This window comes from Miscanthus floridulus, chromosome 5, assembly GCF_019320115.1.
Source record: "Miscanthus floridulus cultivar M001 chromosome 5, ASM1932011v1, whole genome shotgun sequence".
Lineage (NCBI taxonomy): Eukaryota > Viridiplantae > Streptophyta > Magnoliopsida > Poales > Poaceae > Miscanthus > Miscanthus floridulus.
The window spans coordinates 62,115,912-62,188,000 of record NC_089584.1 but is presented as its reverse complement, the minus strand read 5'-3'; the positions used below and the strand labels follow the sequence as shown (position 1 = coordinate 62,188,000).

General features: G+C 44.9%; 1 protein-coding gene across 1 annotated transcript; it reads left to right on the top strand.

Annotated features, from left to right (window-relative positions):
- Positions 1–39,996: 39,996 nt before the first annotated feature.
- LOC136452242 (3-ketoacyl-CoA synthase 6-like) lies at positions 39,997–41,764 on the top strand. The gene has a single exon (XM_066452861.1). It carries the CDS (start codon positions 40,041–40,043, stop codon positions 41,520–41,522), a length of 1,482 nt encoding a protein of 493 aa, XP_066308958.1. The 5' UTR covers positions 39,997–40,040; the 3' UTR covers positions 41,523–41,764.
- Positions 41,765–72,089: the final 30,325 nt, after the last annotated feature.

Genomic DNA, 72,089 nt, shown 5'->3' with positions numbered 1-72,089 from the left:
GCTGCAAGTATTGCCTTCTCCCAGCTGGGGATGAAGACTAGACCATTGGGCGCGGTCTCTCCTAGTTCTCGTACCTAAAGATGCTTTTGTGGGACATGACTAAGATCTAGCAATGTATTTGAAACTATGAAGTTATGTACTAAACTATGTTGATTCCGCAAAAATTTGAACTTGGTTTGTAATATTTTATTTGAACTCTGATGGATGTAATCCGAATGCCACTTGTGAAATGTTGTATGAATGATGTGTTGTGTTGAATCACTACGGTCTTGGTTTGTATGTCGAGAGTTGGTTGAAATCCTTCATGATTTCCAGACTACCGGGATTATGGGAGCTTAAGTATAGGAATTTGATCACTTCAGTGATTGTTTTTGTACTTACATTCTTATAATTTGGTCGGTTCTGTTACATTTCTCATCTGTGCTTCTCCTATCAATCCACATGTATGCAATGTCTCTGATCTCTGCTTTAGCCTTATCATGGATATAAGTGAATCCATGCTCCTCCTCACCAAAACCAAGGATCCGGCTGAAGGTCACAAAGTCAACACGGTAGTGCTATCCCTCAGTCATCTAGTGTATCTCATCGGTATAGATGTCATAGAAGAAGGTAGCATGGAACTGAGCTAGCACTTCCTCATTCTAATTATATCTAAAACTCATGAGATCAAAGAGACCAAAGTTCTCACAAGCCCTGATTACTCTATTAAATTTAGCCTCATTCTTCTACATTTCCTCCCAGTCAACATACTGCATCTTGATAATTTTGACTTCTTTGAGTTGAAGATCATAGAGGCATAGAAGTTAGAATGGAACTCATTCCAAAACCTGTAGTAGATCCCCAAATCCTTTGGCTGCACTATGGGTTATTCTCATGTGCTTCTTCCACCAACTTTTGCTTTCCTTCCCGCATAATTGATCACAGGATGAGCACGTGCATCAGCTGGACATCTCGTGATCACCACCTCTAGATACTCTCTAATATAGCCTCTATCAAACTCCTCAAGGTGAGGTGGAGTATCTGAGCAAGCACCGGGAGGGATGGTGTGGCTAGCCCCCTCCAAGTTCTCCTCCTAGATAAACTGATCACTCCTCCCCCTGTCTCTAGCAGCCCCTCTGCCTACTATAGTACTGCTGCCATGCTGCTAATCCTCGCACGACCATGTCGAGGAGGATCCTTATCATGAGGCTCAGCCATCTTTCGCTTCCCCCTCCGATCATCATCTCCTTGAGAAGCCATCTATGCAAATGAATATAGGTTCAAATAAGAAACTGTATATAAGGGGTATAGAAAACACTTGTAAAACACTCCGAATAGATGAGATGATTCAAATCTCGAGTTAGGAAAGAACCATGAACCAAACTGGTCAGAAGGTGCGGCACTATTCATACTATTTCTCAACTATTCAGACTATTTCTCAACTATTCTTCTAAACCACTAGACAATCTCAGAAAGAAATAGACCTAATAAACACATGGAGTTGTCTACAGTATAGGTAAAGTAGCTACATGTTTAAGATAGAAGTAAATCTAGTGCACAAATCCAACTAAAATAGAGAATAATCAATGGAACATCATCTAAATTTGCATAATCATGCTGTTGTGCGTGGCACAACCGCACCCAACATGTGGCACTGCCATGGGTATAGATGATGCTCTACCAATGAATTTGTGTTTTGATTCAACTCATCCATCAAACTTTCTTCTACTCTAATCATGCAGCCACTAGAAACCATTTTCCAATTAAAGTAGAACTCCATGACATAGATAGGGATGGATTAGGGTTTTACCTCGACTTTCGCATGGATTGGGGAGGAAAAAGAGAAAATGGCTCCACCCAAGAGCCTCAGTAGCTACTGGCGATGACGACGAAGGCCAGCAGCCGGTGTGGCACCACCTGGGCACGGCATAGAGACACGGTGACGGCGAGGCAGTGTGGATGCATGAGAGGAAGAGGGAGAGCAACACGTTGAGTAGAAGGGTAGATACAGAGAGAAGTTACTGTGGCCTGGATGGGTAAAGAGATAAGGAATGGAGCCCACTGTAACTGCCGTTGTGGCCCAAATGCCAAGCGCATTTCAAAGTGTTGCACTACTATGGCTTATACGTGGCACTGCCACAGAGCGGCATAGCCACGGTACCTGCCCGGTACTGCCGCACCCACAACATCAAGGGGTGTTAGCTACACTCTAAATACATCTATACATGTAGGACATGGACACATATCTCAAGCAAACTATGATCATCAGCAGATAACCAGTACAAACAATGATCATAATGCACTTGTAGCTTTTGATAAATCATTTTAAAGCACAATATTTAAACCTTTGCAATTCTTTTTCTCCTACCCATGCTAGTTCAGCAATCAAGGGTGTGCTAATGTTCAAACCATGTTACGAGAATCAAGTATATTTAGCTCACTATGCAAAGCACAAAACCTTGACTCATCGAGAGGCTTAGTGAAGATATCGGCTAGTTGCTTTTCAGTGCTCACATGGTGAATTTCGATATCTCCTTTGGCTTCATGGTCTCTCAAGAAATGATGTTGGATCTCTATGTGCTTAGTTCTTGAGTGGCTTATGGGATTGTTTGCTAGCTTTATGGCACTTTCATTTCACACAAGAGTGGGATTTTGGTAAATCGACATCCGAAATCTTGAAGGGTTTGCCTCATCCAAAGTAGTTGAGCACAACATGCACTGGCTACAATATACTTGGCCTCGGTGGTCGAAAGGGCTACACAATTTTGCTTCTTAGAATTCCAAGACACTAGGGACTGTCCAAGGAATTGACATGTCCCCAAAGTGCTTTTTCGATCTCCCGGCATAATCGGAATCTAAATACCCAAGTAGATCAAACTTAGAGCCCTTAGGATACCACAAGCCAAGGTTAGGAGTGTGTACTAAATATCTCAAGATTCTCTTAACAGCCACTAAGTATCACTCTTTTGGGTTAGCTTGAAATCTAGCACACATGCACATACTAAGCATAATATCAGGCCTAGATGCGCACAAATAAAGTAGAGAGCCGATCATGGAATGATATACCTTGGTATCCATGGCTTTACATTCAACATTGAGATCAATATGTCCATTGGTTGGCATGGGAGTTTTGATAGGCTTGGCATTCACCATGTCAAACTTCTTGAGCATATCATGGGTGTACTTCATTTGGCTAATAAAAGTTCCATCCTTCACTTGCTTGATTTGAAATCTAAGGAAGAACTTCAATTCACCCATCATGGACATCTCAAATCTCTTCATCATGATCCAACTAAAATCCTCACAAAAAGTATGATTAGTACTACTAAATATTATGTCATCGACATATATTTGGCACACAAGGATATCTTTGCCAACTTTGTGAGTGAAAAGGGTAGGATCAGCTTTACCTATTTTATAGCCTTGTTTAAGCAAGAATTCCTTAAGGCATTCATACCATGCTCTTGGTGCTTCCTTAAGCCCATAGAGCGCCTTTTGGAATTTATAAACATGGTTAGGGAACTTGGGATCTTCGAAGCCTGGTGGTTGATCAACATAGACAAGTTCTTGAATAGGACCATTGAGGAATGCACTCTTCACGTCCATTTGATATAGCTTGAAATTGTGATGAGCGGCATAAGCTAGAAGCATTTGGATTGCTTCAAGACTTGCCACCGGTGCATATATTTCTTCAAAGTCCAAGCTCTCTACTTGAGTGAAACCTTGAGCAACCAATCTTGCCTTTTTCCTTGTCACCATGCCATTCTCATCTTCCTTGTTGTGGAAGACCCACTTGGTGCCAATGATGTTGGTATTGGGTCTCTCCACCAAGGTCCACACTTGATTTCTTTTAAAATTGTTGAGATCATATTGCATGGCCATCATCCAATTGAGATAACCAAGTGCTTGCTCTACCTTAAGAGGCTCCAAAGAGGAAACAAACGAGTAATATTGCCAAAAATTTGCTAAGTGAGAGCAAGTTGTTACCACCTTTCGAAGACTCCCAAGAATATTATCAATGGGATGATCCCATTGTATTGTTTGCCTTAGCCTTGGATGATCAATGGCCTCTTGATCATCTTCTGGTTCTTTATCTTCTTCTTGTTCAAAGATGGGTTGTAGGTTTTGTCCATGGACTGGAGTCGAATCAGCTACTGCCACTCTCAGGCACAGCACTACCACGTGCTAGAGTTATAGTAGGTGCCTACTGCTGTTTAGCATGAGGTACATCAGTGAAAATTGGTGCAGCAACAACTTGAGATGCCTCCACTTCAGTAGCTTCATCTTCTTGTGGTCTAATATCACCAATGGCCAATTGTTTGATTGCTTCACAAGGTGGATCCTCCTTTCCTATAACACTTGAATCAACTTGCTCTACTTGAGAGCCATTAGATTCATCAAATGTCATGTCTACCACTATTTCAACTCTCCAGGAGGTTTTGTTGAAAACACGGTAGGCATGCTCATTTGATCCATATCAAGAAGAAAACCTTCATCAATTTTAGGTGCAAATTTAGAGGTTTTGGGTTTCTTGTTTAATATGAAACACTTGCACCCATACACTCTAAAGTAAGACACCTTAGGCTTGTTACTGGTTAGAAGCTTGTATGAAGTCTTTTTTAACTTCTTATGTAGATAGAGGTGGTTGATGGCATGGCAAGCAGTGTTGACGGCCTTAGACCAAAAGATGTCCGATGTCTCGTACTCATCTAGCATTGTCCTTTCCATCTCGATGAGTGTTCGGTTCTTCCTCTCTACTATACCATTTTGTTTAGGGGTGTATGGCATTGAAAACTCATGCTTGATGCCCTCTTCATCAAGAAACTCCTCAACTAGAGTGTTCTTGAATTTGGTCCCATTGTTGCTTCTCACTTTCTTGATTGGGAGACCAAACTCATTTTGTGCTCTTCTAACAAATATCTTCACCTTTTCTTGAACTTGGCACTTGTCATACAAGAAAAATGCCCAATTGAAATAGGAATAGTCATCAACAATAACAAGACCATATTTGTTACCCCCCGAGACTTAGGTAGGCGACCGGTCCAAAGAAGTCCATGTGTATTAGCTCCAAGGCTGCTTGGTGGTCATGATGCTCTTTGGTGGGTGAGGTACGCCAACTTGCTTTCCCGCTTGACAAGCGCTACAAATCCTATATTTCTCAAAGTGAACATTTGTTAGTCCAAGGATGTGTTTATTTTTTAGAAGTTTGGCCAAGTTCCTCATCCCAACATGGGCTATTTGGTGATGCCAAAGCCAACCCATGCTAGATTTTGTCACTAAATAAGTCTCAATCTTAGCTTTACCTTTGTTGAAATCAACTAGGTAAATCTTGTTCTTTAATCGACCCTTAAAGACAATAGAGGAATCCTCCCTTCTAAAGACTTCCACACCTTTATCCATAAAGAGACAATTGTATCCCATCTCACACAATTGAGAAACGGACAACAAATTGTAACTTAACGAATCAATATGTAATACATTTGTAATTGAATGCTCAAGAGTTATAGCGACTTTACCAAGACCAATCACATCCCCCTTTGAATTATCTCCAAAGACAATATTTTCATTTGAATGTGTCATTGGGGAATATGATGAAAACATACTCCTTTCTCCAGTCATATGATTTGTACATCCACTATCAAGCACCCAACTTGATCCATCGGAGGAGTATGCCTGGAAAACAAATTTAGTTCCTTGATTTAGGTCCCCAACTTGACATGGGGCCTTGCATGTTAGTTACAAGAAACTTAGGAACCCAAATGGAAGTATTCCTATATATGTTGGTTTCTTTTCCAACATATTTGGTAACCACTTTTCCACCACTATTGTTCTCCAAAACAAAGCATGATGTCAAGCTTTATCGAGGTGCTTGGATCTTTGGTTGATAGGCATACTTGTTCTTGGTGCCCACATAGATTCCCTAGGCTTCTGGAAAACCTGTTTATGATGGAACACCTTCTTCATGGGCTTAGTATGGTTAGGAACAAAATTGGTAGCCTTCCCATTCTTGCGGGGCACGGCACTGCTGCCCTTCATCACAGCACTGCCACGGGCTATGCAGGCTGATCTGTACCAATTCTGTCCATCCTCTCAAACTGCACACACTGATAGCTATTCACTATCTTTCTTCCATTTATCTTGGCTCCTTTTGTGTGGCCTAGTCCATGCTTGATTGAGGGATGCCCTCCTTGCTTGAATTGTGGCCCTTTTGATTCATCCTTCTTCTTGTCATTGAATTGGGCCTTACCCATGCACCCTTTTCCAATGATTTCATTGAGCCTAGCAATCTCCTTTTTTATAGGCTCTATGTTTGCAAGGTTAGTGGAATAGGCATTCAAATCAAGATTATAACATTTTCAACAACCTTGACTAGTGGAGGGAGTAGAGGTTTCCTTTGCCTTAGAGGGATGTGAGTTGCTATCCCAAAGAATGCCATATTGCAGCTCAAGTTCTTTGTGCTTTTCATCCAAGTCATAATACTTTTTCTTGAGTGCATTATATTGCTTTCTTTGTGATAGCATGGTCCTCTTGCTCTTTGGCCAAGTCCTTGCACAAGGATTCCACCTCACTTCTCTCTAATGCAAGAGCTTCTTTGCTAGCAATGTAGAGATTCTCTTGTTAGATAAGAGTCTCCTCTCTAGATTCTAGCTCGGCTTGGACACTCTCTAAATCCTCCATTAGTTTAGTGATGAACAATTTGGTCTTTCCATCCAAATTTTTAGTTATCATGTTTATTTCTTCATCACTAGATTCATCATCACTAGAGCTATCACTAATATCACTACTAGAGATATCACTAGATCACTAGGAGGTGGAGGTGGAGACATGGATTTTGGTTTTACCTTCTCACCTTTTGCTATGAGACAAATGTGAGGGGAGTAGTAGTCATCATCGAACATGTTGTTGAAGTGCTTTGGTGTAGGGGATGACTTGTGAATAGCAATGGTTGCAACCTTCTCATCCTCTTCACTTGTGCTCTCTCTAGTTGAATCACATCCATGCCCAATGTGAGCCTCTCCCATCTATTTCTTGCTCTTTCTTCGGTCGGTCTTGTCCCCTTTCTTGTCCTTTTTGTACTTATTATCTTTGATCTCATGTGGACACTTGGCAATGAAGTGATCAGTGCTACCACAATTGTAGCATGTCCTCTTCTTCTTGTTTGGAAACTTCTTTACTACCTTGTAGCCTTGCTTCTTTAGCCCCTTGTGAAACCTCTTCATAAAGGAGCAACATCATCAACCTTCTCATATTGATCATTATCATTTTCACTTTCACTTGAGGATGATGTGGTCTCTACTTGTTCTTGAACTTGCTTGCTTGCCTTGGGCTTGCTTGTTGAGGCTTGCTTGTTAATCTTGGACTTGCTTGTAGAGCCATGCTTCCTTGATTTGTTGGCCTTGAAAGCTACAACCTTGATCTTTATGCCATCTAGCTTTGCTTGCAACTCACCAAGCTTTTCCTTTCATTTGCTTCTTCTCTTTGCATATCAAATGTCAAGATCCTCCCAAGTACATCATTTGGTGTGAGTACTCAAACTTGTTCTTGTCTTTAATTAGAGTTACTATGGTCTCATTTCTAGGTGAGTAAGCTTCCAACATGATCTTCACGACTTTGTGATCATCTAGCTCATCACAACCATAGCCTCTAATCTTGCCCACCATAGTCATCAATCTATCAAACATCTCTTGTGTCCCTTCTCCATCCATGATCACAAACCGGTTAAGCTTTGCCATCAACAAATCAATTCTTGCCTTCACTTTGTCAACCCCTTCATGTGCAAGGTGCAAAGTATCCCATATTTGCTTGGCAACATCAACACCAATAACTCTATTGTATTCATCACCATCCAAAGCACTAAGCAACACACTTGTGGCTTGACCATTGAGATGAATAATTCTCATTTCATCTAGTGTTGGATTCTTGGGATCAACCGGTGGCTTGAATCCATTGCAAACAACTTCCTAAATGCCAGGGTGAAGACCTATAAGATAGGCTCTCATCAAATATTTTCACTTGGCGAAGTTAGTCCCATCGAAATGAGGTAACTTGCCCACTGGCACATTGATGAAAGACCTCCGATCAAGGTTAGTCATAGGCATAGAGGGATAATTAAAGGATACAATGGCATATTTGTTGTTGGAGTCGACTTTGCCCTTTCCTTTCATCTCCATCTTCGGAATTACTTGAGATGTCACTTGATGATGCATTAGTTGCCTTCTCTTATTCATCTTCCTTCTTCTCCTTTGCTTCTCTTCTTTTTCTTGCTTCTCTCTTGAGCTTCCTCCTTTCTTTGCTTCTTGTCTTCAAGTCATTGCTGCTCCTTCTTCTTCTTCTCTCTTTCTTCTCTTTTTGCTTTTCTTGTTTCCTTCCTTCTTCTTTCTTCATCAATGAGAGCATCAAGATGTGGCCTCAAGATGTGGGAGCATGGTGTTGCTCGCTATGGACATGCTGAGCTCACTACTGTTGGTGTCATGCAGCTCAACTCGCTCTGAATCAATGTCCATTGGCTTCATGCCACTAGTACCTCCTCTAGGCTCCATACCTCACGCGGTGAAGCGCACATGAGGTAACCTGCTTTGATACCACTTGTAGGATCTCTGGTTAGCCTAGAGGGGGTGAATAGGCCTATTAAAACAAACACTAAAACTTTCATCAAATTCATCCTATGACACTGTCGCGCTATGCCCATGGCACTACTGTTCTGTGGCACTACCAAGCCAAGACAGCAGCACTGCCGCACCTATGGACAACTTCGTGGAACAATTCAAAAACTATGAATGGAAACTTGAATCAGATAAATTTCTAAGCTTCCTGTAGGTATATGTAACACAGATCAATAGCTAGAAGTGATAGGAACACCACACACAAGTAGATCGACCACAAACCCTAGAAATCACCTCAACACAATATGAAATACAAGTGAAATAACTTAAGCACAAGATGACACAAGGATTTATCCCATGGTTCAGCTCGCCACCAAGGCTTGCTCAAGTCCACGTTGTTGAAGTAGCCACTATGGTTTAGGGCTCTACAACCCTTCCTTGTTCTCTAGTCAAGAGACATAACTCTTGAGATGAGGGGTGAGTTTACTAGCTTCAAGAGATGGTTACAAACCTCCCAAGGCTATCACACAAGTTGACAAGCTCCACAGGCGATGCTCTAGCCGGCTAGGAGCAAACCTCCAAGAGTAATAAACACAACCATCGGCCAAAACGTGAACCAAGTGCTCTTTTGAGTTGGGGAATCAAAGGATCTGCTCTCTAATCGAGTTTGGGACCTTTTTCTCTCAACGATTGATGGGGAAATCAAAGGAGAAGCTTAGGAGCCGAAAGTCACCAATGGATGAGAGAGAGAAGAGCACTTTTCTATTTTTGGTCGAACTAAACCATTTGGGAAGAAGGGGAGAGACATTTGAGAGGAAGGGGAAAAGTATAAATACCCCCTGCCTTCTAGTGGTCACTAAAGTCATGGCAGTGCCTCTCTCTAGGTGCGGTACTACCGCACCAGGCAAGACAACAATATTAAGTGTGGAGTGCTGGCTATCTTGGCTGTGAAACTAAGGATGTATGTGAAGATATTGAGCACTTGGTAGCACATGTTTGCTTAAGCATTGTGTCCCTCTTTATAGTATGACTTTTCCTATACTCAAATTCAAAATATAAAAAGAATTAAAACCTCCTCTGAGTTTGTAGCCATCAACATTTGTAATTGGGGGCTCCTCCATTTCGTATAACATCCACAAATATAGATTCCCTACTTGTCATCTCGATAAATCTCATTAGTTCTCTAATTGCGTGGTCATTATCACCAAAACCCACAATTAGAGCTTGATTGAACTTTCGAATATCTCGGACATCTTTGTGTCCATTTTTTCTTCTCTTTTTCTTTCTATTTTTTCATAAACTTTTGTATAGCCCCCTGCCGCTTTTCTGCAACAAAACTTTTGAGAGATAGCAACAAGAACCCATAGCATTTATTTTGAGTGGAGACCTAACAAACATGTTTTTGTGTTCACCCCTAGAGTAGGAGTAGAACATTTTGGGTGGATCTAAATGGAAGGCATGTTTTTATGCCTACTCCCAGTGTAGGAGTAGTGCATATTTGGGTGGAGTGTACATGATCTTGATTTTAAAAGCAAGACAGACTTTTCATAAGGGTCAACAAAGCTTGACAACACTCAACACATATACAAGCAACATAGAAGTGGAGGGTTTTTCCTAATCCAAATATATATGGCATTGGTTGGAATTTTAGCTTTGTCATACAGGAACTCATCATGATTGTTTTTTTTTCATTTTTCAAAAGAAAATACCCTAAAACTTAGTTCCACTTTGGAACTAGATAAATAGTAGCTCAGACCATCTCATGTCATATCTGTCAACCACCTGGACTTAGATTAAGCATATGCTACCCACGAGTATCAAGTTCTAAGTAAGTTCTTATATCAAATCAAGTCTATCCAATACTTGAAAGAATTTTAGACTAAAAACTAGGTACTTGAAAAGAATTACAATAGAGCAACCATTCATCATGTCCATCAAAAGTTTATTGAAGAGAAAGTCTTAAACTGCATTTTTATTTATAAGTACAACTATATTTATTTTATTCTATTGGCACTAAGCATATTAAAGAAAACTATCACACACAAATTTTATTTTATCTTATTGCTAGAAATGCTTAAAAGTAAAATGAAGCAGGAAGATACTTACCTAGATAATTGGAGATGCATCTCCCCAAGCTAGCTTATTCATGAGGATGTGTCTCCCCCAAGCTGGCTTTTGATTTATTTTGTTTTATAAGTTTTATGATTTTTTAATTATTATTATTACCACCACAATGAACACTCATATGGGTTGTTACACACCCCAAGATTGGTCATATGGGGCTTAAACATTTACTTGATGCAAAACTTAGAATGAGACTAAGCTGAGTCAAATTTTATTATGTAGACTTTTTATTTTCTTTTTATATATGCCATGCATACAAGTTTTCTAAATGCAATGCATAATTTAAAATTCTAAAAGTTTAAAAGTTATGTATCTAAATTATATGATTATGCTATTATTATTTATCGGGGACCAAAACTAGGGTACCCGAAAAGGAGGAGCTAATAACTACCAACATTGATTCATCTGAGCAGTCAAGAGCTCGACTACAACTCCAACTGACCCCCAAGTGTGCAAGCTCTGCCTCGCCTGACCTCTGAGGGTGGGCTCCACCTCGCCCGACACTGAGGCTACGGGCTCCACCTCGCCTGACCCTTGTGTTTGCGCTTCGCCTTGCCCGACCTCTGAGGACGGGCTCCACCTCGCCTGACCTCTGAGGGCTGGCTCTTCTTAGCTCAACCTCTAAGGGTGGGCTTCGCCTTGCCTAACCTTTGGGTTTGTGCTCTGCCTCACCTGACCTCCGTGGGTGGGCTCTACCTTGCCTGGCTTCTGAGGGCGGGTTCCGCCTCGCTCGACCTCTTAGGGCTGGCTCTGCCTTGCCTAGCCTCTAAGGGTGGGCTCTGCCTCACCCAACCTTTGGGGCAGGCTTCGCCTTATCCAACCCCTGTGTTTGTGCTTTGCCTTGCCCGGCCTCTAGGGGAGACTTTGCCCCAACCGACCCCATGGTCGGGGGATCCGTCTCGCCCGATAGAGACCCATACTACCACCAACCACTCTAGGTCAGGGTGAATGGGCATAAGTTAAGGCTCTAACACCAGGGAGGTGACCGGTATGTCTCAATATAACCCATGGTCGTGATGGGCCATACCTAGGGATTCACATCAGGAACATCATCGGGCATACATGTGCTGTTTTGCCTAACCCTTGTATGAGCACTGACAGGCGCGTCAGTTCACCACAATGTCCACTAGGACAGAGTGGAGCACCATGACAGGGAGACAACGCCTGCGCATGGTGCTAGTGATGGACAGGGCCATGATGTGGAGCTATCCCTATTGACTTCTATAGGGTTGGCGGGACCCATGTGAAGGAAAAGAAGGACCCGATGATCCTGTAGGACTTCTTCTCCTTCTCATTCTCCTCTTTTCCCTCCACTGTAACCCATGCTTTCCCTTGGCCTATAAAAGGGAAAGTAGGGCATCCCATGAAGGGGACTCGAAACCCATTGAACCCCGAACCAATTAGAACACACAAGCACACAGCTAGGAAGTGACTGAGCTCTTAGCACTTGTCTGCTCCTCTCACCAAAGACTTGGGACTTGTCCCTCTCTTGACCATTTGTAACCCCTACTATGAACTTTTAGTGCTAGTAACATGAGTAGCAGCAACAAACTAGATGGAGGGACATTCTGCCCGAACTAGTATAAACCTCATGTTCTCTTTGCACACCATCTGAGCTAGAAGCACAATATTAGAAATTTACTAGTCGGAGAGGCCCACCTCAAGCTTCAGCCTCCACCTTCTCAGGAAGGGTTTAGAGGGGCCCACCTATAGAATCTCCATCGAGGAGAGGCCAGTAGGTCACCCAAAGTCGGTCGGACGTCTTCGGCCGCTGTCGAGAGACGGGTAGGCAGCAGCAGGATTTCCATGCAGGTCACACCAACTCTGTCATGAATGATGGACCTGGACACCATATGGATATATCTGGTAGGAGCTCCTCGAACCCATCACTCGAGCCATCGAGGTAACTTTACCAACCTGCACTTTACTTCTCTAGTACATGAGCATTCATTCATCGATTCTCATGCATGTGTTCATACATTCATTCATACATTCATCTCATACATCCAAGCACTACATATGCAATTATTGCATCACAATGCTTCACATCACGTCACAAAGCGGTAGTCATCTCATTCAACATGAGCGGCAATCGACCAAGGTTCGAAGGCCAGCCTATGAAGGGCTCTAGGATGCCTCATGTCAACCAGAGCCAAAGGAGAAAAATGTAGATGAGCCCTAGTGGCCTTGCCTAACCCCACTTAGAAGCGAACAGGGACATCTAGACCTTTCTCATTCGATCCTAACCTTGAGCTAAGCCCACAGAATCTCCATCAAGGAGAGGCTAGCGAGACACCTGAGTTGCTCTTCAGAGTGACATGGGCATCTATTGCGAGGTGGGTTAAGGAGTAGTGGAATGCCACATGACGGCTATGCTGACCCCGTCAGCAAATGATGGACTCGGATTCCATTCGGACATGGCCATTAGCGAGCTCGCTGAGCATGACACTTGAGCCATCAAGGCAAGTATCATTAGCTTAGCCCCTCTAGTTGTGAAAACCATGGATGAGGTGATGCATGAAACATGGCCGACCCCCACCGAGCCCCACGAGGCTCAGGGGATCAAGCCGCCCAACCTAAACTTAGGAATCCACCTGATTGGGGTTCAAACGTTGGCCTGCAAAGGGCTCGAGGCCGCCTTGCATTGAATAGAGCTAGGGGAGAAAATGCAGATGAGCCCTAGTAGCCTTTGCACGACCCGCTTAGAAGTGGATAGGGTCATCTTGACCTTCTCATTCGATCCTAACCTTGAGCCGAGCCCATAGAATCACCATCAAGGAGAGGTCAGCGGGCCACATAAGTCGCTCTCTAGAGCAACACGGGCATCTACCGGGAGGCGAGTGAAGGAGTAGTGGAATGACACATGAGGGCTATGCCAATCGTGTCATGAACGACAGACCTAGATTCCACTCGAACATGCCCAATAGTGAGCTCACCGAGCGTGTCACTCGAGCCATCGAGGCAAGTAATGTTAGCTCAATCCCTCCAGTTGCGGAAACCGTGGAGGGGGCGACAATCACAAAGATGAGCCAACCCTCGACCAAACCCCTGCTACGTGTGGGGGCTCAAGGAAAGTTGGACTCACAAGGAGACCGAACACGCGGTCGTAGAACGATGGCTCAAATCCTAGGGAGGGGGTACGCACAAAAACAAGAGACACTTTCTCCTACTAGTTTCGATATCCTCTCCTCGATCTTTAGTGACACCCAACCCTAGCAATGGCAAGGGGTTGGGTCTCACTCAGGGCTAATAAGGGTATACATACACCCTTTCTAAAATAGTCACCATGTCCGACACCCTTCCTCACGTTAAACCTAGTAGCAAGGTCTGCGGAAATGAATGATTGAGCAAGGCTAGTTGGACTGCGAGAAACCTATGCCCCAGCGACTATGGCACTCTTGCTTACCAGCATGATTAGAGTTTCCCTCCTGCACCTTGAGCTCTATGGTCATAACAAATGGAAGGGTTGAAATGCATGAACCCCTTTTCACACATAAAAAGGGAGGAAAAATAAATTCGTTTGCACCAAAACAAAAGAATAGACTTGGTCAAACAAAACAAAATAACAAGTTTGTTTAAATGATACACAAGGGTCGGCACTTGTCCACTAATTACAAGAATAATCGACCAACCTATTGAACTAACTAAACCCTCCAGGGGAGAACTACACCTTCAATCCTATCCGCCACATCCTACGAAAGGGGAGCCACCACCGCTTCCATCTCCTCTAGCTCATAGACCTCATAGCCAGGCATGAAGCCATGGCTCATCATTTCTAGATCGATGCTATCCCTATAGTGAGAACGAGCAATCATGAAGGATTGATTGACCTTGGCGCAAAGGGCATTCCTCTCGAGTTGGTGCACCCATGCCATGATCTCAATGGCATTGGCTGTGAGTGAACTGGTCCCCTCTGATTGCACCACCTCAAGGTCATCGCGGACCACTCCGAGGGTGGCACTACGGCTACCGAGCTTGTTGCTCTCTGCCTAAAGATTGTTCCTCACCTCGGCGAGGTCCATGGCCAGCCTAGCTAAAATGCTTTTGGCCTCCAGCTTCTAGGTCATCATGTTTCCAAGCTTGACCTGGAGGGAGCCAACCTTCTGCTACGTGTCATTGCACTCTAGGTAGGCCTAGTCATGCTCTCAGAAGGCCAGGTCGTGCTCCTCGCGAGCCATGCCACATTTCGAGTAGAGCCTCTCCATGGTTTGGAGCAGCTCATCCCGCTCCTTGTGCAGCCAAGTGACTACTGTGGCATCTAGCCTTGCCTTCTTCTCTAGGGAAACGAGCTTCTCCTCGACCCCAAGCTTTAGTTCCCTTTCCTTCTCAACCTTGGCTAGAAGGTCAATGATCCACTAGTAGGTCTCGACATCCTTCTAGAGTAGCTCATCCTGCTCCTTCTTGATCTTGGCGACTTCCTTGTTGTCCCTCCGTGACCTCACCAACAAGGCCTCAAATGCCTTCTTGGCCTCGACTGCATGCCGATAGGCCTTGGCCACCCACAACCAAAGATGTCTACCTCCTTAGTGAGGTGAGGTAGCTTGGGCACCCTCTATTGGGCGGCAACAAGCTGAGCAGTCACCTCCCCATGTAGCCGTGCCTCCTCGATGAGGTGGTCCTAGGTTTCCTTCTATTCATGAAGGAACCGAGACTTCCCTCAGCTATGAGTGATGAGGGACTGAAGGGAGATGATGGTCTAGATACAAAAAAAATATAGAGAAAGAAAAGGGCGAGAGGAAGGATCAAGCAAATACCCGGCAGAGGGAATGACAACATCATGCAAGGCACCCATGGCATGGTCCATGTCTTCCAGCATGGAGTGATCCCCACTTTGAGGCTCTCTACTCCATGCTCTCGGTGGTGACGTCGAGCGTGAAGAGCATCGATGCTGGATCCTACAGATTTGTCCACCGGAGTAAGGGCTCGCCCCGTGTTGGTGAGTCACTGCCTACCAACATCAGTGCTAGGGATGACTCCCCACTGGTCCCAAGTGCTGCCGACCTCTATGCCACCACCACTACTCCCGGGGACCCCTCGACCTTATCCCACTCCGTTCATCCCACACCAGGCACCGTCGCTTGAGCTACCGATGGTGCGGGTCATGTCGGTGCCTAAGGCTCCACCACGGTTGCGCTCGACTATGGCCCACCTATCACACCCACCGCCACCACCACCTACATCAATGGGGCCCTGATCGGTTGCATCACGCCCACGACGGTTGTCACCACGAGCGTAGTCGGTAGCCCCATTTGCCCTGTCGTTGGTAGTAGTATCACCACCATCATCGGCTGCTCTACGACCTTCAAAGGTTCCCCATGAGCCCCCACGTCCCCCCGTCCAGCTGAGGGCATGGGCGCCACCATGTGTAGCGCTTGTCTGGCTAGAGATACAATCGCACTGGCACCACTCCTGCCCAAAACAGGCGCGGTGCCAGTCAATGGATGTTGCCTCGCTTGAAGGGCGATGCTTTTCTTTGGCACCAGTGCCAAAGGATTCCACTACCTATCGATGCTGCTAGGGACAAAAAACATAAGTCATGATGAAATCTGACCAAAATAGGAAAAACAGAGGAGCTAATAACTCACCTCAGTGCCATCGGGCGGCAGGTACGTTTGGGGGGCGAACCCCTTGACCTCTACTCCACCTCATTGGGTCGAGGTCGTTTTGAGCCTGCCTCCCACTCCTGGGCATAGGGGCTTGCTCCCCTTAACTCTTGGGGCATGACAGCGGAGCTGCCCGCCTCTCCCGACATCTCGGGCACGGCAGCAGAGCCATCTGCCCCCATTGACTCCTGAGGGAGGCTGATGGTACATCCCGCCTCAGCTGACTCCTCGGACGTACCCTCCCCTCCATGGAACGGGAAGGGTCCTGACTCCTACAAGGACAAACCAATACCTATCAGCACATCCTCATTCTCTAGGATGTCCCACTCGACATCGTTGGCTACCTCGTCATCATCGCCATCATCATTGTCATCGTTGTTGTCTGTGTCCTCCCCCCATTCCTGCACCTATAGCTTCCGCTACCTTGACCTCTTCTTATCCTCCTTCACCTTCCTTAGCGGCTTGCCCTTAGCGTGATTTGCCACCCTCATGGATGAATCCCTCAGCAATGTTATCGGGGATATGTGAAGATGAGGTCCCTCGGCTAGTCTCGCCCTACTCAAAGTTAGTATCAAGAGGTTGGAAAATCCATTGAAGAGAAGGCATGAGAAAGGTAAACTTATGAAGACAACATGGCCTGGTTACGGCCACATCGGAGGATGTCCTAGCACTGGGTAGACAAAATCGAGGGGGGCACCCACATCATCCCATGAGAGCTCCATTGCCTGCTTGATGTGTTGCATGATCTCAGAGTTAGGGAGTGCCCCCTCGGTGAGCACCGTTCCATCGAACAACACCTCGGGCGCCATCATGTATAGTGGGAGCATGCGCGACATCAACGGCGCCACCCTCCTTACATGGTAGGCCCTGATGATACCTGACCCCTTCAAGCCGTTCTCCTTGAGGATGTGGATGGTGGTAATGTGGTCCTGGATCTTCTTCTTGTCCTTCTTTGGGATGCCCCACTTCCTCCATGACTTCGGGGCCTCTTCGATCAGGCGCCCGGTGAACTCCGACAGAGGTGTGGTGGCATCATTCTTGAGGTAGAACCACTATGAGTGCCACCCCTTGTTGGACGTTGATAGCCACATCAACGGGTAATCGCCGACCTAATTGTTCTAGAGCTAGATGTCGGTGCACCCCATCGGCATGGGCAGCTCATGCCTGCCACTCTTCTCCCTCTTCTTCTAGAGGGTGACGATGAAGAAGTACCTCCACAAATCGAAGTGGGGGCCGATCCCTAGGAACCCCTCACATAGGGCGATGAACGCCGCCATGTGCTGGATCCCATTGGGATTGAGATGATGCATTTTGATATTGTAGTAGTGCAGCAGCAACCGAAGAAATCTGTGGGTGGGGGTCGCAAACCCATGCTCGTGGAAGTGGGTGAATGACACAACATAGCTATTGGGTGGCGACAACATGTCCTCCTCACCGGGTAGCAGCCGCTCCTCAGCCATGGTCCATGCGCAGAGAAGACCACGATAGACGAGGCCCTCCATGTGCTAGAAGGTGATGTTAGAGTGGCACCACGGATCCATTTGGAGATAGGGGCAGGTGGAAGTGAGCTTGACGGTGGTGGGGATGCGGAGATAGGAAACCTGAGTGATTGGTGACGATGGTTGTGGCTGCGGAGGCAAGGATGCAAGGTATGGAATCTGGGGGTCAAACCCTTTGGTTTTATAGGGGTGACGGATGCGAGGAAACCAACCGCCACCTTGATCCCTGTGCCTACCATGATCTGCCGCAATGTCCCACCATGGGACATGCAACCGCAATCTCTATCCATTCCCTCGGAAAACTTGCCCAATGTTTTGCCTCTCCGGACAGGCCATGACTCATCATGAGTAAGAGGAATATAGATCTAAAAGCACCTCTATGGCCTGACTAGGCCTAGGAGTTCATAGGTCAGCCCATCAAAGGGTTCGATGACCGCTCTAGGCACCTTTAGGGTGAGAGGTGGAAAGGGATGGACCTGCTAGCAGCTAGTACCTGGGCACACATGCACCATAGGCATCCTAGCCTAGGTTCGAGTCTCGGCCAGTTATGATCCATGGCTTTTTTTAAAGAAAGATACTTATCCCTCGGGACCGATTGAACGGACCCGAGAACTATATGGATTGACCACTAAGAATCTGGCGTCAGTCACCAAGCTGACCAAAGCTAGATTCCCACAAATGGGAGGCTAGGGGCCCCACTTAGACTAGCCCATTAATAGCTCACTGAGTGCTAGGATTCATCCTTAGACAAAAGTCATGGCATGGCTCGGCGCCTCTATTTTTATCAGAAAAAATGCTTGAGGGAAGACAATCGCAAAGATGAACCGATCATCGACCGAGCCCCTTCTATAGGAGGGGGCTCGAGGAAAGGGAATCACTACCCCTAGGTCACGCTGTGGGCAACAAAAGAAGGCTGAGGACTTTGGAGTCCCCCTATTTAGAAAAGCCTCCGAAGGACTATTCTACTCCTTCGTAGGCTTGGGGGCTACTATTGGGGACCAATACTTGGGAACCCAAAGAGTAGGAGCTAATAACCATCAACATTGATTCATCTAAGTAGTCAAGAGTGTGACTATAGCTCCAACCAACCCCTAGGTGCACAAGCTCTGCCTCGCCCGACCTCTAAGGGTGGGCTCCACCTTGCCCAACATCTGGGGGCGGGCTCTACCTCGCCGACCTCTAAGGGTAGGCTCTGCCTCACCTAACACCTAGGCTATGGGCTCCACCATGCCCGACCTCTGAGGGCTAGTTCTGCCTCGCCCGACCTCTGAGGGCTGGTAACGCCTCACCTAGCCTCTAAGGTCAGGCTCCGGCTTGCTCGACCCTTGGGTTTGTGCTCTGCCTCACCTGGCCTCTAGGGGGACTCTGCCTCGACCGACCCCGAGGCTAGGGGGTCCATCTTGCCCGATGGAGACCCATACCACCGCCAACCACTCTAGATCCAAGAGATCGGGCCTAGGTCAAAGCTCTAACACCAGGGAGGTGACCGGCATGCCCCAATATAACCCATGGCCATGACGGGTCATACTAGGGGATTCACATTAGGAACAGCATCGGGCGTATCGATGTTGTTCTACCTAACCCTCATTTGAGCACTGATAGACGCATCAGTTCACCATGATGTCTACCAAGACAGAGTGGAGCACCATGACTAGGAGACGATGCCTACGTATGGCGCTAGTGATGGATAGGGCCACGACATGGAGCTATCCTTGTTGATGTCTACAGGGTTGGTGGGACCCGCATGAAGGAAAAGAAGGACCCGGCGATCCTAGAGGACTTCTTCTCATTCTCATTCTCCTCTTTTCCCTCCACTATAACCCATGCTTTCCCTTGGCCTATAAAAGCGAAAGCAGGGCATCCCATTAAGAGGACTTGGAACCCATCGAACCCTGAACTGATCAGAACACACAAGCACACAGCCAGGAAGCGACCAAGCTCTCGGCACCCATTCGCTCCTCTCACCAGACTTGGGACTTATCCCTCTCTCGGCCATTTGTAACCCCTACTATTCACTTTTAGTGCTAGTAACACTAGCAGCAGCAACGAACTGGACGTAGGGACATTCTATCCGAACTAGTATGAACCTCGTGTCCTCTTAGCACACCATCTGAGCTAGACGCGCAATATTAGAAATTTACTAGTCGGTGGCATTTATTTTGAGTGGAGACCTAACAAACATGTTTTTGTGTTCACCCCCAGAGTAGGAGTAGAACATTTTTTGGTGGATCTAAATGGAAGGCATGTTTTTGTGCCAACTCCAAGTGTAGGAGTAGTGCATATTTGGGTGGAGTGTGCGTGATCTTGATTTTAAAAACATGACAGACTTTTCATAAGGGTCAACAAAGCTTGACAACACTCAACACATATACAAGCAGCATAGAAGTGGAGGGTTTTTCCTAATCTAAATATATATGGCATTGGTAGGAATTTTAGCTTTGTCATACATGAACTCATCATGATTGTTTTTTTCATTTTTCAAAAGAAAATACTCTAAAACTTAGTTCCACTTTGGAACTAGATAAATAGCAGCTCAGACCATCTCATATCATATTCATCAACCACCTAGACTTAGATTAAGCATATGTTACCGATGACTATCAAGTTCAAAGTAAGTTCTTATATCAAATCAAGTCTATCCAATACTTGAAAGAATTTTGGACTAAAAACTAGGTACTTGAAAGGAATTACAACAGAGCAACCTTTCATCATGTCCATCAAAAGTTTATTGAAGAAAAAGTCTTAAACTCCCTTTTTATTTATAAGTACAACTATATTTATTTTATTCTATTGGCACCAAACATATTAAAGAAAACTATCACACACAAATTTTATTTTATCATATTGCCAGAAATGCTTAAAAGTAAAATGAAGCGAAAAGATACTTACCTAGATAATTGGAGATGCGTCTCCCCCAAGCTAGCTTATTCATGAGTATGTGTCTCCCCCAAGCTGGCTTTTGATTTATTTTGTTTTATAAGTTTTAAGTTTTTTTTAATTATTATTGTTACCACCATAATGAACACACATATGGGTTGTTACATGCCCCAAGATTGGTCATATGGAGCTTAAACATTTACTTGATGCAAAACTTAGAATGAGACTAAGCTGAGCCAAATTTTATTATGTAGATTTTTTATTTTCTTTTTATATATGTCATGCATACAAGTTTTCTAAATGCAATGCATAATTTAACATGCTAAAGTTTAAAAGTTATGTATCTAAATTATATGATTTTCCAATTATTATCTTTATCATTTTTAGATGCAAGACATGAATGAACATGCTAAATGCAATAAACATGGATAACTACCAAATTACCTTTCAGCGAGGGTTTAGTGTTTTAAGTCCTTTGAATAGGACTCCTCTTTACGATCGAGCACCTTGGTTAAGGATGGCAACGGGGACCCGATACCCGATACCCGACGGGTATTTGATCCATTAGGGGATGGGGATGGGATCATATCTTTACCCGCGGGGATCTAAATGGGCAAGAATCAATACCCGACGGGTATAGCGGGTACAGAAACGTTCCATGTTTACCCGTCCCCGTTACCCGTTGGGGAACCCGACTATTTGAGCTGTCATGCGAGTATTAGGCCCAAAGAAGCTCAACATAGATATTTTGGTCCAAATCTGAACAGTCATATATATAATTTGTGTGTTCTAGGAACCCTCGTTCAATTTTTCCTCACCATCTCCGCCAGCAGCACAAGCATGCCTGTCTCACGAGCGCTCGTGCCCCTCGCTTCCTCAGTTCGGTCTCTCTGCCACCTTTGTTCGTTCTCCTCGTAACCTCGCTCCTTCTCCTTGGCATCTCCGAGACTCCGACACTTATACCCGGGTGAAGAAGAAACGTCTCCGATTGCAAAGCGGCGACCACAAGTGTCCTTGTTTATTGGGTATGCAGTACCCGTCGGGTATCTGTTACCCGACCGATACCCGACGGGTACGGGGATGGGCAAGAATCTATACCCGAAACAGTTAATGGGGATGGGGACGGGATGAATTCTCCGTAGCGGGGAAGAGAACGTTCCGACGATACCCGACGGGTATATACCCATTGCCATCCTTAACCTTGGTTCATTCTTGAAGATGAGGATTCTCGTGGTGGCAACTCCAATAGTGGCGCTTCCAATGGTAGTGCCACCTTCTTCTGTCAAGCCCGTCTTGGTTTTGAATTTGATTTTGATTTGATAGGTTCATCCTTCTTGACATGGTTTTCCTTTGAGTAGTGGAAGCTAGCGACATCTTGGTGCATCATTATTGTAAGTTCAGAACTTTTGCTTGTAGAATTTGGGGGATCAACTCCCCCACACCTTGCTTAAAAGTGTGTTATGCTCATAAAGACAAGGTAGAGATCAAGTGCAAGGTCTCTGTTGGTGGGAAAACACCAACAAAAAAGGAAACTTTTATTTATTCCTCTCTAGCCTTACGCACATTGAAGATGATAGGTTGATGTTATGAGTATTGTTCATTCTTGCAACATGGGTGATAAGATCAAAAGGATGGGGATGAATGTGGCATTTGAATACATTTGTCAAAAAAGTGGAGTTGCTTAACCTATGGATGGATTGTCCATCTTTACATGATGTATCAAAATTTACATGATTATGACAATCATCTTCCAAGGATAAGATATGAAATATTTTTAGCTCATTTAGTTAAGACTATGAAATTGAAAAAGTGGTGCTATGAACAAACTTAAAAAACAAGATATGTCGAGTTAATCAGGTTGGATGAAGCAAAGTTGTAGCCCAAACATGTTTTGTTTCTTCATTTATTTGAATGGCAGGATCAACGGAAAGCTTTTTAGAAAAGGACCACTTACCTTAAGAAGTTACCTTCATCATTATAGCATGATGACACCCTATTATGAGGGGTAGATTACTTGTCGTGGTCTTTTCTTCTGCTTGAAGCTTTCCTTGCTTGAGCTGTTCATGAGCATCTTGTCTCCTATGTCTCACTCCTTTTTTCTCATCCTTTTGTCATGTCATCTTTTTGTTTTTTCTTTTGTGGATCTTAGCATTGTGTTTGGACCTTTTGCTCCACTCATAGATTCTTTCCCATAAAAGATTAGTGGACAACACATACCCGAAGGAATATACAAATGATTCAAAACAAGTATAGTGTTGTCATAGAACTAAATGTCATCTTCTATGCTACAGAAAAAGTTGGTTTTTAACATTTTAGTTAACATAGAATCTTTATCCCATGTTTTAAATAATGTGCCTTTATTTTTCACTACTAATTTAAATTTTCAACAAGGATAAGGCAAAGATGTGTCAAATTGTTTTGAAGAATACCTCAAACCATGATTAATTTCCATGAATGATCTCCAAACATTTCCAACAAAATTTGAATATTTTTTTGCATGGGTTAGTCCCTATATACAAATGAATTCTATACAAGTATGTTTTGATTCAATGATTATGTTCGAATAGTATTCCAAAGCATACTTATATCAGAACAAGGGAGCTTGAAAGACTAAAGAGATTCATTTAAGTAGAAACAAGAATATGTATGGTGAACCAAAGAGCATTTAAATTTTTATTTGTTAGAGATTTAGCAAGTTGAGCACGTCATAATGGTAGAGATGACCAAGATAAATTAGCAACATGGCCTAAGATGTTTTTAAAGAACTCCACCCCCCCACACTTGAATTTTGTAGAATGCAAAATTAAGTTTGGATGATCAAATTGTCCTGTGAATGTGATTCTATGTTGCATAATGTTTGGTTAGATATACCTTATCTTTTTCTTCTTTTTATTGAAATGATTAGTGACAAACATATCTGAAGGCGGCTTATCCAATTTACCTATTGGTGTGAGCTCATGTTTTTAGGTCCATTGAGCTAGACCTTTCCCTTGCATGTACTATCCCATCTAGGAGATGAAAATGTGGATAGTTGCATAGTCTCCTTCATCAACTTTTTTGAGTTTTGGTTGATTTCCTGATTGATGAGTTGGTGTTCGTTGGAGATGCAAACTCAAGTTCCTCCTTGATTGTGTTTGTCCTCTAACGGCATGGCTAAGAGTTATCCTTCTTTGTTTGTTAGCAATACGCAAGCCATCTTGATTGTCAAGGAAGGAACCTCATTGGTACTTCCATGAAAGCTTCATCTTCATTGACTAAGGGATGTTGTCTCTATGGCAGAACCAGCCGAAATAGCATGCTTTCAGAGGCGCTCGTCTTCCACTAGACACTAAGCACCCCGAAAGCTAGCTACATCGGATGGTTCTATTGAGCACACCCTAAGGGAGGACTCGAACCATCCACATTTTTCCTCTAGGATCCAATAATGAGAACAAGTTTACAATACTTAGTCCATTTCATACAACAAGAGTTCTCAGAAATACATTATTACAATACCAAGTTCAGAGTGTGGAATTTAATAGCGGAATTAAATTAAACATCTAATGATAAGGTACAAGGATCCATCTATGCCCACCAGAAGAATCCTCCACACAACAGTCATTCCTCAAGCTGCACCTACAATAGGGGTAAATAAACCCTGAGTACATAATGTACTCACAAGACTTACCTGACTAGTGGGAATAATTTCCCAACTCCAAAGGATATGATAAGCTTTATGGTTTGTTGGGTTTCTTTTTTGCAAAAAAAAATACTAGTAATGAATCCTTATGTATGTGTTTTATTAGCAGTCATGATTAGTTCATTAACTAACCATTCTATGTAAGCACCTATTCTACTTTCAAGCAAGAGTTGAGCAATCAGATCCATTTCACCATCTTTCATCTTCCAGTTCTTACTACACTGCAAGATCATAGACAAGTTGTACCGTATTACATGGCGATTCATGAACCAATGTAGCCTAGCTAGGTACCCCGAAACACACGCCCCGCTTGTACCCCAGGCACAAGTAGGACCAACCCACCACTCTCCTATCAAGGGGTCTAGGTCCCCATCCAAACTTGGACTCCAAGTCGCTCACCCCTGAGTCCCAGACTCAGTGTGGTTCTTAGAGCTCCACCATCCCCGCCTCCAATCAGTAGGTCCAAAAAGAGCTGAAACCCATGACAAGAGAGCAACGAGCCTTCCCTGCTCCAATAAACAAGTATGTACTCAGGATAATAAGTCTATGACCTGACTAGAGTCCAATGCAATGGCTAGTCCTTAACCAACATGGATAGGGAAAAAAGTGTAACCAAGCTATGCCTTGCTGGCCACGGGACACAACCTCTTACACCCACCAATACCTATAACATATCCCTACCCGGTCTCCATTTCCTATCACCATTTTATCATGAGAGTGATAATAATAATCACCTATTGTCAGTAATGGCAGGTTACTCATGCTACCAAAAAACCTAAGCATAGCAGCTACGCGACCTAAGCTAGTAGTACTCATAGGTAGGTATATCTATGCATGTAGTTTCAACAATAAGCCTGTAACATAAATGCACATCACATATATATATATCCAGTGATTATTCAAAATAAGGGTTATGCACTGGGGCTTGCCTTGCGCAGGTGGGGTGTCAACTCAGTCAGTCAGTGGTGGCTTTGGGACCTCCTCCTACATGAGGATCTCCTCCTTATACTCCTTAATCACCTCCTTGAACTTGTGATCTCCGATGGTCACGATCTCCGCCAACTTGTTCTCTACATGCATGCGATGATGATGCAACAATTAGTATTACGACAATAGCAACTCTTAAAATAACAATACATCTACCAAGCTACTAAGCTAACTCTAATGACTAAGATACTAAGCTAGCTATCATTTTCATCAAGTAAAGTGTTGGGTTAAAACACCTAGCTTTACAAATGGAGGATATATCTTTATTTCTACTAATGATTTAATGTATATTTGAAACAAAGAGCATTTAACTACCCTTATGTTAAGTCTATTCTAAGCTACAAAAATTACAGTGAAAACAAAATAATACCATGATGATGCTATAAAAATTTTAGGGTTTTGGCTATCACCAATCTTTCACAAAAATTCTTACAATAATTAACCTAATAATATTAAGCACTCTTAAATGATTTAATAGCTCCTGGTATCAGCAAATATATATATGAACTAAATACACTAACAGAGAGAGCACAATTTTAGGAAATTAATAAAATTGGCTTCACAATTTTTGGATACCTACATGATTTTATATTAATTACCAAAGTTTAGCTCAGAAATATAAATGAAAAGCTATTTATATTCTCCTCGAAAAAGCTAAACTAATTTTGGCCCACGTAACGCAATGCACACGCATGCGAGCGCGCGGTGGCCCATAGGTGAGGCATGGCCCAGGCGTAGAGGCGGCCCATGGCGAGGAAGCCTGTGCATGCCGGAACTCTTGCAAAAATGCCCCTAGACTATGAGCAAAACAACCCGTAGTCCATGTTACTATTTCTATAGACAGCAACTTTACAACGGTACCCTTAGATCTTTTTCCTCTTTACAATAGCAAGTCCCTTGACCATCCCTGTGTGCTCTAGCGTGTTGAGCAGTGGCACTGGCGCTTACGCCGGCCACATAGGACCCCCGCTGACCTATCTACGAGACCGACGCTCATCTAGGGTTCGACATGAGATGATGGGCGGCGGTTGCACAAGCCAGGGCGCCATAGAAGGACCTCTCCAAGATGGCGGGCACCCTGCAGCAATGGCGATGATGTTCTAGTGAGCCACAGCAACAACAAGGTGGTAGGGGTAGCGGGTGAGCAACGACAACTCACCAGTGACGTTACCGAGAAGCTGGCTCGGTTGGAGACGACCTAAGCGAGGTTGGCCACATGCGCGCTGCAAGGTGAACTATGGACCACAAAGGCATGGCCGCGTCAATGGTGAGGAGGTGGCACTAGAGCTAGGACTAGCGTGCGCATGATGAAGAGGGAGCCAAGGCAAGCTAGTGGTGTAGAGGAATTGGTGTGGGGTGAAGTGGTGGACACTGCCCATGACATGGGCAGCGGTAGGCCTTAACGGCACGACGGCGGGCAAAGCACCAAAAATTAGGGCTTGGCGTGATGTGAGTCAAGGCAAGGTGGGGTTGGCTGGAGAGGGGGCATGAAGGCAGAGATGCGAGCACAAGGAATTGATGAGAGGTGCTCGGTCTCTGGCTTCACCGTGACGTGATGCGACGGTGGCAGAAAATAGAGGGAGAAAGAGGGAAAGAGAGAGACGGCGTGATAGGTGGGCTCGGCTTGTCCATGCCTTAGTAGAACGTGTGCAACGGGACTAGAAGGCCCATGCATCGGCGCTAACTGATGGGTGTGCATGCCTGACTGGCATGGCCCGCACGGCCATTGTGCCATAAATGGCATGGCGACGGTAGCTCACCCATGTGCATGCAGCAGAGGAGACAAGCACAGGGCTAGCAACAACGTAGAGGTGCAACGGACTGGTGTGGACATGACGACGATACAATGGAAGCGGTAGTGTCGTGACGTGAGAAGTGTCGGCAGTGCGGATATGATGGCAGCGCAGTGTGGCCACGGTGGCACCCATGGCGGCAACGAGAGGCTCGGCAGCAGGGCACGGGGCCAATGGCTCACTGTGGCCGGCCTCGGCCAAGCCCAGGAGGCTCGACTGGCCAAACGTGGTGGCATGGCTAACCATGTGGGACGCAGCCATGTGAACAGCATGGGAAGGCCACGTGGTGACCGCGCACCCGGCGCCAACCAACCCGAGACAGTGACACGCACAAATTTTAAGGCGTTCAACACGACCAAATGATTGCTTTAGGACCTAAACCATCTTCACCATTCTCAAGACCGCACATGAAACTACCAAATTGAGCTATAACACTACACCACCATTTAACCCCATCTCTCACAATAAATTGCTAAACATAGCAGTTTTAGAGCTGAATTTGATTTCCATTTGCGATTTCTAAGCTAGTGGAAATATTAGCTAGTAATATCATTTTTCGACCGCAAGTATTTCATTGTCATCTACAAAGTTTGTACTTGAAACTTTATTTAAGTATCACATACATGTTCTATAACATTTTTTCTTAATAAAAATGGGTTTTAAACCCTAAGTGATATAACATGACTATCGATTCAACTTTTGTTTTGCATTTTTGTTGATTGTTTCAACTTATAGAAATTGATCTACACACTTTATCACATGCATTAACACATAAACATGATGCTCATGACATGTTTTAGTAAATGATTTATGATGTAACACCAAGGGTGTTACAGTCTCGCAATCAAGGTTATGGCCTTACGAGACACCATCGACAGACCTCCCTTGATTACTGACGTCTATTGATACGAGGATGCATGCTATGATGTAGTGGCATTTGTCGTCCTAGTCCTTGTTGCCAACGTGCGAGCTGGTCTTTTTGACGATGATGAAAGCAGACATACTCTGGCTAATACGAGGTGGGTTGCATTTTGCTTCTCATTAGCATTCTTGCTTGAGTCCTAGGAAGGCTCAATGCTAGGTTATCTTTGATGTTGCTCATAGCCCATTGATTTGTTCGTCCACTCCCATAGCTGTAGTGGTGATTTTTGGGTTTGCAAGTCCATACCAAACCATGAACAAATATAGCTTATGTTTATTCTTCCTATAGAGTATTAGTGGACATATGCCTAAGTGAATACAACAAATTTGCAGTATGAGTTGTTGTCTATAGGTTTTGTAATTTCATCATGCTAATGAAAGGATAGTTTTAGGATTGCTTTAGCATAGATTTTTTTATCATGTCTTATTGCAATTTTTATGTATTTGCTATATTTTAGCATGGTTCTTGTCACAAGATAACTTACAACAAAAGATAAGTGAACAAACTGTAATACTCACGGTTCTTCCTTCCTTAAAGGATGAGCTAGGTCTTCTTTGTGTGAAGTTATTAGAGTTCATCACATGTCTTGATTCATCTTTGATGTGAATTCATCTCTTGACTTATCTAGATTGAATTTAAAACTTTTTTGCAGGGGGTTAGTCCAACAAAATAACTAGTATCTACTAAAGCATATTATCAGCTCAAAAATCAATTTAGTCACCATGTTTAATTTGATTTAGGAAAGCATTTTAACCTAAGCACCATGATTAATTTAAAAAGCCTTTGGAAGTAAGATCAACACAACTCTTGGTTCAAAAATTAAACTAGACACCGTGTATAATTTAATTCAGGAAAATAGTTTAAACTAAGCACCATGCCCAATTTAAGAGGTGTATGAGGATACTTCAAAACCTAAGCATACTATAGCAAACAAAGGTAGCATGAAAGCATAAAAGAGATTTATTCAAATAGAGATAAAAGAGCATGATCATGGTGAGATATATTTTATTATTATTATTGCAACTAATCATGAGCCTTCATGTTCTCATATATATTTTTGTCTTTTCTTTGTTTAATAAAGATGCAAGTGGGATGGATATATGAAAGGAACTAAACATGGTGTGGATTTGATATAAGAAAATCTTAAACAAAACATAGTGGATGTATAGATTATTCAAAGTAAACATACAGTGGAATGCAAAAACTAAAAGATAACTACTCATTAAGTTTAAAGTCCATGAGCAAGACTATCTCACCTTTCTTGATCAACTTACCATGACTCACAAGATGGAATTTGTGAGTAGTGCAGCGTCAATGTTCGTCACTTGAGATGTGATTTGAATTCTTGGAACGTCGACTTTTTTCTCTAATCTACACATGGTTAGAATAATATATACGTATGTTTATACAAACCTGTGAGATGGCAGGGTTCCAATGTTGATGGTCTTGAATGTTTAGGCATCCTAGGTTCTTCAATATGTCTTCTTTTCTTGTGGAGGCCTGCCAAAAGGTCAAAACGGTATCTGTTGTCCTATCTATTTCACAATATAACAGAACATGGGTAATCCTACTAAAGCTAGTGGCATGTTAATGATCTAAATCTTTACACCAATTGTTTCCCCAGCAACGGTGCTAGAAATGCTTGTTGACATTAGGGAGTGCAAATATAATATTAAGGATTCTACAAGCGCACAGAACATCAGTGTAGCATTTCACCAAGAGTATTCTAGGTATCGTTATTTATATTTTACCATAGGGAAACAATGGAATAAAGATTTATTGAGTAATAAAGGAATATCTGTCAGTCAACATACCAGCATCGCTAGAGCAGGGGTGAATATAGGAATTAGGCATAATGACACTCAGGGGATAGACCATTAATCATAGATGTAATAACTTGAGTGTATAGTGGGTGAGGTAGATTCTTATGATATTCTTACTACAAGTATATGTACGTAGTGATAGCAAAAGATTAACTCCATACTCATGCATAAGGGAGATTACTAAGGAAAAGCACAAATAGAGTATGCTATTCCGTGTAATTAGGTCCTACTTGGCCTACAAACAGGAGGTGGACTACAAAGAACTCAACAAGGTTATAGTCACCCACATGATCTACCACCGGTCCGGAATGCAGGGTGTTATCTACAGGGTGTATATATAACAATGGAGGTTGTCTGTAGCACCCAGTTTTAAGAACAAAACCACATATGCACCATATGTGAGCTCAGAAAGTCAAATCTCACATATAGATATAAATAAGGGGTAATATCAAAAGACAATGCTTAATATAACATATTATTACAAGAGATATAACCTTAGACAGCACACAGTGGAAAGACAACTCTGATTTTTGGGTGAAGACTCTAATCCACAGGGACAACTGACTGGTTGATCACAAGCCTAACTCCTCTAAACTCTAGTAATCTGGTATCCATCTAGGATTTTTATCCAAATAATTGAAAAATAAAGTAAGCGTAAGTACATGTCGTACTCAACAAATATAACATAGAGTTCATGAGTCTCAAAAGGCTGACACTGGTTTAACTGCGATTAGCTTTTAATGAGTCATCTTTTAGCAATTGGATGGCAACAAGTTTATTCACAAGCCCATATAAACACATGATTAGGTAAACATGAATAATGAATATCATAAACAATAATCATTAGTGAGCATCTTTATCATCAGTATCATCAGTGTTCATCATCTATTCCGCAAGGGTTCTAAGGTCACTCATGACCGTGAGCACGGCTGATATACTAGTTTTACACTCTGCAGAGGTTGTACACTTTCGCTGTGAATCGTGATACCCACATACCCGGGTTAATTACTCCTAAAACAATTCCAAGATGAGCAGGTAGGGTACACTATGAAGCCTTTTAATGGTTCATCTAACAAGTAAGGGCCGCTAAGATTCACTTAGCAAGCAGATATAGGAACACCTGTCGAATGGCACAATTCCTTCATGGCTATACACATAAGAGTAGATGTTGTCCTATACCCGTCTCGTGAAGTCCTTCTTGCGCCAAAAAGGTAACCACTAACAAGCTAGAAAAGGTCCTCATACTTAACTAAAGCCAGAGCCATGTAGCCCTCATAGTTGTACTATAAGTCCCAGATGATCATTTATAGATAAGTCCTTAGGGAGAGGAATCTAGAGCACCATAATAATAGCCCAATGCTCTAGCCCCCTTGTTCCATATTGCTAAAAAGCATCTTTTAGTGTTTATTGCATATACCATTAGTCAAGTTACAAGATCATGGTCTTTAATTGAGCGCTAGCATCATACTTCCCAATGCAATAACCCAAAGGTGTCAAGGAATCCAGGATATCAAATAGCTAGAAAAATTACTATGGTTGTCAAGGTAGACACATGTAGTATGAATTAAATGATATTAAGATGAATAGGATAATAAGGAAGATCACATGTTATACTTGCCTTAAACTCAAATCCTTCTTCTATTTAATTGTAACCTTCAAAGGACTTCTTCTGGATCACCAACTTCTTTTATATCACCAACACAAACCTCACCAACTAGACAAGATCATAACGCACCACACAAGCATCCAAGCAATCATACACAAAGCAAACAGTAGAACTAAATTAGAACAGTACACCAAACATATGAAATATCAAGTGAAAAGGTTTTAAAGACGTTCTACACGTTGCTATGAACACACAGACACGAAAAAGCACTCTAATTGGAGCTATAATGAAAAAAGTTATGAATTAAACAAGATTTCCTTTAATAAAATAATAGATTAAATCTAACCTCAAATTTTAAAAGTTAAAAATATATTTAACAGTAGCTTGAACATGTAGATTACACAATTATGAATCTAACGCAACTTGAACGGGTCAAATCGGAGTTAAAACAAAGAAGTTATGGCCTAAAGAAAATAGTGGTAAAACTGTAAATAGATGAAAGTGTATTTTGAATCTAATAGAGGGAATCTACGCTTTCTAGAAAAAGAAAACATATTCTGGAAGTATGCCTTGGACCGTGGGTTCAAATCTACAAACGTGCATGGGTTCTTTTGCAAAACTGTTGGCCGAAATGGTATCGGTGAATATCGGCTGTTGGATCGATGATGGACGACTAGAAATAGATCAGAGAGAGAGCGGACTGACGGTGAGCTCAGGCGGTGGTGCCATGGTCGGAGATGGCGAGACCTCGCCAGAGTTCATGGAAATTGGCCTACAAGCCATGATTTGAAGTGAGAAAAACATCGGGAGGTACAGGAGAAGATGGTGAACTCAACTAGGCATCTTACAGAGGCGCGGAGCAGACGGAGGCGGCGCACGGCTCGATGACTTGTGCTCGATGGCGGCTAGGGCTACGGTGGGGCTGCGTGCTAGAACAGAGGCGGTGGCTGCGCTTAGGGATGGATGGGGCGGCATGATGCAGCGTAGGGGTTCTGCCTACTATTTAAGAGGCGGGGAAGCTTGGCGCACACGGCATCGGACGACGCCGGACCGGCAGCGGACTCTCGCGACGGCGGAGTCCGGGTCGACTACTGTGCGAGGAAGAAGAAGACAGTCTAGCGGGCCCCACCAGTCAGCGAGACCAGGGCGCGGAGAGAGGAAAGCGGCGCGGGCGACGCTGGGCTGTCTTGCTATGACTGAGCCGGGATGGAGGGAGAGAGGCCGAGCGGGATTGGGTCGGCCTGCTGGAGCAGCTGCGGGAGACGACGGCAGCTGGGCCGCTGCAGAAGAGAGGGGAGCAGGAACGGGCCAACGGGCCTACGAAAGTAAAGCAGGGGCAGGCCGGTAGGCCGAATGAAGAGAGAGAGGGTGAGGTTTTCTTTTTTTCCCCCTTTTCTTTTCTTTTATTTCAAAACCATCTTGAATCATTTTCAAAAACACTTTGAAACGTTTTGAATATAGACCAAAACCACTCATTACAAAAATACAAATGCACCCGCATGAATGCACCACAATGTTGCTTAGCCTTATATTTGATTTTAATTTTAACAAAGTTTTTTTTAATTTTTCTAAGTTTCAAATGCTCACAAAAATGAATAAATAAATCATTTTTAGCTATTTTAAAAATATGCAAATTTTAGGGTGTTACATTGTCCTATACCCGTTCAGACACCCCCTCTTGCGCCTTTTGATAACAACTAACAAGCTAGAAAAGCTCAATTTACTTAGCTAAAGCCATAGCCATATATCCCTCATGGTTGTACGATAACTCCTATGTTGGCACTTAAAGATGAGTATTTATGGAGAGAAAATAGTGCACCAAAACAAGACCCAATGCTCTAGACTCGTCGATTCCAAGTTGCTAAAAATATATTTTAATAACAAGTTGCATATATCTTTAATCAGAGTTAATTGTATAAAAGCAAGCTAAGCATGCTACCCAAATGCATAGACCCATATAGGTAAATAAAGCACATGATAATCAATACCAAGGCAGTAAACTCTAGGCGGTTCATTGAAATATGCATATGAATATGGTGAATAGGTAATAAGGAGCTTATATTACACTTGCCTTTTAAGCTTGCTCAAGCTTCCTCATAAACTAGCATATAGTCAATGCCTTCTGGTCTTCAACGCTCACGGACTGATTTTATTCTACTCGCAGATCGTAGCAATCAAGCACACCAGCAAACATACAAGCAAACAAATAGAAACAATTGAGAGTAGCACACCACTTAAGGCAAAAGCAGTTAAAACAATGTACTAAAAGAGATCTAGTTGCTAAGGTCACGAGAACACAAGAAACGCCAAGAACGATATTACCACTAAAAAGAAATGGCTACCAGAAGTTTATAGTATATTATAAATAAAAGAAAAGAAAAGGCTACACGTTTGACTTATTATAGTTAAGCAAAACCATGTAAAGGTATTAATTCACATTAGCCAAAATATATTTTAATTCAAAAGCTGAGTTAAGATTGGTCATTGTATTAACATATATTATCGTATAATTTAAGTAAGTCAAATCTTATCTTTGCAAAAATAAAAGGACTTGTGAGAGCACCTACTCGAACTACATATGGAGTGGATTTCAAACTAAACAAGTTATAATTTTAAAGCACATTGGTGATAGTAATTAAACCATATTAATATTTGCATATATAAAGTATCGAAGTGTAACACCTATATTGTTTTTAAATTAGAAAACTAGTTACATACAAATTAATCAAATTAATATTTAAATTATAAAATTCATAGCATATGATAGGACGAGCATTGATACATGTAGATTACGTCGCTACAAAACTAACGAAGCAAGAACAAGCAGAATCTGCTACGGATATAAAAGGCGCGAACATGTTAGCTTTAGTGAATTATCAAGCAAGGAGAACAGGAGATACATATTCGATAGTTCAAAGAGATCATGGAAATATGGGTACAAGAATAGTAATACGTACTTTAATAGTTCAAATTTCATGTTGTAGTGCAACAATGGTACAGAAATAATGTTAATTAAATACCAGACCTTTGCATTATTATAATACGAAGTCAAATATTAAAATATAACAATTAATTTGGTACTGAACTAACATACAGTACATGGTAGAGTTAGATGAGGCATGCAAGGAAAGCAGCAGAACACGTAGGATAGGATTTTCCATGCCGTATCCTTCAGTGTATGATAACATGATCATGTTGATCGGTGGCTGCCGTCATCTCTTCTTTCCGCGAGACGGAGGAGACTAGAGACTATTTTTTAGTTCTTTTTAGTCTCTTTTAATCAAATAGGAAGAACTACTAGAGGAACTTTCAGTCTCTAGTTCACTAGTCTTCTGGGAGAGGTTTTTTTTAGGATTAATGGACTAACTTTACAGTCCATATTCCTTCCTCTTTCTCCTCCCTCACCTCTATCTAAAGGAAGAAGGATATTTTAGTCTTTGTTCAGCCCTTTAGTCTCCTTTAGTTTCTAGAACCAAACATATTAGTCCTGGAACCAAAGGCCGGAGGCATCGGCCATGGCGTTGCACTGGCGTGTAGGGCGTCGGTCCGGGCAGCAGCTGTGTTAAGTTCGCCCCTCCGGGTCGGCCAGCGCATCTTGGCTGGGAAGCAGCACGGCAACGGCTGGCAGCGTGCATGTGAGCTCAACGTGGGTGGCCATCTTCCGGCTTCAAGACGAAATTAAGCAGCTACAGTAGCTCTAGACCGTGCTTCTTACGAACGGTACTGGAGCACCCAATGCAAATAACGACGAGCGATAGTTGCGAGTTGTCCCAACGAAACGCGTCAACAGTACATGCATTGCCCTGCCGGGGGACACTCCAGGTATTGTAGTACGTACGGAGTATGGAACAGTCATCACGAAAGAATGAAGGCAGTGTTCTTTGTAGATCTACACGTAACAGACAAACAGCAGCTACTTGAACACACGCAATCTTTACCAGTGAATGAATCATTCATCATCAAACGAGAACAGTGGCCCATACGGTTTTCTCAGTTTATGCTTGAGCAGTTGAGCGGCGGCGGTTTAAGGCAGATCACGTGACACTGCTACTTTACAGCTGAGTTTTTGTCGATAAAAGATGCTCGGCGGTCCACCGAAGAGTATCACTACTACAGGAATCAATTTGCGCAGCGTGGCTAAAATGGGCTCCGTGGCGGGCACCTCTTTTGCCCGCCACGGTTAACCGGTGACCGGGTAGCGAGGCCGGCCACCGAAGCGCCCACTGCGGGAAAAGGGTTTACCGCGGCGGACCATCTTACTTGCCTGCCGCAGGAAATCATTATTTACCGTGGCGGGCGGTATGAATCGTCCGCCGCGGTTAATACGATTTACCGTGGCGGGTCCTTTAAACTGTCCGCCGCGGTAAAGAGTTGTTTTACCGAAGCGGGCGCTTTATCTTGCCCGCCGCGGTAAAGCCTGTACAAATACACAGCACCACCCCTTCATCTTCTCCACGGTCTTCCTCTCTCAAACTCATGGGGGGAGGCTTTGCCCTAAAATTTGAGGAAACTTTTGATTTGAGTTGAAGGGCTTGGATTTGAGAGAGGAGGACATCATAAGAGGTTCATAAAGGCTCTCCCTCTCTCCTTCCATCCTCTCTCTCTATTTCCATCACCTAGAGTTCTCTCTAGATCTAGATCTAGATCAATTTTAATGGAAAAAATGATGACATGTATTTCTTTAACTTTTTATTCATCATAGATGCATGCTTCATCTTTCACATCGTCATTTCCTCTCTTTTTCATGATTTTGGACGTAAAAATCATCAATTTCTCCTAATTCTTCTTTATTTAATGTTGATTGTGACGGATAATGTTCACAGGTATGATGGATAGGTCAGAATGGATGTACTGGATCGATAGAGTGAATGATCCGTGGTACCTCTTTGAATTAAGGAAGTTTATTGCTGCTGGTAAAGCTCACCATGAGAGACTGAAGCGGATGACAACCATATGTCCATGTTCTTGTTGCAAGAACCTGAAAGCCCACCGAGACAGCGAGGTGCAAACTCATTTGATCATGTATGGTTTCGTCGGGGGCTACACAGTCTGGACATTTCACGGCGAAAGAGTTGGTGCGAGTGGCGGTGCATCTGGAGTGAGCTCTTCGACGACGACGACGACAGCACCACCGGTGAATAAAGATCCTTTAGGAGCACCCGGCTCCTCATCATCTTCAGCAGCAGCTGCGCCAGCCGACAGTGACAACAGTTGTCGTGATTACATCATGGTGGATGATCTAATGCAAGACATGGCCGACGAAGCCGGTGACGGTCGGGATGGTTAGGATACTGTGAGCCAACCCGAGGATGTGCAGCTTGTTGAAGATCTAGTCAAACACTTCGATGAAGACGACGTTGTGTTGGGTTGTCCAAAGTGGTTGGAGAATTTCAGAGAGTTGAAGCAGGAGGCAGTTGATCCTCTCTATAAGGACGGCGGCGATTGTCCAAAGGAGTGCACGGCGCTCCGTTTTAACCTCCATATATCCCACGATGGTAGATTTATTGTAGAGGTAAGCGAGATTAGGAGCGAGATGGTAATACAAGCACCAAGACACAAGATTTAGACAGGTTCGGCTGTCAGTATGACGTAATACCTACATCTTGTGTTCTGATTTATTGCATTGAGATATATGGATCGTGTCCACTAGGGGACCCCTGTCTCTCCTTATATAGTCTGGAGGGGCAGGGTTATAAGAAAAGTATCATATTTGGTAGTATACAATAGCTTGCGGTGCACGTCGAGCAGCGCCGTGCACGCCTTGATCTTATAGGGTGGACAATCTCTGATGGTGCGGCCCATGTCTTGTCTTGTGGATACCCGGGGCCATACCCCCACAACTAGTCCCTGAGCCTAACAGTAGGTGACGTAGTCACGTGGTGCCAGGGTCAGAAAGTAGAAGACCAGCCGAGCAGGTAGCCAGTCCTCGGGCATAGCCTCGAGATGAGAACAAGCACATTCACCATAAGGTGAAGTGTGCCCACTTAGTCCCCGAGCCTGCTGGAAGATGAAGAATGAATCTTGTAGCAGGGTCAAAAAAAAAGAAGTCTAAAAGCTTGCTGACGTCGTCTGACATGCGTGTATCAAGACCCCAGACATGCTGCCCAAGATCAGCACCCTGATCCGAACAGCATGGAGTAGCTTGATAGCATACCGATGAGACGTAGCAAGATCCAACCACCAAGAAAGCACCGAGGAGTCCCCGGCGTCGCTGGCGATATCCAAGCACTGAGGAGCGAGGAGTCCCCGACGTCGTTGGCGATGTCCGAGCACCGAGGAGCCAGGAGTCCCCGGCGTCGCTGACGATGACCGAGCACCGAAGAGCGACGAGTCCTCGGCATCGCTAGGGATGTCCGAGCACCGAGGAGCGAGGAGTCCCCGGCGTCGCTGGCGATGTTCGAGCACCAAGGAGCGAGGAGTCCCCGGTGTCGCTGGCGATGTCTGAGCACCGAGGAGCGAGGAGTCCGCGGCGTCGCTGGCGATGACCGAGCACCGAGGAGCGAGGAGTCCCCGGCGTTGCTGGCGATGTCCGAGCACCGAGGAGCGAGGAGTCCCCGGCATCGCTGGCGAGGTCTGAGCACCGAGGAGTCTTCGGCGTAGCTGGCGACGTCCGAGCAGCGAGGAGTTCCCAGTGTAGCTGGCGACGTCCGACCACTGAGGAGTCCTCGACACAGCTAGTGACGTCCGAGCAGCGAGGAGTTCTCGGCGTAGCTGGCGATGTCCGACCACCGAGGAGTCCTCGGCGCAGCTGGCGACGTCCGACCAGTGAGGAGTTCCCAGCGCCGCTAGCGATGACTGAGCACCGAGGAGCGAGGAGTCCTAGGCGTCGCTGGCGATGTCCGAGTACCGAGGAGCGAGGAGTCCCCGGCGTCGCTGGCGATGACCAAGCACCGAGGAGCGAGGAGTCCCCGACATCACTGGCGATGTCCGAGCACCGAGGAGCGAGGAGTCCCCGGCATAGCTGGCGAGGTCCGAGCACCAAGGAGTCCTCGGCGTAGCTGGCGACGTCCATGCGGTGAAATGTGATCACTTAGTCCTCAAGCACGAAGAATCCGAGCACCGAAGAGTAATCGGCGTAGTTGGCGATGAAGCACGAGCGACGAACAGTCTGGTCAACTAGTCGGCGGCGAAGTGAGCATTGAGTAGAAGCAACCGGCGAACAGTCCGATCAACTGGTCGGCGACGAAGTCCATGAACCTAGCGGTCCGACCAGTTGATCGGTGGAAAAGTCCGAGCACCAGGTGGTCCGATCACCTGGACGATGATCCTGCAATACAAACATGTAGAACGGGTAGTACATGATGTAAAAATATTTGAACTTCGGAGAAAAAAATAGTCTATGTAGCTTGACGATCAGTTGGAGCGAAGATGTATTTAATATAAACCGCCCAAACAGTTAGTGTGTAGCTGAGTCTCCAGCTCTAGCTAGCCTATTAACCATAATGCGGAGCACGGAGCCCGTACACGTGTAGGAGGAACAAGCGTCGCTAAGGAGCCGTTGCCGACCACCCATAACGCAGAGGGCACACGTTTGTGCACGTGTAGGGAGGAGCCGGAGACAGGGCCATCTCTGGAGGCGTTCGAGCATCAATAGGACTGTTCGGGGGTTCGGAAAATCGTTTAGAGAGCAAACATGGAGAAAACAGCTCGGATAAACGTCATGGCGATATACGGAGATTGGAGAATATTTAAAAGAATATTAAAATGTGACTTAGCTTTAGACAGAAAGTCTGGTCGGCGACGTATGGTGTTATCTGGTTGGCGTTGACGGCGAGCACCTAGCGGGCGGTGAGTTGTCGGTGAAGACAACCTCGGAGGTGGTTCCGAAATCGGAGTCGCGGGGCCTGGTGTAGCCAGCGATGAATCGTCGTCGTGGACCGACATGGATCTCCACGAGATTGATGATGAGAATGCGTTGTTGATTTGAGTTCCATCTGGCTCGCCATGGGATCAAGCGCACACCCCTACCTGTGCGCGCCAACTATCGATAAAAGATGCTCGGCAGTCTACCAAGGTGTATCACACGATGGTAGATTTATCGTAGAGGTGAGCGAGATCAGAAACGAGAAGGTAATACAAGCACCAAGACACAAGATTTAGACAGGGTCGGCCGTCAGTATGACGTAATACCTACATCATGTGTTCTGATGTATTGCATTGAGATATATGGATCGTGTCCACTAGGGGACCCCTGCCTCTCCTTATATAGTCTGGAGAGGCAGGGTTATAAGGAAAGTATCATATTTGGTAGTATACAATAGCTTGCGGTGTACGCCGAGCAACGCCGTGCACGCCTTGATCTTTTGAGCTGGGCCACCTCTAATGGTGTGACTTATGTCTTGTCTTGTAGATATCGGGAGTACCGGACAGTTTTATTGCTCCGTAGTATAGTATACGCACGTAGTTGAATTGTAATTTGAGTCCGAACCGTCCAGCCATCCAAACTCCCTGCAATATTAATGCCCTCGATCGAGCCCTCGAAATAAAGGTAGCATCTTCACTCTCACTCACTCTCACATACACCAAACCTGACTTAGCCACCACCATGCATAGACGCATGACAATGGCCAAGCTCCTCAACCTCAAGACTTGGTACCAGCTCGTTGTGGACAATTTCCTCGCCATGGTGGCGGTGGCATTTGTAGCTGCCGCGCTCCGGCGGGCATGGCCAGTCAGCATCGACGATCTCGCCGGCAGCCTACGCGCCGTGCCGCCGGTCCGCATCCTCACGGCGGTCATCCTGACTGCTGGCGTGGCACAGCTGAGGCGCCTGCACCGGCCGCGGGACGTGTACCTCGTGGAGTACGGCTGCTTCCGCCCGAAGCCCTGCTTCCGGGCGCCGTTCGCCACGTGCCTGGAGCACGCCCACTACCTGCCGTACCAGGTCGACCCGGAGAGCGTCAGCTTCTCAATCCGGCTGCTCGAGCGCTCGGGGATCGGCGAAGAGACGTGCCTGCCCAACTCGTACCACTACATGCCCCCGGACCGCAGCCTTGAGGCGGCCCGGGAGGAGACCCAGGATGTTATCTTCTCCGCCGTGGACGAGGTGTTCGCCAGGACGAGCGTGAGGCCCGAGGAGATCGACGTGCTCATTGTCAACTGCAGCATCTTCACGCCCACGCCGGTGTTCGTCGACATGGTCGTCAACAGGTACAAGCTGCGTCCGGACGTGCAGAGCCTGAACCTGTCCGGCATGGGCTGCGGCGCGGGGCTCGTCAACATCGGCCTGGCCAGGCACCTCCTTCAGGTGGCGCCGCCGGGCACGCACGTCCTGACCGTGTCCACGGAGATCCTCTCGTCGCAGTACTACATCGGCAGCGAGCGCGCGATGCTGCTACCCAACTGCCTCTTCCGCATGGGCGCCGCCGCCACGATCCTCTCCAACTTGCCCGAGCGCGCGCGGTTCAGGCTCGGCCGCATCGTCCGCAGGATGACCGCCGCACGGGACGCCGACTACCACTGCATATTCCAGGAGGAAGACGGCAAGGGCATCCTCGGCGTCCGTCTCTCCAAGGACCTCACCACCACCGCCGGCCAGGCGCTCAAGAGGAACATCATGGCCTTCGGCCCCCTCGTCCTGCCGGTCTCGGAGCAGCTCCTTGTGGCGCTGTCGCTTCTCAAGCGGAAGCTCCTCAGCTGCTGGGGCGCCAAGGTGAGGCTGTACCGTCCGGACTTCCACACGGCGTTCGAGCACTTCTGCATCCACGCCGGCGGGCGTGGGGTCATCGACGAGGTGCAGCGCGGCCTTGGCCTCTCCGACGAGGACGTGGAGGCCTCGCGGATGACGCTACACCGGTTCGGGAACACGTCGAGCAGTTCGGTGCTGTACGAGCTGGCCTACATCGAGGCCAAGGGCTGCATGAGGAAGGGAGACCACGTGTGGATGATCTCCTTCGGCTCCGGCTTCAATTGCAGCAGCGTCGCGTGGGAGTGCCTCAAGGCCGCCATCGACTCCGACGGGCCGTGGGCCGACTGCATCCACCGCTACCCAGTGCAGCTCCCCGAAGTCGCCCTGCACGACATCTGATCAAACGTTGTTCTGGGGTCTGCGGCATGCATGCTGCATCGCGTTGGACATGCACCACTGGTCCACTGCACACGCTAATGGTAACGTCCTCGATGGCTCCATAGCATGTATGGCGCATTTCTGATGGTTTCCATCATCGATGTCCTTAGTACCGTATATACGTGTCTACGTGTCCTGATGTGTATGATCGATTCTCTTGGAAATAATGTACTGGGTCTGTGTTTGTTACCGCTGCACTTATATCAAAAGTTGTTTGTGGCAACATCTTTAAGCTTATTTGTGAGCTCCTCCGTGAGCATTTTGTTTTTCTTATTGTTGTTCATGTACCCAGTTTGTAACTCGTCTATGCACGGACTGGGCAGATGGGGTGGCACGGGCGGACCCCAAACCAGCGCCACCAACCACCTTCTCTCACCCTCCCCCGCCGCCAGAGCAGGCCGCTGGCATGGCCGCGCGGGTTGCCAGGAAGGCGGTGGCAGGGCGCTCCTTCGCAATAGCGTGATAGATGCAGTGGAAGGCGGAGCCATGACTGTTTGGGGCACGGCAAGGTCGCCAGGTGATGGCGGCGGCTGTAGCATTCCGGGGCGGCTCCTTGCTCTAGTACCTGGATCCAGTGGTCCCATGGCCGGATCTATCGGTCCAGGTCCGGCGGGTGCCGGGAGACGGCTACAGCGGCGGCGGCAGGTCTAGACCTGCAGGAGATGGCGGCCTCCCTCTCCCGCGGTGGTGCCAATGTACGGGCGCCCCTCGGCGTGGCTGTGCAAGGGTGCCCACGGCCATCCCGGTTCACGGCGCGGTGGCGCGTGTGTAGGTGGTCTACGGACTGCGGTCGTCATCCGGGTGGCTCGCTCCATGCCGCTGCCGATGTCACGGCCACCACGAACAACACAACAGATTTGGTGATGGCATCGACGACAACCAATCTTGGTCTTTGGCGGAAGTTATGGAGATGGCGTCCCTGATGCGCACATGGATTGTTGAGCACCTTCGGAGAGTTTTGCTGAGGTTGGCGACTTCAGGTTGGCTACGGTTAATTTTGACCGGCGCCGCGGCGATTGGCCACGCATGCCAGTGGCCTATTGTCGCGGCGGCGGCAACTTGCAGAAGGCAACTCTCGGTAGTCAAGCACTGGCACGGTGTTTCGGCGTCCTCTGTGTGGTGTCGGAGGTCTGTCTTGGCCCTTGTAGCAACATGGTGTGGTGACCCGAGGTGTTTCGGTGCTTGGCGAGCTGGCAGCGGCTGAGGCTGGCGCCACAACGATGAATCACACATGCCGGTGACTCATTTGGTGTGGCTGCGACATCTTGCTAGTGGTGACTTGCTTCGGTTACAACCTTGCTTTTAGGCTTATGGTTTGGGATGGGGGCATTGGGAGAAGTCCTTGCTCGGCTATGCTGATGCTGATAATGACGACGCCTGTGGACGTCGTTTACCTCGTTGGAGGCATTGTCGTATGCCCTCTTCCCCATTTTGGCCTCTACCTCGGGGTTCTTTTTCTGGTTGAAAAATCTGTGCCGATTTTCGGTTGGTATTGACGGCGTCTCCGGACATCGTTTCCTCCTTGGAGGCATCGCTAAGTGAACCCCTGTAGTTGTTGCTACAATTTGTATGGTATCTCTGTGTTGCGATGGTCTGTCGTGTCTTTGCTAAGGTCATGTACTGTTTCTTGTTGGTGATGTTGTAGAGGGTTTTGTTTGTTTACTTTTGTATGTACTTGTGTAATCCTTTTTTAATACATAGACCGACAGTTTAGCCTGCCGACTTGTCTTAAAAAACGAGCTGGCCAGATTTGGCACTGGTTGGGAACCAGGCTTGTCTCAAACGTGGACAGATGGTCTCCCGGATTGTGTAAACATTTGTGTGGCTCGCGATTTAGCAGAGCACAGGTCCAGTAATATATGGCCATAGAGCCAAAGCTTGAATAAAAAAAAGTTGTTTGTGGCAACGTGTACTAGAGTGCCTGGAACCCTACTGTTTGCTTTCTCCTTGCCTCTCGATCAATTTCTATGTGGTTTCAGCTTTCAACACAAAGTTAAGAAAATTAAGGCCACGTTTGGCATGGCTTCTTCACTGGCTTCAGAGCCGTTTGAAGCCGTTTTGTGTCAAATGGGGTAAAACAAAATAGCTTAACATAGCAAGCCCCTTAAACCGTGCTATAAGCGTAGGAATTGGCTAACTGAGCCCGGAAACGGACACGGTCATGGTGTAGCAAGCTATAGAGGCAGACCTATACTCACACTCGTCTGTAGCAGGTCTGCTTGAGGAATTGAAGTCCCTAGTGGAATCAAATTTGTTAGGTTTTCAGTGTGTCTTTGGACCGCGAGGTTGTAATAGAGCCCCACACGTGGCTACCCTAGGTTTGTGTTGTGTCGAAGGAGAGGAGCACGTTACGTGCGATGTTTCGAAGAACATTCTTCAACAAAAGTGAATTGAATACACCCAGTAAAAAAACGTGCTATCACTGAGGCTTAAAGTGGGATGGAGCCAAAATAGTGGCTTCATCTTGTCCTGGTGGGCCCTGTATGGGGTTCTATAAGAGCATGTTTTAAGGAGCTTAACATAAAGATATTTTGTCAAACGATTTACCAAAATGACTTTAACACCACTGATAGAGTCGTTCATAGAGCTAAACCAAAAAAATGGCTTCACTAGTGAATTGGAGTAGTACCAAATGAGGCTTACTCCCTCTATTATTCCTTACATATTAACACTTGGTCACAAATCAAGCTTCTCTAGCTTTGATCAAATGTTATAAAAAATACACCAATATCTACAACAAATTAATTTAATTAATTATATTCTCCACTGAATATGTTCTTGTTGATGCATTTAATTGAACTTGAACATGTTAATATATTCTTCATGGTCAAAACTAAAGAAATTTGAGTTAGAACAATAACCTACAATTTGACATAGAGTAGCTCACTACCACAAATTTGTCAATTGGTTACCTTCATCGATCTTGACACAAGTTGATTTCATTTACCCACTAGTTGACTCATTTTTTTCCACTAAATCTTTTGTTAGAAAATATTGGGTAAGGTCATTTTGAGCAGTGATTTTGTTGGAGTTTTATTTGTGCCTATTCAGTCAGTCTCCAATTTGAGAGGATTAAAGGGGATTGAGAGTGAGGGGGATTCAATCCTCTAGAAGTCAAAATCCTTTATTTGGGCCTTAGCAAAAATAATAACATCATATAGTATTTACAAGGAGAGAGGTGAGCACTCGTGATGAAACTAGGCACATACGCTTACTAAGACTTTGGAAATAGAGGGAAACCACGCCTTCAGCTGGTTCATCTTCACTCATTTGCTTGTTGGCTTTTGCCATCTCCGCCCAAAATCCGAGGCTCTTGCACTGCCAAAAACTCGATGCGTGGCCTGGTTCCTGCGGGCCATGTCCCATGTGTTTAGTTTGGGATGAGAAGGGATGGTTTGAACCCAACCCTATTTTCTGGGATAGGTTGAACCCATTTTTTGTTTGGTTTGAGGATTGGGTCTATCCCAATTTTTCTGTTTGGTTTGAGAATTGGGTTGGATGAGATTGTCTCTCTGCCACGGGGGACCCGAATGTCATTCTCTGCACCTTTCTTCTCCCTTCCCATCCTCAATCCTTCGTCCCGTGAGGTGTTGCCGCAGCTGCTCCCCAAAAATCAAAGCTCCCACATACCCAAGCACACCAGCACACAGGTCCGCTTCCTGCTCCATGCCGCCGCCGCTGCAGCAGCACTCGTGCTGTGAGGGGCTTGAAAGCATCTAGGCCCCTAGTTGAGTTTTGGTGATTAATGACGACACGAGATTACTGTGACTAACGTGTGTTTTGTAGTAGCAACTTGGGTTAGGTCATAGCAATGATGATTGTTTGGGCAATTATGGTTTTTATGTCCCTATCGATGGAAATCGTTTTGATTTTCAAAGGTTGGAAGACAAGGTTAAGGACGGACTAGTTCTAAGTGTTGTTTGGCATTGAAGAGACACTTATATTAGTTTAGAACTTTGTTTTTTATTTAGCCGTACTATTAAGGGGGGTATGAACTAGTAACTTGACCTAGGTGAGTCTAATGGGTTAGGTGTGGTGCACACTTGTCAAACTTAGAACTAGGTAGTTTAGGAATAGCCCAAAGATAAATTGGAGTCAACCTCATTCACAAAGGATTTTAAATTGGAAGTGAATGGAGGGTCAAATGTTGACTGGACACTATTTTAGTGATGACAGGACTCACAGGTGCTGCATTCAGTCAGTGATCAGCGCGCACAGCAGAAGCCGAGGAGCGACCGTGTAACACCTCGGGTGTTTAAATACTAAAACTTGCCATGTCATCATATGCATTGCACCTCATTTTGGTGTTAGTGAAAATTTTTGATATGCATACACTAAAACAAGTTACCTTTATGTTATATGTGTTGACTTGTATGGTTTGAATCAAGTTCAAAATCTTTGTATTGAATTGAATTTCCGAAAACCCTAATTTTTAGTATTTAAATTCTACCCTGAAAACCTAATTCAAAATCTAAGCACATTTTGGGGTTGAGTCTAAAAGCAAAAGTGTAGAGTTTGTCATGATGTACAAAGTTGGTTTTTGGAGTTTCCAAAGTTGTTATATAAAATTTGAAGTAATTTGAAAAGGCGAAATGTACTTAAAGTGTCCCCTTTTGATTTTAAACTTGCATTTCAAAATGTAGACCGAATTAGAGTATGGTTATTAAAGCAAAATTGTAGAACTTTGAATTTGGAACAACTTTTATTTTTGGAGATTTTTGAGTTACCATACAAATTTGGGAGTAATTTGGGAAAATAGACGAGTGGCAATTCAGTAATTTCTGTGAACAGTGTCTTCGGGCGACACCTCACCGATGGCGAGCTTCCTCTGGCTTCCAGGCGCGCTCGTGGCCACGTTCGGCTTTGCGCTGGCGTGGAGAAGGCTGCAGCATGGCTTCTTCTTGCTTCCTGGCCGCGTTATAAGGTCTTTACCGTCGTCGTTCATCTCCGTTTTCCTTCCCCTGTTTTTCCTAACGCCGTCGCCATTGCTCCGTCGAGCTTACGCCATCGCCGAAGCGCCTTTACCATCTCAGCAAAGTGAGCCTCAGTTCCGCCTACTCCTTGCGAACCCACCCAATAGGGCCTAGGTGCCTGATTTCGCCGAGGACCGCCGCTCGTTGCCTTTCTTCCTCGTGGTCGGCAGCATCGCCGTCGCGTGCGCTTCACCATGGCCATAGCTCTACGGTGAGCCTCTGCTCTTGCGAAGCCTGGTTCCAGCTTCACCGGGTTGCTGTGATGCTCTGTGATCGCTTGATTGTCCCATTTATCCTTTATAATCACTGGAACACCACCATCGATGACCGCTTGCTCCACCGTGGCTGCTGTGCTCGTCGACCCACTTCCCCGTTCATCCTCCGGCTCAGCCATCGACTCCAGCGTGTTTGGGATGAGCTCTTGAGTCTTCTTGGGCCATTTATTTAACCGCTACTGGTTCTGTTTCACCGGCGTAGCATAGCCGCACCGCCATGTCCGCCATGGCCGGCGTCGAGCTCGGATTGTGCAGCGATCAGTGCAATTAGTGCTACCTCTAGGTGCGCCTTGTCGTCGTGAACACGTTGGTATCCTTGCCATCGCCGTTGATCTCACCGACAGCGAGAAATCGCCGATCAGCGAGCGTTGTCGCCATAGTCAGTGCGAGGAATAGTGCCGATAGGTGGGGTCAAGATGTCAGTAGCTGTGGGTTTTGAAAATGAATTTTCTATTTTTTAGAAATGGATGAATAGTGCAAGTTTTTGTTATTTTTGTGTAGAATTAATTAGAGCTCCAAAAATTATGAAAATTTTTGTGTGACCTCTCTGTGACATAAACATTTTAGGAAAAATATTAAGGGTAGATTTTCAGTACATTTTGAATGTGATAAAAATTGCTCTAATTAATTAATAAATGAGCTTCCATGATTTTTCTAGGCTGTATTATTTATCCAAAAATTATGAAAATTGTTTTGCCACTTAGTTATCATGTGATAAGCCTTCATAAAAAGTTTGAGTTCATTTGGAGAAAGTTGATTTGTTTCATAATTTGGAATTAAATAATTAATTCATAAAAGCAAATAGTAAACCTTAATAATTTAGGTTTTGTTTGAATTTTTGGATTGAGTGATGACCTTGGGTCATTCATATAAAATAATTCTTGGTACTTAAAGTACGTGTTTGAATTTATGAAATGGTTTATGTAGTTGTTGGCTTGTAACTGTACCGCGAAGGAAAGTTGTATTCGAGTTATTAATTTTTGTATCCATCATCAAGCATCATGTTTTATATCTCACATCATATTCAACATGGCATTGTTACTACATGTAGTGAACGAAAGTGAGCACGTGGTAGTCAATCAAGTTGAGGAGAAGGTTAATCCGTCTGTGGAGGTTGGGTTTGATAACTGTGGAACGTCTCTGGAACTGGACTTTTCCATTAACTAAGGCAAGCCCCGGATGCATTTAAACCTACCTTGTGTTTTACAAATTTATATCGCTTTTGCTTTTATATACTGCATTAAGTGATAGGAGTTGAGTGGAAACCTAATTGGTGCATTACTAACCTTGTTTTCCAATACCAACCTTGTTAACCGTTTTAATCCGAGAATGTTTATTTATGCTTAGCCATGCTTAGAACGATAAAAGTCAGGTGATCACCGGTCACCCATGAGATATAAATGGTTTCTTAGTTATGACTGGTTATTTATGTGATCATGAGATATGAGCATATGGAGTAATAAATCTAGACCGGGCGGACTCGGTGTATGGGAGCCACAAGACATGGGGGTCTTGTGAGCGGGTTCTTTCCGCATGTGTCGATTAAGACACGTCCGTTGTTGAATTGCATGAGGTGAGACTTTGTAGTACTGATCACATACTCTGGTAAGCCTTAACTTGGCTATTCTATATGAGAATGGCTACTCGCGCACTAGGAGTAGAGAGATGGCGAGAGTAGCATGTGCCCATGTGGCAATGGGCTGGATTGGTGTAGTACTATATTCTTGGGTGGCGTGGACCCATTCTTGTTTTAGAGGATCTGAGGGTAGGTTGGTATATGTAGGTCGGGGACCTGCATATGTCGTGTGGTTGGGAATCCCCAGCTGGGTTTTAATCGGTTTGAATCATCGTTGCTCCTCGGTTATGGAGACTCAACTCACTGTTCATCATCGTAGTTAATAACTAAAACTTGAGCTAGTTTTGAGAAAGAGTTTGATATGAAGTTCATGATCTCATTATGGGTCATGGCAGATTCATATACGGTTTTTATAAAGTTGTAAATGTTGAAAGAAAGAATGTTGTTAGAGAGCTTTTACACAAAAGAACCTTGTTTATTGCTAAAGCCTTACCTTGAATCCCTAAGCCTACATTCCTGAGTCTTATCAGTTTTTATTTCGGTTAAGTCTTGTTGAGTACTTTTGTACTTAGGGTTCGTTAACCCTTGTTGCAGGTGAGCCTCATGGGTAGGTCTGTCTTGGACCATGCTGCATGACTGTTGTTCAAATAGATGATGATAAGTGAATGTGTGAACCTTGGGCACGATACTTATATTGTGTGTTTGTATTATGTTACTAATGCCACTCCACTACTATGGTTTGTAATAATTATCAAACTTGGTTTGTAAGGTTTGAAACAACTGTTTTGTAAACTAAGTTATTGTAAGACTTCCACTATTTTACTCTGATGTAGATATTTGAATAAATGTTGTTATACTGCAATGACTCTATAATGGGATCCTGCTCGAAAATCATGGATGATTCAGGGTTCTCTGAGGACACCCGACAGTCTTCTTAAGTTACCAAGAACATATGCAAAGTCGTCAGAGGTCATTGGACAGTGATAGGTGCATGTGGGACCTATAATTTAGGAGGTTCTGCCATAGAGTGGTATCAGAGCGATCATTACAAAGTTTTTGTTGTATGGTTTTACAAAACTTCAAAATGATTTGGGACAAATAAGTTTAACCTGTTAATTTGGTCCAAATTGCTTCTGGCTTATCTTATTTCATTCTCGCCATTCCTTTTTTGATTAAAAAGGCTTTGTGTGGTGGAGTAGTAATCTTATTATGCCTTATATAATAACAACTATTGTTTATGAGCTTTGATGTTTTTGTTCGTAAGAACGATTCAGGCATCATGATTAATCCATTTGTTACTTACTTTCCCTCTGAGTTTGGGTTGGGTAGTGAGTCTGGGTTGAGTTGTGTAATCCATCCTTGCTGCTCTTGAGACCGTTATCAGATCGTCTTACTGTTTTGAAATCTTGCTTTCTACAGTATGGCTCGTACAAAGGTAACACCCCATAAGTCCATTGGACCCAAAGGAGTTCCTCGTCACTAGCTTGCCCCTAGGAGTGATGGTGTCAGCAGTAGCAGCTTTAGGCCTGATCCCCAAGCTAAGATACAGAGGCTTTTAGCAGAGTTAGCACAGGCTACTAGAGATAGGGCCTTGGATGTCATCCAGGTGGGCAAATTATAGGATCAATTGAGGTGTCTCACCACCGCTCATTAGAACTGTGAGCATATGTTAGTTCATATGGTTGAAGGAAGAAACGAGGCTTGGCATAGACAAGATGTAGCTAGAGCCTAAGCTCATGAGTTAGAGTTCTATGTAGAAGACTTAGAAGAATATTCTACCAATTTGCATGAAGAAGTCCATAGGTTGAACAATCTTTTGGATCCAAATCATGAACCTCAGGCAGATGCAATGGACCCTGGTGTCAACATTGCAGATGATGATGAACTTGAAGAGGAAGAAGAAGAAGAAGATCTAGAAGTAGTGATGGTCAATGAAAGTGATAATGAAGACAGAAATGTTTCTGGAATGGATACCGATCATGAGGTTTGAGGTGATCGAGGAGAAGAGTAGAGATGTAATATATTGAGTTCTAGTTTAGTTGGGTAGTCTTGCTTAAGTTTGAACTTGTGTTTAAATAAGTGAAACCAGTGTAATGTGTTTGTAGTCAGCTCTTTTAATAATTCAATAAAAGCATGTGAGTAAAGTTTGGTTTGTCATGAACAGATGCGTCATACTCGGGGCTCGACTATTACTGGTACTTCACAAGATGAGGATGGTATTCCTGATTCACCACCAGTTCCACCAAATTTGGCTGATGCTATTGTAGCACTAGTCAATGTGACCATCAATAATGCTCGATTGCTTCAGGAGTTAGCTCAAAGTAATTAGAATATGATGCAAGGAAACCGTGGTCGCAATCATCACAGGCAAGAAGCTACGTATGTTGATTTCACCGATACACGACCACCAGTGTTTACCAAGGCTGACGAACCACTAGAAGCTGATGATTGGCTTCATACCATGGAGCAGAAGTTTGACCTCATTCCATGCATAGAGTTCTAGAAGCCTGTTTTTGCTGCTCAATAGCTTAGAGGTGCAGCAGGTGCTTGGTGGACAAACCTTGTGGCTATGCATCCCGCAGGTGTTCAGTTAACTTGGGCAGAGTTCCGCACTGCTTTCCATGCCCATTATATTCCGGAGGGAGTTATGGCCATGAAGCTTGATGAGTTTCTTGCTTTGAAGCAAGGTGATCAAACAGTCATGCAGTATGTGGGCAAGTTCAATCACCTTTCACAATACGCACCTGAGCATGTTAACACAGATGCCAAGAAGAAGAAGTGGTTCATGCGGGGTCTAAATACCAAACTTCAGACCATGATGACTACCTGTACCAATGTCACATATCATGAGGCAATCAACATTGCTATTGCATCCGAGGAGAAATATCGGCAGCATAAGGAGATTAAAAAGAAAAATAGTGTGCCATCTGGATCTTTTGGTGGTAATCAAAAGAGGCAGAAGATAATCTATCATCCAGTGAATCACTATCGTCCTCCTTATCGTCCGCCACAGTTCCAAGCTGGTCAACGACAAAATGTCAGTCCTGCTACAATTAACCAGAACTCTCAACAGTCAAATGTTCTTGGTGTTCGTGCTCCAACACCCCAAGGCCACAATTACCCATGTTTCAATTGTGGGAAGTCCGGTCATTTCTCTAGGGAATGTCCGTATCCTAAGCAATATAATCCAAATTTTTAGAAGGCTCCTGGAAATCAACAACAGGGTCAAGCCCAGAACAAGAACAACAACCAAAATGCTCAGAAGGGCAAAGATGAAAAGAAGATGGGGTGGGTTTTCTATATTTAGGCCGAGGAGATTCTAGAAGGGGAACCCGTGATGCTGGGTATGTTTCCTGTCACTGATCATCCTGTAGTTATGCTTTTTTATTCTGGTGCATCTCATACATTCATCAATAGAACCTTTGTCATAAAGCATGAAATTCTAATTAGGGCAACAAAGGAAAATTTCTTTATACAGTCGCCTGGGGGACGTCGATGTACTAAGGAAATGGTGTACCAGGTACCCATAAACCTGGGTGGGCATATTTTTCCCACTACCATGATTATTCTCAAGGATCAGGATATAGATGTGATCTTGGGAATGAATTGGATGTATCAGCATAAGGCTGTTATAGATGCTTTGAATAGGACAATAAGGTTGAGTTTGCCAGATAGTAATTCTCAGCTTCTTATCCAACTTCCAACCTTAAGGAGATCAGTGGAAAGAATTTGTGCAACTTCCGTCAAGGAGATTGGAGATATCCCGATAGTTTGTGAATTCCCTGATGCTTTTCCTAAAGATTTACCAGTCTACCACCTAATAGGGATGTTTAGTTTAACATAGATCTAAAACCTAGAACAGCTCCGATGTCTCAAAGAGCTTATAGAATGCCTCCCAAGGAGTTAGTTGAGTTGAAGACTCAGTTTCAAGAGTTAATTGATAAAGGGTTTATCCAACCTAGTTCATCACCTTAGGGATGTCCTGCAATTTTTGTGAAGAAAGATGAGACCCTGAAGTTATGTGTCAACTATCATCCATTGAATGAAGTGACCATTAAGAATAAGTATCCCTTACCTCAGATAGATTTACTTTTTGATCAACTGGCTAGAGCCAAAGTTTTCTCCAAGATTGATTTGAGGTCAGGTTATCATCAAATCAAAATTAAGCCTGAAGATATTCCCAAAACGGCATTTACCACAAGATATGGATTATATGAATACCTGGTAATGTTCTTTGGTTTGATGAATGCCCCCGCTCATTTCATGTATCTGATGAATTCTGTATTCATGCTTGAGCTAGACAAGTTTGTAGTGGTGTTTATTGATGACATCTTAGTATATTCTAAGAACAAGAAAGAACATGCAGAACATCTCAGAATTGTTCTGACACGCCTAAGAGAACATCAGTTGTATGCCAAGTTCAGTAAGTGTGACTTTTGGCTAAAGGAAGTATAGTTTTTAGGACATGTGTTGTCAGCTGAAGGGGTTGTTGTGGATCCAAGCAAAGTTAAGGATGTACTAGATTGGAAACCACCAACCATTGTTCATCAAGTTCGGAGTTTTCTAGGAATGGCGGGTTATTACCGTCGCTTTATTCTAGATTTCTCTAGAATATCCAAGTCCATCACTGGATTATTGAAGAACCAAGCCAAGTTTGTCTGGTCATCTGATTATGAAGAAGCTTTCCAGACTTTGAAGAGATTGTTAACCACTGCACCAGTATTAGCACAGCCAGATATCGAGAAGTCATTTGATGTTTATTATGATGCTTCTGGTATTGGTATTGGATGTGTATTGATGCAAGAAGGCTGAGTCATTGCCTATGCTTCCAGACAACTTAAGCAACATGATGAACATTATCCAACTCATGATCTAGAGTTAGCAGCAGTTGTCCATGCTTTGAAGATTTAGCGGCATTACCTGCTTGGAAATACATGCCATATTTATACAGATCACAAAAGTTTAAAATATATCTTTACTCAATTAGAGTTGAACATGCGACAAAGAAGATGGTTAGAATTGATTAAAGATTATGACCTAGAGGTGCATTACCATCCTAGTAAAGCAAATGTGGTTGCAGATACCCTTAGTCGTAAGAGTCATTGCAATTGTCTGGCAGTAAAAACAATGGATCTGACTTTATGTCAAGAGATGGAAAAGTTGAATATAGAGGTAATTCAACAAGGTAGTTTGACCAATATAACTGTTGAATCAACTATTCGAGACCAGATTGCTGCCGCTCAAAAAGAAAACAAGGGTATAGCCCATATCAAAGAAAGAGTCAGGAATGGAAAAGTGACATGCTTCATGATAGATGATGCAGATGTGTTATGGTTCAAGAATCGCCTTGTGGTACCAAAGGTTTCTGAGTTGCGACAGTTAATTCTTGAAGAGGCACATACCACCAGGTTATCTATTCATTCGAGAAGTAATAAAATGTACCATGACTTGAAACAGAGATTTTGGTGGACCAAAATGAAGATAGAGATTGCTCGATATATAGCAAAGTGTGATACTTGTCAAAAGGTAAAAGCTATACATTTTAGATCTGCTGGAGAGTTACAGCCGTTGCCTATTCTAGCTTGGAAGTGGGAGGATATTATTATGGATTTTATAGTTGGTCTACCCAAGACATCAAAAGGTTTTGACTCAATATGGGTTATTGTAGATCGACTAACTAAGTCAGCATATTTTCTTCTAGTCAAAAGTATATATCCCACTATCTAATATGCAAAGATGTATTTAGCACGAATCATGAGTCTACATGGAGTACCAAATACCATAGTGTCAGATAGGGATACACAGTTTGTCTCCAACTTTTGGAAACAATTGCATGCTTTGTTGGGTACCAAACTCCTGTATAGTATAGCCTATCATCCACAGACTAATGGTCAGACTGAAAGGGTCAATCAAGTACTTGAAGATATGTTAAGGTGTTGTATCCTTAACTATTCCAATAAGTGGGATGAATGTTTGCCTTTGGCTGAGTTCTCATACAACAATAGTTCTCAAGAGAGTATTAGAATGGCTCCGTTTGAAGCACTCTATGGTCATAGATGCAGAACATCGCTAAATTGGTCTGAACTCAGGGAAAGATGGTTCTTTGGAGTTGACCTTGTGAAAGAAATAGAAGAGAAGGTTAGGTAGATACAAAGTAATTTGAAGATAGCTCAGTCCCAACAAAAGAGTTATGCGGATAAATGACGTAGACCATTGGTATTTAACAAGGGAGATTTTGTATATCTGAAGGTATCGCCAATGAAGGGAGTTACCCGTTTCGATGTTAAAGGCAAGTTGGCACCTTGTTATATTGGATCATTTTAGATATTGGAAAGGTATGGAAAGGTGGCATATCGCTTGAAGTTACCAGAACATCTCTCGGCTGTACATGATGTGTTCCATGTTTCTCAGTTAAAGAAATGTCTTCGAGTGCCAGATCAGAATGTTGAGGTTGAAGGAGTTGAACTTGAACCTAATTTGACCTATTACGAATATCTTATCCAAGTTTTGGATCAGAAAGATCATGTCACTCGAAGGAGGACAATCAAATTCTACAAGATACAATAGAATCAACATTCCGAAGAAGAAGCTACTTGGGAATCTGAAGATTATTTGCTAGAACAGTTTCTAGAGTTTCTTGCGTCAATATAAAATAATGGTAGTTGTGCTCTGTTGTTATGAACTATGTTTTGTAAAAGCACCTGAGCTATTTTATGGTTAAGTTTGGAATGTTTTTGCTTGACACATTTCCTTTTCCATTACTTACCCTTGGACTTTAAATCTTGAGATGAGATTTCTTTTAGGGGTAAGGATTGTAACACCTTGGGTGTTTAAATACTAAAACTTGCCATGTCATCATATGCATTGCACCTCATTTTGGTGTTAGTGAAAAAAATTTATATGCATACACTAAAACAAGTTTACCTTTATGTTATATGTGTTGACTTGTATGGTTTGAATCAAGTTCAAAATCTTTGTATTGAATTGAATTTCCGAAAAACCTAATTTTCAGTATTTAAATTCTACCCTGAAAACCTAATTCAAAATCTAAGCACATTTTGGGGTTGAGTCTAAAAGCAAAAGTGTAGAGTCTATCATGATGTACAAAGTTGGTTTTTGGAGTTTCCAAAGTTGTTATATAAAATTTGAAGTAATTTGAAAAGGCGAAATGTACTCAAAGTGTCCCCTTTTGATTTTTTGATTTTAAACTTGCATTTCAAAATCTAGAACGAATTAGAGTATGGTTATTAAATCAAAGTTGTAGAACTTTGAATTTGGAACAACTTTTATTTTTGGAGATTTTTGAGATACCATACAAATTTGGGAGTAATTTGGGAAAATAGACGAGTGGCAATTTGGTAATTTCTATGAACAGTGTCTTCAGGCGACACCTCACCGACGGCGAGCTTCCTCTAGCTTCCAGGCGCGCTCGTGGCCACGTTCGGCTTCGTGCTAGCATGGAGAAGGCCGCGGCGTGGCTTCTTCTTGCTTCCTGGCCACGTTATAAGGTCTTTACCGTCGTCGTTCATCTCCATTTTCCTTCCCTTGTTTTTCCCGACGCCGCCGCCGTTGCTCCGTCGAGCTTACGCCATCGCCGAAGCGCCTTGTGAGCGGGTTCTTTCTGCCTGTGTCAATTAAGACACGTCCGTTGTTGAATTGCATGAGGTGAGACTTTGTAGTACTGATCGCATACTCTGGTAAGCCTTAACTTGGCTATTCTATACGAGAATGGCTACTCGCGCACTGGGAGTGGAGAGATGGCGAGAGTAGCGTGTACCCACATGGCAATGGGCTGGATTGGTGGAGTACTGTATTCTCAGGTGGCATGGACCCATTCTTGTTTTAGAGGATCTAAGGGTAGGTTGGAATATGTAGGTCGGGGACCTGCATATGTCGTGTGGTTGGGAATCCGTAGCTAGGTTTTAATCGGTTTGAATCGTCGTTGCTCCTCGGTTATGGAGACTCAACTCACTATTCATCATCGTAGTTAATAACTAAAACTTGAGCTAGTTTTGAGAAAGAGTTTGATATGAAGTTCATGATCTCATTATGGGTCATGGCAGATTCATATACGGTTTTTATAAAGTTGTAAATGTTGAAAGAAAGAATGTTGTTAGAGAGCTTTTACGCAAAAGAACCTTGTTTATTGCTAAAGCCTTACCTTGAATCCCTCAGCCTGCATTCCTAAGTCTTATCAGTTTTTATTTTGGTTAAGTCTTGTTGAGTACTTTTGTACTCAGGGTTCGTTAACCCTTGTTGTAGGTGAGCCTCATGGGCAGGTCTGTCTTGGACCATGCTGCATGACAGTTGTTCAAATCGATGATGATAAGTGAATGTGTGACCCTTGGGCAGGGTACTTATATTGTGTGTTTGTATTATGTTACTAATGCCACTCAACTACTATGGTTTGTAATAATTATCGAACTTAGTTTGTAAGGTTCGAAACAACTGTTTTGTAAACTAAGTTATTGTAAGACTTCCGCTATTTTACTCTGATGTAGATATTTGAATAAATGATGTAATACTGCAATAACTCTGTAATGGGATCCTACTCAGAAATCATGCATGATTCGGGGTTCTCCAAGGACACCCGACAGTCATCTTAAGTTATCGAGAACATATGCATAGTCGTCAGAGGTCATTGGACAGTGACAGGTGCATGTGGGACCTATAATTTTGGAGGTTCTACCATAGACCGGACATAGCATAGTGATTAGAATCGGACATGCCTCTAGTCGTATCTATAGTAGTAGGGCCTCACTGTTAGGGAGGACCGGACGCTGTACAGAAAATGACCGGACGCTGAGTTTGTAGCGTCAGGTCAACATCAGAGAGGGTCTAGAGACCAAAATTCCTGACCAGATGCGTCTGGTGGATGTTGACCGGACGCTGGCTAGCTTCATATCACTCCAATAGCCTTCCCAGATAGGGTAATGCCACATAGCCAGACACGTCCAGTCACTTCGATCGGTGCGTCCGGTCACCCCGAAAACTACTGAGTTGGACAATAACTGTTATGTTTTAAAGTGGGGAGTATATATACTTCTCCTACTCATCCAACTTAGCTCTCTTGCCCATTTGTTCAGCTAAGAAATACCTTTAGAGTGCAAGGGAGAGCAAGAGCCTAATGGGGTGATTGAGATTTGATAATCCAAGATTAAGGACCTCATTAGTGCATAGGGAGTAGCAAGTGTGCATACACCTTTCTCATTAGGCTTGTCTTGGTCAAGTGAGAGTTTGTGCTTGTTACTCTTGGTGATCGCCATCACCTAGATGGCTCAATGGTGATTGGAAGCTTGGTGATCATCCGGCGGAGCTTATGGATGACCCAAGTCATGGTGTGAGCGGTTGTGGGTGATTCACCATGACGAAGTGTCAAAGAATTAGCCCGTAGAGAGCACTTGATCCTTGCACGGATCAAGGGGCAGCTACATCCTTGTGCGGGTGCTCCAACGAGGACTAGTGGAGAATGGCAACTCTCCGATACCTCGAAAAAACATCACCGCATTCCTCTCCTTCTCTTTACTTTGAGCATTTACATTTGAGAAATTCAATTCATGTCTTTACATTCTTAGAATTGCCATGCTAGAGTAGGATTGGAACCTAGGGTATAAAAGTTTTGTGCGGTAGAACAATAGAAACACTTCTAGGCACAAGAAGGTGAAATGGCCTAAGTGTAGGGCTTAATTATTGAAAGAAATTTAGAATTAGTCCAATTCACCCCCCTCTTGGGTATCTTGATCCTTTCAATTGGTATCAAAGCCTCATGCTCCTTAAATTAGGCTTAACCACCTAGAGCATGATGTCCCATGGGGATGGACCCCCTCCCATGTTTGAGGGAGATGATTTTTCTTATTAGAAAATTCGCATGGAGACGTACCTAGAGGCTTTAGATGTTGGAGTGTTTAGAACCACCTCACAAGGCTTCCCAAAACCTAAGGAGAGGTGGATCCAGCCCTCAAACATCGAGCGAGGTGGATTTAGCCCTCAGACATTGGGCAAGGCGAGGCCCACCCTCAGACGTTGGGCGCGGTAGAGCCTGCCCTCAGAAGTTGGGTGATGTAGAGCCCGCAGCCTTAGTGTTGGGCGAGGTGGAGCCCATCCCCAGATGTCGGGCGAGGCGAATCACACGACCTTGGGGTCAAGCGAGGTGGAGCCCACGGCCTTGATGTTGGTTGGAGCTATAGTCACACCTTTGGCTGCCTGGATGGATTAATGTATAACAACTATTAGCCCCTCCTCTTTGGGTACCCGATAGTAGCCCTTAAGCTTTTGGAGGAGTAGAATACTCCTTCGAAGGCTTTTCCGAATGGGAGGACTCTGAGGGCTTTGGCCTTCTTTTGTTGCCCATGGCGTAACCTAGGAATGGTGGTTCCCTTTCATTAAGACTGGACCTTCGCGGGTATGGCCCTAAGATTTGGTGGGTTGGAAAAAAAGGTCTTTCCTAATAGGGGCCCTGGCATCCTGTTCACGAGGATTTGGCTAGGGCTAGCTGGTGATAAACTCTAGATTCTCAGCAGCCAATCCATATAGTTCTTAGGTCCATTTTACCAGTCCTAAGGGCTCTCTGCCTTCCTTAGGAAAAAACCATGGATCATATCTAGCTGAGACTCGAATGTGGGCAAGGATGCCCGAAGCGCTTGTGCGCCAGGGCCTTGGTGGCTAGCGAACCCACCCCTTTCTACTTTCTTACCTTGAATGTGCCTAGAGCGGTTGTCGAACCCATCGATGGGCCAACCTTTGAGATCCTAGGCCTAGACGGGCCATAGAGGTGTTTTTAGATCCGTATTCCTCGCACTTGCAACGAGTCGTGACCCATCCAGAGAGGTGAAACATCCAGCAAGTTTTCTGAGGGAATGGATTGAGATTGCGTGCACATATCCCATGGCATGACGTTGTGGCAGATCATGGTAGGCGCGGAGATCTAGGCAAGAGTTGGTATCCTCGCGCCCAATGCCCCTATAAAACCAATGGGTTCGCCCCTCAGGTTTCATACCTTGTCTTCTTGCCTTCGCATCTATAACCACTACCGCCAATCACCTAGGCTTCTTGCATCCGTGTCCCCACCACTATCGAGCTCGCATCCACCCGCCCCCATCTTCTAATGGATCCATGGTGCCACTCTAACATCACCTTCCAGTGCATGGAGGGCCTCGTTCGTCGTGGCCTTCTCCACGCACAAACCTCGGCCAAAGAGTGGCTACTGCCTAGCGAGGAGGATCTACCATCACCGCTTGATGGCTACATGGTGTCGTTCACGCACTTCCATGAGCGTAGGTTCGCTAACCCCGCCCATAGATTTCTTTGGGGGTTGATGCACTACTACAAGATCGAGTTGCACCACCTCAATCCCAATGGGATCTAGTACATGGTGGCATTCATCGCCCTATGCGAGGGATTCCTAGGGATTAGCCCCCACTTCGATCTCTAGAAGTACTTCTTCACCATCACCCTCCAGAAGAAGAGGGAGAAAAGAGGCAGGTAGGAGCTACACATGCCGATGGGGTGCGCTGGCATCTAGCTCTGGAACAATCGGGTTGGCGAGTACCCGCTGATGCTGCTGTTGACATCCAATAAGGGGTGGCACTCGCAGTGGTTCTACCTCAAGAACGACGCCACCGCCGCCCTACTGGAGTTCACCGGGTGCCTGATCGAGGAGGCCTCGGAGTCGTGGAGGAAGTGGGCGTCCCGGAGAAGGACAACAGGAAGATCTGGGATCACATTGCTACCATCCACATCCTAAGGGAGAGTGACCTGAAGGGGTCAGGCATCATCAGGGCCTACCATGCAAGGAGGGTGGCGCCATTGATGACGCATGCGCTCCCGCTATACACAATGGCGCTCGAGGCGTCATTCGATTTAACGGCGCTTGCCGAGGGGATGCTCCCCAACTCCAAGATCGCACAATGCATCAAGGAGGTGATGGAGCCTTCATGGGATGACACGGGCACTCCCCTCAATTTTGTCTACTCGGTGCTAGGGCATCCTCCAATGCGGCTGGAGCCAGGCCATGTTGTCTTCATAAGTCTCCCTTTTCTTGCCTTTTCTTCAATTGATTTCCTGACCCCTTGATGCTAACTTTGAGGGGGGTGGGACCAGCTAATAGACCTCATTCTCATGGATCACCCAACATTGTTGCAGAGGGATTCACCCATGAGTACGGTGAATCACACCAAGGGTGAACAGTTGAGGAAGGCAAAGGTGGACAGGAAGAGGAAGAAATAGCGGAAGCTATAGGCATGAGAATGAGGGGAGGACACCGACATCGACGACGACAATGATGATGGCAACAATGATGAGGTAGCCGACGATATTGAGTGGGAGATCCTAGAGAACAAGGATGTGCTGAAAGGTATCGGTTCATCCTTGGAGGCATCGCGACCCTTACCATTCCATAGAGGGGAGGATACATCTAGGGAGCTGGTGGAGGTGGGACGTACCGTTAGTCTCCCCTAGGAGTCAATAGGGGTGGGCAGCTCTACCGCCATGCCTAAGAAGCCGATGAACACGGGCGGCTCCACTGCCATGCCCCAAGAGTCAAGGGGAGTGAGCCTCTCTACCCAGGAGCAGGGGGCGGGCTTGAAGCGGCCTTGCACCGATGAGGTAGAGCAAAGGTCAGGGGGTTTGCCCCCAAAACGTATATGCCACTCGACGGTGCTAAGGTAAGTTATAAATTCCCTTGCTTCCTCTATCTTGGGTGGATTTCATCGTGACTTATGTTTTTCATTTCTTGCAGCATCGGTGTGGCAGAACCTCTAAGTTATAGGGCCCACATGCACCTATCACTGTCCGACGACCTTTGACATCTATGCATATGTTTCTGTTAACTTAAAAAGACTGTCGGGTGTCCTCGGGGAACCCCAAATCATCCATGATTTCTGAGCAGGATCATGTTACAAAGTCATTGCAGTATTACAACATTTATTCACATATCAGCACCAGAGTAAAAACAGCGGAAGTCTTACGATAACATAGTTTACAAACCAGTTGTTTCAAATCTTACAAACTAAGTTTGATAATTATTACAAACCATAGTAGTAGTGGAGTGGCATAATTAACATATACATAACACACAAAATAAACATCCTGCCTAAGGATCACACATTTACTTCTCATCGTCAGAACAAATGATAGTCATGCAGCACAATCCAAAACAGATCTGCTCATGAGGCTCACCTGCAACAAGGGGTCAACGAACCCTGAGTACAAAAGTACTCAACAAGACTTAACCGAAATATTAACTGACAAACTTAGGAATGCAGGCTTAGGGATTCAAGGTATAGCTTTACAATGATCAAAGTCCTTTTGCGTAAAAGCTCTTTTAACAAAATTCTTTATATAGAAAACTTCATAAGAATTATATACAAAGCTGACACGATCTGTGTTGAGATCATGAAACTTTATATCCAACACCTTCACAAGACTTATTCGAGTTCTAGTTATTAATACTAAGATGATGAACAGTGAGTTGAGTCTCCATAATCGAGGAGCAATGATGATTCGAACCGATTAAAAACCCAGCTGGGAATTCCAGACCACACAACATATGTAGGTCTCCGACCTACATATATCAACCTACTCTCGGATCCTCTAAAGCAAGAACGGGTCCACACCACCCGAGAATACAGTACTCCACCATTCCAGCCCATGGCCACGTGGGTACATGCTATTCCCACCATCTCTCCACTCCCAGTGCACGAGTAGCCATTCTCGTAATAGAATTGCCAAGTTTAGGCTTACTGGTGTATGTGGTTAGTACTACAAATTCTCACCTCATGCAATTCAACAACGGACGTGCCTTAATCAACACAGGCAGAAAGAACCCGCTCACAAGACCTCCATGTCTTGTGGCTCACACACACCGAGTCCGCTCGGTCTAGATTTATTACTCCACATTCCCAATCACATGCTAACATAATTAACCAATGTTCCATTTAAAACTTGCAGGTGGTAGGTAGTCACCCGACTTTCATCGTTCTACGCATAGCTAAGCAAAACTAGGGATATACGAGTTTAAAACTGGTAATATGGTAAATATGGAATAACAAGGGTGGTAATGCACCAATTAGGCTCTTACTTAACTCCTAATCACTTAATGCAGTAACGGAAAGCAAAAGCGAAATTAATTTATAAAACACAAGGTAGGGTTGTATGCATCCGGGGCTTGCCTTCGTTGATGGAAAAATCTGGCTCCTGCGACGTTTCACAAGTATTTGATCCGACCTCAATAGACAGATTAACCTCCTCAACAACTTGATTAACTACCACGTGTTCACCTTCGTTCACTACACGTAATAACAATGACATGTATAACATGATGCGGAATACAAAACATGATGCTCGTTGATGGATGCAAAAATTAATAACTTGAATACAACTTTCCTTCGCGGTACAGTTGCAAGTCAAACAACTAAATCTTTTTCGTAACACATACATCAATTGCCAAGGATCATTACCAACTAATGACCCAAGGTCATCACTCAATCAAAATTTCAAACAAAACCTAAATCATTAAAGGTTACTATTTGCTTTTATGAATTAATTATTTAATTTAAAATTATGAAATAAATCAACTTATTCTAATTGAGCTCAAAATTTTTGTAAATGTTCATTACATGATAACTAAGTGGCAAAACAAATTTCATAATTTTTGGATCACTAAATAAGCCTAGAAAAATCATGGAAATCCATTTATTAATAAATTGAGCAATTTTTATCACATTCAAAATGTACTGAAAAACATTATTTCATATTTTTCTTAAATAGTATACATCACAGAGAAGTCACACAAAAATTTTCATAATTTTTGGAGCTCTAAATAAATCTATACAAAAATAACAAAAACAGACACTATTCATTCAAATCTAAAATTAGAAAAATCCATTTGAACGCTGAGTCACTGACAACCCGACCCCACATGTCATCATCAACCTCGCGCGTTTGACTACGACAGTGATGGCGCTGACCGGTGATATCTCGACGACGGCGAGACCAACAGCGATGGCCGAAGCACAAAAATGATCACCAAGACTAGGCGCATCGATAGACGTCCCTATCAGCCCTGATTACGGTCCTATACTAGCTCGTCGTCGGCCATGGCGGACAAGGTGGCACGACAGCGCTACGTCGACGGTGTGCAACTAGTAAAGCTCAAACAAGGGATCTAGGAAGCACCAGTGGCTCACCCCAAACGCGTTGGAGCAAGGAGCGAGGTCAGAGAAGCAACGGAGAGGCGTGATGACGATCACGGTGATGACGGCGGAGCAGAGATCGTCGATGAGGAAGAACCGGCGACTGCGGTGATCAAAACGAGCAAGCAACATAGGATTAAGCACTATAGCATTAAGACGAAGCCGTAGGTACACTAATCATGGGCAATGGCTCACCGGAGAGCCCTGGCCACGACGACACGCCCGCGGTGGTGAAGTTGTTGGCCACGAGGAAGAAGGACGTGGACAGCAGATTCTTGGTGAAGTTAGTCGACCACAGTTGGCTAGGTGGATGCGCAAGAGAAAAACAGAACTAGAACAGCCTTTACCGAGACGGCAACGGCGCTAGGGAGATGATGCGAGCTCGCCGGAGCGATGACAACGACGGCGGCGGTGAAAACAGAGGAAGAAGAAAAACGACGACGACGGCGTTTTGGTACTTAAAGCGTGGCTCAGAAGGTCAAGGAAGCCACGACGGAGCCGTTTCCACGCCAGCGCGACGCCAAGGACGGCCACGACGCGCCTGGAACGCCGAAGAAGGTCGCCGGCCATGTAGCTACGGCGGTGAACACTGTTCACAGTATTTACAAGTTTGCCATTCGCCAAATTTCACTAATTACTCTCAAATTTTCATAACAACTCAAAAATCTCCAAAAACAAAAGTTGTTCGAAATCAAAAGTTCTACAACTTTGCTTTTATAACCATCTCCTAATTCGGTATATATTTTGAAATGAACTTTTGAATTTGAATAGGGAAATTTAACGAATTACGCCTTTTTGAATTACTCAAAATTTTTCTAAACAACTTGAAAAACTCCAAAAATAAACTTTGTATAACTTGTCAAACTCTACACTTTTGCTTTTGGGCTCAACCCCAAAATATGCTTAGATTTTGAAATGGATTTTCAGGGTAGGATTTAAATGCTGAAAAGCGGGGTTTTCTTGAAAAATTCAAAATCCAACAAACTTTGAACTTAAGTTAAACAATACAATTCAACACATACCACATGAATATAAACTTGTTTTAGTGTATGCATCTCAAAGTTTTTAATATGACCAATTGCCTTGCAATGCATATGATGATATGGCAGTTTTAGTATGTTAAACACCCGAGGTGTTACAGTCGGGAGGCAGCGTAATCTGTTGGTGCTGGCGCCAAAGAAGAGCATCGCCCTTCAAGTGAGGTGGCAGCCATCGGCTAGCGTTGTGCTAGTTTTGGGTGGGAGCGATGCTAGTGTGACTGCGTCGCCGACTGGTCAGGCGCCGCCCATAGTGGCACTCGTGCCCTCAGTTGGATGGAGGACATGGGGACTCAAGGGGCGCCTTTGGAGGTCATAGAGCAGCCGGCGATGGTGGTGATACCGCTGTCAATGATGGGGCGGACGAGGCTACCAATGGCGCTCGCTGCATCGACCGCGCCGGGCGCGATGCAGCCGGTCAGGACCCCACCGACACAGGTGGAGGTGGCAGTGGTTGTGATAGGTGGGTCACAGCCGGTCCCTATTGTGGCGGTGCCTGAGGTACCGGTGCGACCCTCGCCATTGATGGCCTAGGCGATGGATTCTGGCATGGGCTGGATGGAGGGGAACATGGCCGAGGGGTCCCCGGATGTTGTGGTGCTAGGGGAGAGGTCAGCGTTCATACCGCTAACTCATTTGGTCGTCGGAGGAGGCATCCCATTGGGGGCATCATGGTGAGAGGGTTCAGCGGCGCTTGGAGCTAGTGGGGAGTTGTCTCTAGCCCTAATGTTGGTTGGCGGCGACTCACCTACGTGGGTGAGCCCCTACTCTGGTGAACAAATCCACAGGACCTGACATCAATGCTCTTCACCCTCGACAACGCCACCGAGAGCATGGAGCAGGAGAGCCTCGACATGGGGGTTGCATTCATGCTCAAAGCCCTAGACCATGCCTGGGGTACCTTGGCCGATGTCATTCCCACTGGCCAGGTATTTGCTCAATCCTACTTCTTGCCCTTTCTTTTCTTCACATATTTTTGTATTCTGACCATCATCTCCTTTTAGTCCCTTATCGCTCACAACCGGGAGAAGCCTTGGTTCCTTCACAAGCAGAAGGAAACCTAGGACCACCTTGTTAAGGAGGTGCAGCTGTGTGGGGAGGTGATGGCTTAGCTTACTGCTGCCCAGCAAAAGGTGGATGAGCTAACTCCCCTTACTGAGGAGGTGGACAGTCTTCGGTCGCGGGTGGCCGAGGCCCGTCGACATGCTAACGAGGCCGAGAAGGCATTTGAGGCCCTATCAGTGAGATCGCGGAGGGACAATGAGGAAGCCACCAATGTTAGGAAGGAGCAGGATGAGCTACTCTAGAAGGATGTCGAGACCCGCTAGTGGATCCTCGACCTCCTAGCCAAGGTCAAGAAGGAAAGGGAGTTGAAGCTGGGAGCTGAGGAGAAGCTATGGCCCTAGAGAAAAGGGCGAGTCTAGACACTACGGTGGTCGCCCAACTACGCAAGGAGCAGGACAAGCTACTCCAAACCGTGGAGAGGCTCCACTTAGAGCATGCCACGGCTCACAAGGAGCATGACCAGGCCCTTTGAGAGTGTGATCTAGCCTACCAAGAGCACGACGATGCGTAGTAGAAGGTTGGCTCCCTCTAGGCTGAGCTCAAAAATGCAATGGCCTAGAAGCTGGAGGCCAAGAGAATCTCTATCAGGCTGGTAGTGGACCTCACTAAGGCAAGGAGGAATCTTTAGGCAGAGAGCGACGAGCTCGGTATCTTGAGCACCACCCTCAGAGTGGTCTGCAAGGACCTTAAGGTGGTGCAGTTAGAGGGGACCAACTCGATCACGACCCGTGCTATCGAGATCAAGGCTTGGGTGCGCTAGTTTGAAAGGAATGCCCTTTGTGCTGAGGTTAAGCAATCCTTCATGATTGCTCGTTCTCATTACAGGAACAACATTGATCTGGAGGCAATGAGTCATGGCTTCGCGCTAGGCTATGAAGCCCACGAGCTAGAGGAGATGGATATGGTGGTGGCTCCCCTTTCGCAAGACTTGGCTGACAAAATAGAAGACATAGTTCTCCCCTTGAGGGGCTAGTTAGTCATATAGGTTGGGCAATCATTTATGTAACAAGCGAACAAGCTTTGACCCCTCTATACTATCTGAACAAACTTATCATTTTGTTTTGTTTGGTCGAATTTTTTTCCTCCATTTTTATATGTGAAAAAGGGGTTCATGTGTTCCGACCCTTCTATTTGTTAAGACCATAGGGCCCGAGGTGTAGGAGGGAAACTCTGATCACGTTGGTAAGCAAGAGTGTCGTAGCCACTATGGCGTAGGTCTCTTGCAGTCTGACCAGCCTTGCTCAGTCGTTCGTTTTCGTAGACCCTGCCACTAGGTTTAATGTGAGGAAGAGGTCGGGCTTGGTGACTATTTCAGAAAGGGTGTATTTATACCCTTATCAGCTGGAGTGAGATCCAACCCCTTGCCATTGCTGGGGTCGGGTGTCACTAAAGATCAAGGAGAGGATAGCGAAATTAGTAGGAGAAAACATGTCTTGTTTCCATAGGTACCCCCTCCCTAGGTACTGAGCCATCATTCTACGACTGCGTGTTTGGTCTCCTTGTGAGTCCAACTTTCCTCGAGCCCCCATGTGTAGCAGGGGTCCAGTCAAGGGTTGGCTCGTCTTTGTGATCATCGCCCCATACGTAGTTTCCGCAACCGGAGGGGTTGAGCTAACATCACTTGCCTCGATGGCTCATGTGACGCGCTCGGTGAGCTTGCTAACGAGCATGTTTGAGTGGAATCCGGGTCCATCATTTGTGATGGGGTTAGCAAAGCCTACATAGGGCATCCCACTGCTCCTTAACTCACCTTCTTATAGATGCCTGAGCCATTCTGGAGGGCGACTCAGGTGGCCCGATGGCCTCCATTTAATGGGGATTTTGTGGGCTCGGCTGGAGGTTAGGATTGAACAAGAAGGTTGAGATGACCCTGTCTGCTTCTAGGCGGGTCGGGCGAAGGCCACCGGGGCTCATCTACGTTTTCTCCCCTAGCTCTTGTTCGACGTGAGGCGGCCTCGGGCCCTTCGTGGGCTAGCCTTGGAACCCTGGTTCCCAATTTAGGGTCAGGAGGCTTGATCCCCCGAGCCTCGTGGGGGTCGCTAGGGGTCGGCTAGATTTCATGCGTCACCCTATCTTTGGTTTCCACAATCGAAGGGGCTAAGCTAACGACACTTGCCTTGATGGCTCGAGTGTCGCACTTGGTGAGCTCGCTAACAGACACGTCCGAGTGGAATCCGGGTCTGTCATTCCCCGATGGGGTCAGCATAGCCCTCATGTGGCATTACATTGCTCCTTAACCCGCCTCTCGATAGATGCTCGTGTCCCTTTAGAGCAACTTAGGTGGCCCACTAGCCTCTCCTCGATGGAGATTTTGTAGGCTTGGCTTGAGGTTAGGATTGAAGGAGAGAGGTCTAGATGTCCCTATTTGCTTCTGAGTGGGGTTGAGGGTGTCGCGTGCATCACGGTGGGAGACAAGACGCTCATGCACTGGAACCATGGTACGTGGCCTACACAAGAATGTTGTCTGGGCGCTTCGGACAAGGTAATCTAGAGAGAGCAGCTCTCCTCCGGCAAGCTGCGTCATGATGTTGGCAAACAAAAAAGTGAGGTGGCGTAGGTCCTCCCAGGATGGTCGAGGTCCTAGGAAGGCGCTGAGCTAGCGCTCTAGCCTCTCATAGTTAAAGTTGAGGAGCTAGTCGCTTCTGGTGGTGTGGGCCTCCTATGCGTGTAGCTGTATCTCCACCAGCGCCTCAGCAATTGCACTAAGGCCGGTGGAGTGGAGAGGTTAGACAGCGGTGGGAGCCTACGCCAACTCTCCTTCTGTCATGGCGATGAAGTCCAGGTCCCCAAAGCGCACGTGCGCACCTGAGACCCAACTAACATTGCGATTAGCCATCCAAGGCCTAGTGTGGATGTCGAAATGCGCAAAAGGCCCCTACCTGGCGTGCCAACTGTCATTGTTTTGAGTAAACACCAATGAGTAAATTTCTAATATTGCGTGTCTAGCTCAGATGGTGTGCTAAGAGGACACGAGGTTTATACTGGTTCAGGTGGAATATCCCTACATCTAGTTTGTTGCTATTGCTCATGTTACTAGCACTAAAAAGTTCATAGTATGGGTTACAAATGGGTGAGAGAGGGATAGGTCCCAAGTCTCTGGAGGAAAGAATGAATAGGTGCTGAGAGCTCGGCCACTGCCCAGCTATGTGTTCGAGGTTTGATGCTAGTGGTTTTGATCTGATGTGATGCGATGTGATCATGTGTGATGCCCCTTATTGGGATGCCCTGCTTTCCCTTTTATAGGCCAAGGGAAAGCAGGGGATACAATGGGAGAAAAGAGGAGTAAGAGAGGGAGAGGAAGTCCTTCTGGGTCGCTAGGTCTTTCCTTTCCCTTGTGCGGGCGCCAATGACATGGCAGGTGGTCACAAGGACAACTCCACGTTGGGTGCTTGTCCACCAATGATGCCATGCCCTGGCATTGTCAGTGGGTCGTGATGTCCCACTCCGCCTCGGTGGGCGGCGTGGTGGACCAGCATGCTAATCAGCGGCCGTATAGGGAGTATGCAGCATAGTGACCACGCATCCATCACTGTGGGTGATGTGAGTTCCCTAGAATGACATGTCGTGGGGATGGCTCATGTTGAGACGTGATCGCTCCCTACACGATGCCAAAAGTTTGACCTTGGGTTGTACTTTCTAGTCCGTAGTGGTTGGCAGAGCCTGCCCTCAGATGTTGGGTGAGGCAGACCCCATGGCCTTAGTGTTAGGCCAGGCAGAGCCCATCCATAGAGGTCGGGCAAGGCAGATCGCATGACCTTGGGGTCGGGTGAGGAGGAGCCCACGGCCTCGGTGTCGAGCAAGGCAAAGCCTGTCTCTAGAAGTCGGGTGAGGCGGATCGCATGACCTTGGGGTCAGGCAAGGCGGAGTCCATGGCTAGGGCTCGGGTGAGGTGGAGCCTGCGGCCTCGATGTCAATTATAGCTATAGTCGCACCTTTTGCTGCCTAGATGGATTAATGTATAACAACCATTAGCCCCTTCTCTTTGGGTACCCTAGTATTGGTCCCTGACACAAACCTTGCTCTCATGGTGAGAAGAACCACCAAGATGCTCAAGAAGCTAAGCAAGAATGGTGTCAAGTTTGATGGCAAGAAGAAGAAAATTTTCACTAATAGTAGAAGGAAGCCCATCTCTGAAATGGATTGCTACAATTGTGGAGATCTTGGTCATCTAGCTCATCAATGCCCCAAACCCAAGAAAGACAAGTACAAGAAGTACAAGGGAAAGAAAGATGACTCAAGTGATGATGATGAGAAGAAGAAGAACATGCCATACAAGAAGAAGGATGGCAAGAAAAAGGAATTTCACAAGAAGAAGAAGAATGGCAAGGCCTATATTGTTGGTGATTGGCTCACAGACATCGAATCATCATGTAGCTCACTCGATGATGAAAGTAAAAATGAGGAGAAGGTGGCCACTCTTGTGATTGGTTCCACACTATCTCCACCAACACCGCCATCATCATCCTCTACACACCTATGCCTCATGGCTAAGGGTGAACGAAAGGTACAAAATGATGATGATAGTAGTGGTGATGACAATTCTAGTGATGATGAGAATGGTAGTGATAGTGATGAAGAATTTGAATCACCTTCTTATGATGATCTTGTCAAATTATTAAACCAATACACTAAAATCATTCAAAAGACGAGAGCTAAAAATGAGAAGCTAGAACTTGAGAATGACTCACTCTTAGCAAAGTATGACGTAGCCAAAAAAGCTAATGATGAGCTTAGAGAAGAGAATAAAATTGTGTCATCCAAACTCAAGGAGCTCAAAACCTCTAAAAGGGAGCTTAGAGAAAAACATGATAAACTTAAGGGGATACACAATGAGCTCACCACTAGTTACAACTTGCTAAAAGAAGAGTACACCAATCTCAAGATTAATCATGATAATCTTATTCTTTCTCATGAGTTATTGTCCAATGAGCCATATGATGCTACTAACAATGTTGTTAAGATTGATATAGCTACATCATGTGATGACTTGATTGTTGAGAACATTGAGCAAAGTTCTAGTAGCAAAGGCAAGAAAGTGGTTGAATCTGACAACTATGATGATTATGTCAAGCTCAAGAATGAAAATGAAAAGCTCAAGAAAGATCTTGAAATGCTATCAACCACCAACACAATTGTGATAGAGAATCTTGACAATAATCATGATATGGCTCTTGAGAATGAGATGCTTAGAGAAGAGAACAAGAGACTCAGGATGGAGAAGAATCACGATGAACTTAGAGAAGAAAACAAGAAACTCAAGTTGGAGAAAGAGCATCTCAAGACCGGTTTGAGCAAGTTCACAAGAGGCCAATATGTCCAAAGTGAGCTACTTATGAACGCCATGATGAAGATGGATAGAAGTGGTATTGGGTTCTTGGCAAATCAAGAAAAGAAAGTTCAAGCTCAACATCAACAACAATACAAGTCAAAGCCTAAGCCAAAGATATGCTTTGAGTGTGGACAAGCAGGTCACTTTGCTCATGAGTGTGAAACTCCACCACCACAACCCTTGCCCAAGCATGCTAGACCCTTGGCCTTCAATGCTCACTACATGCTTAGAAAAGATTCTAGTGGAAAGATGAAAGTCATGTTCTTAGGTCCACCCAACAAGAATAGGCCTAAGCAAATTTGGGTTGCTAAGTCACTAGTTGAGAAAGTCAAGGGCCCTCATCAAGTTTGGGTCCCTAAACAACAAGCTTGATCTCTTATGTGTGTAGGTGAACTACAAGACCGGTGGAAGTCATTGGGTTATTGATAGTGGTTGCACTCAACATATGACTGGTGATCCTCGTATATTCACCTCACTAGATGAAGAAGTAGATGATCAAGAAAGGATTACATTTGGTGACAATTCAAAGGGCAAAGTACAAGGGTTGGGCAAAGTTGCGATATCAACTGATCACTCAATATCAAATGTGCTATAGGTTGCTTCGTTGAGCTTCAACTTGCTATTCGTTGGTCAATTGTGTGATCTTGGCTTTCAATGTTTGTTCACCGAGATGGAAGTGGTTGTGTCAAAGAAAGATGATGATCAAGTTATATTCAAGGGCTTTAGATACAACAACCTATATCTAGTAGACTTCACCTCTGAAGATACAAACTTGAAGACATGCTTAGTCACCAAAACATCACTTAGATGGCTTTGGCATAGAAGACTTGCACATGTTAGGATGAGTTCACTCAAGAAGTTAATGAAAAATGAATTGGTGAGAGGCTTGAAGGATGTGAAATTTGAGAAGGACAAGCTTGGTAGTGCATGTCAAGCTAGAAGCAAGTTGCAAACACTCATCCAACCAAAGCTTGCATGTCAACAACAAGAGTGCTAGAGCTTCTCCACATGGATCTATTTGGACCAACAACTTACAAGAGTTTAGGAGGCAACCTCTATTGTCTTGTGATAGTTGATGACTG

Coding starts and splice junctions, on each gene's coding strand:
- LOC136452242 (XM_066452861.1), top strand. CDS start 40,041: ATGCATAGACGCATGACAATGGCCAAGCTCCTCAACCTCAAGACTTGG.